Raw genomic sequence first — 72,089 nt, 5'->3', positions numbered from 1 at the left:
GGGGCTCCAGGATGCCACTCCAGAGCTCCACCACACTGACCCCCCAACTCCCAACCCTGGCTTGCCCCAGGAGAGCTGCTGCTGTGTTGCATACTGACTAGCTTCTGTAAGCATCCCACAGCAATCCCTCATTTGGTGTAAACACCCAACGGGGGCTGAGCCTCTGTAAATGAAAGCCTTTCATTCCTGTCCCTGCTCATAGTTAGCAGCCACAGTGGACTCAAGCCCCAGCCATCCCCTCACTTTCTTGCACCACATACTGGAATTCTTGTATGATCCTAGGGGAGGGTCCAATCTCCACACTTAAAGCACTCACCTCCATCCTCTCTGGGATTACCCAGCTTAATCTTCTTCAGTGAAGCTAGAGGAAAAGCTCTTTAATTGCTCTCCTGGAAGCCAAGGAGGCATAAGAAGAGGCCAACCCAAACCAGATCAAGCAAAAGAGAAATCTTAGGGGCTGGCCCCATGGCCAAGTGGTTAAGTTCTTGCGCTCTGCTTCGGCAGGCCAGGGTTTCACCAGTTCAAATCCTGGGCGTGGACATGGCACCGCTCATCAAGCCATGCTGAGGCAGTGTCCCACATGCCACAGCTAGAAGGACCCACAACTAAAAATACACAACTATGTACTGGGGGACTTTGGGGAGAAAAAGGAAAAATAAAATCTTTAAAAAAAGAGAGAGAGAAATCTTAGTTCACTTAACGTAGTAGTCCAAGAGGGAGCTGATCAAGGTATTATATTACTAGGCAAGGCTGTCTCTCCTTCCCTCTTTTACTTCTTGAACATTGGCGCTGCCTCCGATAGCCTCCCCACCCCCACCGTGTGGGGTTGTAGCTCTAGGTTCAGGTGTTCCTTGACTGAAGTCAGGTGAAAATGAGTTTCAGCCTCACTCCCAGTAGTCCCAGAGAGTCCCAATGCATCTCATTAGCTTTGATTGGGTCACAATCCTATCCCTGAGCTAACTGCTGTGGCCAGGAGGAATGCATATCTGATAGGCCAGGCCTGATTCATGTGTTTACTCCTGGAGCAGGGACTAGTTAATGCCATCTGTAACTAATGTGGATCATGGAGGGAGGAATAGTTGATCCCTAGATGAAAATTGGATGCTATTATCGGAAGGGAAATGGATGCAGAATGTCCACAAAATAACACATCTCTGCTTTACTTGGTGTTTTTCTTAATAACAAATCTATTCTTCCTGTTAGTAACATCCTTCAGTAGTGTGATGATTGCTGCAATAAGGGAAGAGGAGGGGCCACAGGAGCCCGCATAGGGCTTCTCACCTGCTAACCTCAATGTCTCTGTAAAACAGAACACAAACTCATTTGCTGAGAGATAAGGCCAGCTATGCATTGGGGTGGTGGTCTCAAAGTGTGTTCCCTGGACCAGCAGCAGCAGCAGCATCTGGGAACTTGTTAGAAATACACATTCTCAGGTCCCATCCCAGAGTTACTGAATTAGAAACTTGGGAGTTGGGGGCTCAGCAGTCTATGTTTTAACAAGCCCTCCAGTTAATTCTAATGCACACTAAAGTTTGAGAACCATTGGATTAGAGCTTTGCTGCTAAAAGCGTGGTCATGAACTAGCAGCATGGACATCACCTGGGAGCTTGTTAGAAGTGCAGAATCTCTGGCCCTACCCTAGACCTACTGGATGGGAATCTGCATTCTTAATGTCTCCTAGATGATTCATTTGCACATTCATGTTTGATAGCATTGGGTTAGGGGTCTTGAAGAGAGTAGAGAAGGGGAATTGTATAGAGAGTTGACCAGTGACACTGAAAAGGACGACCAAACAGTAGCACTTGAGCTGGTATGCCGTAAGTGTCTCATGGCCCTGATCCCCATAGCTGTGTGATTTCCTCCAGTAGCTTTTAAGGCAGCTCAAGCATAGAAGCAGAGTCCTTCATTCAGATTGACATGAGGTTGGAGATTAGCAGAACAGGCATGTCAGAAGGATAAAGGATTCAGAGTTGACCATACGATCATGAGAATCGCCAAAATGGTGCAGAATGGGGTCTAGGCTGGATAGGAAGAAGGATGGCCATGAAGAAAGAGGATGACAGCCTGGATATTTCTAATAACTTGAAGCAGGTAAAGTGGGAGAAAAATCTACATGCCAGAGTAGTGGACTGAAATTGCTGCATAGAAGCTGTGGAACTGCTGGTAGTCTAGAGAAAACTGTCCAACAGGACTTCCTGGATGGTGGAAGTGTTCTATTTTTGTGTTGTCCAATATGGTAGCCCCTAGCCACCTGTGGCTATTGAACACTTGAAATATGACTAGTATGACTGAGGAACTTAATTTTAAATTAAATTTTAATTAAAATTAAATTAAGATAGCCACATGTGGCTAGTGGCTACCATATTAGACAGTCCAGATCCAGAGTTTGCAGTCTTATGGGATCCTAAATTGTAAATTCAGGCGGAAATTTTATTTGAAATATGAATTTGTATGCTAAAGAAGGATACTTTAATATTTTAAACCTAAAATTAACCCAGTAACACAAAACTCAAGTCATATTACTTCTCAACTGCACATAATTCACAATCTAATGAAACAGATCACCGAGGCAGTACCACTAAATGAAGGAAGGAGATCAGGATAGAAGGATGCAACAGAAAACAACACAGGGAGCAGTCATACTCTTCTCTGGCTGGTCACATGAGACCAAGAAGGAACTTTATGGTCAGTGGGCCAGTGCCTCCTATTTCCAGAATGGCAGCATGAGTCAGCAGCTTTCAAGAGCCAGAGCCCATGGCTTCCTGCACTCAGCTAACTTGTGCCTGCGATTCCCTCTCCCAGGGAAAAGTTTAGGGCTCTCCACTTCTGGGGAAGGAGAAGGAGGACTGGGTTCTGTTTTATGGAATTCCTGACAGCACAGGCTACTGATGTCCCCCTTCTGACACCTTACCCACTACACTAGGGATTCTCAACGTCAGCTGCCTAAAAATCACCTGAGGAGCTTGTTGACAGATCCAGATTCCCAGGCCACCTTCCAAGATTCTGATTTAGTAGGTATGGACCAGAACCAAGGAACTGAAAAAATTTATTTCAGTAGTATTAAATACAAAAGGATGCACACAATGAGAAGTGGGCCTCCCTCCAGCCTGGCGCCTAGACCCCAGTTTTCTCTAGAGGAAGTTTCATGTCCATCCTTTGGGAGGCATTAAATACATAAGTAGGTGGATGTGTGTATATCTCTTAAGAATTTTGGAAATATTCATCCATTTGTATATAAGAATGTATAAAACATATCCACAGTCTAAAGAATAAGTGTAACGTGTGGGGCCGGCCCCATGGCCGAGTGGTTAAGTTCTCGGCTCCGCTTCAATGGCCCAGGGTTTCACTGGTTTGAATCCTGGGTGCGGACATGGCAACGCTCATCAGGCCATGCTGAGGTGGTATGCCACATGCCACAACTAGAAGGACCCACAACTAAAATATGCAACTATGTACTGGGGGGATTTGGGGAGAAAAAGCAGAAAAACAAAAAAGAAGATTGGCAACAGTTGTTAGCTCAGGTGCCAATCTAAAAAGAAAAAAAGAATGTGTAATGTGACACTCATGTAGCCAGCACCTAGGCTAAGAAATAGGACAGGGTCAGGACTTTAGGAGTCCTGCCTTGGACTATGCCCCATCTGATCACACCCTCCCCTCCCCTGCCTGGAAACCACCATACTAACTTGGGTGATAATCATCCCTTGCTTTTTATCTTTCTACAGCTAGGTATGCTCTCCCAAATGACATATTGTTTAGCTCAGCCTAACTTTTGAATTTTACATGTGTAGTTAAAATCATGTTGCAAACATTCTTCTGTGACTTTCTTTTTTCATGCAATATTTTATTTTTAAGAATCATCCATAATGATGTATATGGCTATAGATTATTCACTTTCACTGTTACATAGTAGTCTACTGTATGAGTGTACCACAGTTTATCCAATCTACCACTGGTGGACACTGGGGTTGTTTCCAGCTTCTGGCTGTTGAAAAAAAAATGCCATAGTGAAAATTCTAGTATATGAGTCCTGATGCACAGACACACACATTTCTGTGTGGTATATACCTGGAATGGAATTGCTAGGTCATGGAGTGTGCATATCAACAGTAGAGCATCCACACTTAGTATTGTAAGTCTTAATTTTTGCCAATCAAGTGAATATAGAATAGTATTTCATTATGGTTTTAATTTGTATTCCTGTGATTACTAATGCGGTTTAGTATCATCTCAAATATTAATTGGCCATTTGAGTTTCCCCTATTGTGAAGTGCCTGTTCAGGACTTTTCCCCATTTTTCTATTAGATTTTTGAATTCTTTTTACTATTTTGTTAGATTTCTTTATGTCTTCTGGATACTGGTCCTTTGTTGATTATGTGTTATGAATATCTTCTCCTACTTTCTGGCTTGTCTCTTCATTCATTGGAGTCTTTCTTATTTTGAAGTAATTTTAGACTTACAGAAAAGTTGCAAAAATAATACCCTTACTCTAGTTTCCCTTAATGTTCACAACTTTTATAACCACAGTATAATGATCATAATCAGGACATAAACAATACCATGTTGCTAATTAAGATACAGACTTTATTTTTATTTCACTAGTGTCCTTTTTCTATTCCAGGATCCAAAGGGACCCCACGTTGCATTTGGTTGTTGGGTCTACTAAACTCTGAAAATCTGTGGCAGTTCCTCATTCTTTCCTTATTTTTCATGACCTTGACACTTGTGATGAGTACTGGTCAGGTATTTTGTAGAATGTCCCTCAATTTGGGTTTGTCTTATGTTTTCTCACTGATTAAGGTTAGACATTTTTGACAAGACTGCCACAGAAGTGGTGTGTCCTTCTCAGGGTATTATATTAAAGGGTATGTGATGTCGATGTCTTATTACTGGTAATGTTACCCTCGATCACTTGGTTAATATGGTGTCTTCTGGGTTTCTCCACTACAGAGTTACTATTTTTATTTTTGTAATTAATGAATATGTTGAGGGAGATGCTTTGAGATGATTATGCCATACTTTTCTTCAAATCTCTGCCCATAATTTGTCTGTGACAATTGTTACTGAGGTATTTCCCTAAAGGTGATTTTATATTTCCCTTGTTCAGTTTATTAATTGGAATTCTTGTGTAAAGAAGAGCTCACTACTCTCCCTCTTTATTTATGTCAGTATAGAATCATGGATATTTATTTCATTCTATGAGTAATAATTCAGTAATATAATTTTTTATTTTGTTATTCAAATTATTCCAGCTTTTCACCATTAGAGCTGCATCAGTTTGCTCTTTTGTCTTTTTGACATGCCCCCATCCTTTTCCAAGGACTTTTGTTTTCTGGCTCCACAAGATGTTCCAAGATCATCTTATATATTCCCTGCCCAACCCTGGAATGAACCACTTCTTCAAGGAGCTCTGGTTCTTCTTATTGGAGAAATATTATTTAGTGATGCGAGCTTGGCAAGCTGAGGAGTTGAAAGAAAGATTTCTTGGACTCTCAAGGTCTGGTAGTAGTGCTCTTTTATTCAGAGAATAGCATGGGGACAGGACCCATGTGCAGGGAATAGCTGCAAGCATGGGGACAGGACCCACGGGCAGTGAAGAGCTGCAATGGGTTGAGGGTAGGGCTAAATTTATAAGGCATAGGTATGCGAGTTATTTCTTTACAATACAAAGGAAAGATCATGAAAAAAATTGTTAAAATGATATCAGTGCAATACAAAGGAAAGATCATGAAAAAAATTGTTAAAATGATATCAGTGCAGGTGGGGTCTGGTTATCAGGTGGCCCTATAACTTTGGATAAGAATCAGATCGGATCAGGTCAGGACGTCCTATGCTTCCCGGAGGATGATACAGATCAATATGTAGGGCAGGAGGCCTTGGGCTTCTCTCTCTGGGGCAGCCTTGATCCTCATCATAAAATGCCCCCTGAACTCATTTGGCCCCAAAATCTTTTGGGGATATGGACGATGGTCAATCTTCTGTGACTACTTCCAGCTGTACAAGGTCATAGAGCTGTCCCTAAATGGGGCCACAGGAATACAGGCAGGAAGTTTAGTGGACTGGAAGGTTCCACCCGCAGAGTCCAAGGCTGACAAGGTATACAGATCCTCTGGAGACGAGAGAATCATTTGATGAGAAGTGGTCCATGAGGCGAAACTTTGTTGACATATGGAAGACAAACAATGAAATAGACATCAAATTATAATAAGAAATACAAACAATATGATTAACCCAACGAATAAAGCTTTGATAGTAGTCCAGAGACCTGGACCTGACCAGGAGTCCAACAAATCATTTAGGGATAGGGTAGGGTTGGACATGGATTTAATTTGGTGACTCATATCAGACAGGAAATTTATTTAGGGCTTCCATGTGCCAGATGACACTTTCAATTTCTAATTGGGGAAGAAAAATTGAGGCAAAGTGATCATACCAGTGGAAGACAGAATGGGTCCAGCATTGTTGTAGGTTGGGTAGGTTAGCAGGAGAAGATATAGTAAACGTAGTTCTACCTTACATCCAGACAAAGCCTGGGGTGCATCGCCCAAACCATCTAGGCGGCAGCAAGGCCATAAGTTGGAGCCACATAACCACTGAGTGCCATTAGGGGCTAACCAATGTGTGCTGGGCTGTCTATCCCAGTCAGTCCCAAACCAATCAGTATTTTTTAAGGCTATGATATGAGAACACATAGAATGGAGAACTTTTCCCATAGGCCGGGTGCTATTAGGCCATGTATCTCCCAACATAGAGTGGCCTTTTGACTGAGTTGACCGCTAGTAGTAGTGAGCCAAATATATTCATCCCAAATTTGATATAGTCCATCTTGTGTGTATTGACAGGTTGGGGACTTTACCTTTGGAACTTGTTGTTTATGATCCATCTGTGACAAAGCAAATTTAGTTAGTATTTGGGCAGTGGAATTGAAGGAAAAGGTCTGATTGTGGCTAGGGAGCTCACAGGTATCAGAGACGGATGGCCACAAGGAGACATTATGATTAGTAATAGATGAATCTTGTAGGAGAGAGAAACTAGAAATATATTGTGTAGTGAAGAGAAGCATTACACGCCAATCAGTACCCTGGAGGGGAGAGACCCACCAGGGGAGGCCAGAAGTACTAGACAGAAGTAAGAGTCCACAAACCCAGCGCGTGGTTGGTTATGGAGCTCAGCATAATGTTGAGCCCATTTGAAAAAAGAATTGTCTGTAATTACGAAAGGAGATAAGAGGAAAATAATCAAGATTGGGTTCATTTTGTTCTAAAAAGTAATTTTAAATCACGGGTTTGTTCACAAGAGTAGTCTGGTTGAACAGCAGGATCTGGATCAGCTTTGTCCTATGAAGAAGTCATAGGTTTTATTCAGGAAATATGAGTCCAAGAAGTATGATCTTTTAACTTTACAGCTGTGGAGGTACTTAGAATGACTTGATAAGATCCTTTCCATTTTGGGCTTAACCCATCAGAATATGTTTTCCAATCCTTTAAATATACCATATCTCCAGGATTTACCTGGGAAGGTGTATTGGCAACAGTGCTTCCAGCTTAGGTAAATGATTATCAACATAATCATTTAGTTCCCTTCATATTAGAGCAGCCTCAATGGAATATTGATATAGTTGGTGGTAATGAGAGTCCAATACTATATCAGTCGATAGAAAGGGCCTTCCATACAGGATTCATATGGGCTTGATCCTAAACTGTGCTTATGGGTAGTTCTCATCCATAGGAGGCCAGTAGGTAAGAGTGTAATCCAAGTTTCCCAGGTTTCGAGACTTAATTTGGAGAGATGTCATTTTAGAGTGTGGTTTGCTTTTTCCACTTTCCCAGAGGATTGTGGATGCCAGGCCGAATGCAAATAGTATTTAATTTGTAAAGCTGAAGAGACCTGTTGTATTATTTGAGCTATGGAAGAGGGACCGTTATCACTCTGTAAGGTCTTGGGCAAGCCAAAGTGTGGGATAATCTCCCTTAAAAGGGCCTTTGTTACTTCGATTGCCCATTCACTTCAACAAGGAAAGGCCTCAATCCAGCCTGTAAACGTATTGACAAATACCAAAAGGTATTTATAGCCATGACATGGAGGCATTTGGGTAAAATCCAGTTGCCAATCTTCCCCCGGATAGGTGCCCTATTGTTGTACAGGCCATAACAAAGGAGGTGGTTTAGCTGCCCCCTCTGGATTTACTTGAGCACAAGTGGAACAAGAGTGGCAGACCTGCCTAATGGTGGCATGGAAAGTATGTCCATCAAAGGATTTAGAAAGTAGTTGAGTCAATGATTGTTTGCCAAAATGTGTAGCCTGATGAATTCTGTTAACTAATTTCCATTGAAGGCTTTTAGGTATGAAAATTTTTCCCTGATCATTAATTAGCCAAGACTGTTTTGTTTCCTGGGTATATCCCTTTTCTTGAGCCAGGGTTATTTCTTGATTTGTATAAGTAGGAATAATAAGGCCTAAAGCAGGGGGAATGGGGAGTAGGCTTAAAAAGAGTACTTTGTTTAGCTGACTGTTTAGCTTCCCAGTCAGCAAAGTTATTACCCTTGCTCTCAAGGGATAAATCCTTCTGATGTCCCCAGCAATGGACCACAGCCACTTGCTTTGGAAGAAGCACAGAGTTTAAAAGAGCCAAAATTTCTGCTCCATGTTTGATAGGGGAGTTCTTTGTATTGAGTAATCCCCTTTCCTTCCATATGGCCCCATGTGCATGTAGGACCAAGAAGGCATATTTTGAGTCAGTGTAAATATTAATAACCATATCCTTCGCCAGGTGAAGGGCTTGGGTAAGAGCAATGAGTTTAGCCTTTTGGGTGGACATATTGGCTGCAAGGGCTTGTGTCTCGATGATGTGCAAGGCATTTACTACAGCATAGCCCCCCTTGCATGTGCCCTGTTCTATGAAGCTACTGCCATCTATAAACCAGGTGTCATCTGCGTTATCTATGGAGGAATCCAGCAGGTCAGGCCTGCTAGAGTACACTTGTCCTATGACTTCAGAACATGTATGCTCCAAATCCTGGACTGAGTAGTCAGGACCGGGCATAAGCTCTGCTGGATTAATCATTTGACACACCTTAAGGATGATCTCAGGGGCATCTAGGAGGATGGCCTGATATTTAGTTAGACATCCTCCAGTCATCTGTTGATGTCCCTTGGTCTATAACACAGCTTGTACCTGATGGGGAGTCATGACTGTTAAAGGTTGTCCCATAGTTAATTTAGAGGCCTTCTCAACTAACAGAGCTGTAGCTGCTACAGCCCTTAGGCAGGCTGGCTATCCCAAAGCCACCAAGTCTAGAGTTTTTGAGAAATATCCAACAATTCGGGTCTCTGGGTCTAGTCTTTGAGTGAGGGTACCAAGGGCTTGGCCCTGCTTTTCAGCAACATAAAGAATAAAAGGCTTGTTGACATTAGGCAGAGCCAGGGCTGGGGTGGAAGACAATTGCTGTTGAATCAACCCAAAGGCCTTGTCCTCCTTTTGTGTCCATTCCAGAGGTTCCATATCAGGTCCTCTGGTTGCTTCATATAAAGGCTTTGCTATTACCCAACCTGAGGAAGCCATAAACAACAGAATCCTGCCATACCCAGGAAAGTGCAAAGTTTTTTTTGGTCTTTGGTGGTCCAGGTTTGAGGATAGCCTTTTTCCTATTTATAGAAAGTTCCCAGTGTCCTGGGGTTAAATCATAGCCCAAATTGGACACCTGCTGTTGTGAAATTTGTGCCTTTTGTGGGGAGACTCGATATCTCCGTTGGCCTAAGAAATTAAGGACAAGGACAGTATTGTGATCATAATCCTCCTTTGTGGGACTACAAATGAGAATATCATCAACATATTGTATTAAACCACCAACAGGGAGTTGGACATCCTGTAGATTCTTGCCTAGGGCATTTCCAAACAAATGTGGACCATCATGAAAACCTTGAGGGAGGATTGTCCATGTCAACTGCGTAGGAAGAACTTCATTAGGAAACTTCCATTCAAAGGCGAATAAAGGTTGGGAAGTTTCATCCAGAGGAATACAAAAGAAAGCATCCTTTAAGTCCAGGACTGTAAACCAAGTAGAGTTTTCTGGGATCTGGGAAAGCATAGTATATGGGTTAGGCATGATGGGGTGGATAGGAACAGTGGCTTAATTACGTGGAGGTCCTGGACCAAACGATAATCTCCACTTTGCTTCTTTTCAGGCAAGATAGGAGTTTATAGGGAGACTGACATTGTTTAAGGAGGCCGTGACTGAGGAATTTTAATATAAGGGGTTGTAATGCTTTAATTGCTTCTGGTTTTAAAGGGTATTGCTTCTTATGGGGTACAAAAGAAGAATCCTGCAGGGTAATAGAGTCTGGCTGTGCTGTTATAGCTCTTCTTGGAAGGGAGCTGTCCCAAACTTGGGGATAAATTACTTCCCATATATGGGGTGGAATATTAGAGGGTATCTGGGAAACAACAGAGCTTGGAGAGAGAGTGGCAAACAAGCCGTCCTCCTCACGTGTTAGAATAAATTGGCTTCCTAATTTTTTCATTAAGTCTCACCCTAATAATGGAGTAGGACAAGTAGGTAGGACTAAAAAACTATGGGAAAACACCTGAGTCCGATATTGGCAAGATAAAGGAAGAGTTTGATTGCAAAACTTAGAGTCACCCTCTATTCTGACAATTTTTTGATGAGAGTTATGAGTTGGGCCAGAATGGAAAGCAAGTACAGAGTAAGTGGCTCCCGTATCAATAAGAAAATTGATTTGCTTACCTTCCACATCCAGAGTAACCAGGGGCTCAGTCTGTTCGATGATGATGGGAGCCAGACTGGCCTCTGGGCCCCTTCAGGCAGAGCCTTCAGGATTGCATCTCCAGGAAGGGAAGTGTGTTCTTGGCCCCTCTTTGCTCTGGAGGCAAGGACAATCACGCTTCCAATGTCCCTCTCGCTTGCAGAGAGGACAAGGCCCAGGAGGAAGATCCTTTCTTGGCCACTGTTTGCTCCAGTGTCCAAATAGACGGCAGTGGTAACAAGGGAACTTACCTGGGTCTCTGGCATTTGTAGTTTGAGACTTGAGACCCTCGCTAGCCTGTTTCGGTGGCATATCCGCAATGGCGGCTGCTAAAATGTGAGCCTGTACCTTACCGTGTAATTTTACCCTTCTGTCCTTATCCTGTCCCGATCATTAAAAACCTGAGTAGCAACCTCCAAAAGTCTGGTAGGACTTTTTGTCAATTTTGTCAATTTTCGGCGTATGTCTGGGGCAGATTGACTAATGAAGTGCATGTTTAGAATAGTAATCCCTTCCGGAGAAGTAGAGTCTAGATTGGTGTATTTTTGAGTAGTTTCAGCTAATCTCTCTGGAAAAAGGGCAGAGTTTTCATCTGTTCCCTGAGTTATTTCCCAGAGTCTGTCAAAATTGACTGGCTTTGTAAATCCCTTCTTCATTTCCTTTATTAAACAAGTAGCCATGTGATTCCGTTGTCCTCTTTTTCATCCCTATAATCCCATTTGGGGTCTGTATCTGGCACCATAGTGCCTCCTACTGGATATTTATGTCTGTCTCTAGTACGTAAATCATCTGCAAATTCACGTGCTCCCGCCCAAATACGATTTTCTTCATCTGTAGTGCAGCAACGAGTAAGAATAATATATATATCCTGCTAGGTCAAATCAAACATCATGACAAGCTGTTGAAAGCTGTCAATAAATTGGGAAGGACTTTCTGAATATCTACCCAGTTGTGCCTTTAGTTGAGCCACTTCAGATATCAAAAATGGCACATGGACTCAAAAGGTCCCCATTTGCTACCTCGCGGAGAAGGAGATGTCCAGGATTATCAGAGGTCCCACTCCTCGTATGACCTGCAGGACTTACAGGGATTGAGGACTCAATTTTAGGTTCCTCCTTGGAGGGAGGGGGTATTCTGGTCTTTGAGTCCTTGGGAGAGGTTAATTCGGCAGGAGCTGCAGGGGCCTTAGGGAGAGGTCTAACAAGGCAGTCATCATCTAATATATCAGATATGGGTTTTTCTACTTTAGTGGGGGAAGCTAGACACATGCGACAAACTGCTCTGAGTTCAGGATCTTGATATAGGGCCATAAATGCTTGACTGTAAGGGATTTCAGACCATTTTCCCAGGTGGTGGCAAAATAAGTCTAGTTGAAAAATAGTATTAAAATTTAGGATGCCATTCATGGGCCATTTTTTCCTCATTCAGAGTATATTGAGGCCAAACAGTACTACAGTAAAAGATGTCTCTTTTTCTTTAGATCTTGTAGATCAAATTTTGCCCAATTATTTAAAAGGCAGCCCAAAGGTGAGTCCTTAGGAATGGAATTAGAAGCTCCCATGGTCCTAAGAAGCAAAAAGACAAAGAGAGATGAAAGAAAAGGGTCCATTACCTTGAAAAATCCCCCCTGAACCTAGGGCAGCGTCCTACCTGTTGTTCCTCCTGTGGGGTTCCTATAGCAAGAGGTGATGGGGGCGTCCCCCTGCATTGTATCTCTTGTATACCTTCCCTATTATGCCTGGCAGTAATAGGTGCCTGGTGAATGGTCCCAGAGGGAAAAGAATAGAGAAAAACAGTGAAGAATTTTCTGCCGGTCTGGGGGACATTCTACCCAATTGCATCCTGGAGCCCTTCTCCCAAGAAGGGGTTCCCATACTCAACGAAAGGTTAGAATTTGGTACTTTCCTTGAACCGGAGTCCCAGTTGGGACTTCCCGCATTTTGGAGTGTGGTCAGGAGTCATAGGGAGGGACCCCAATCCAGCCTTAGGAAAAGAAACCTGCCACAGGAGTCTTGAAGATTGGCAACCGTCCTAACGACTTAGGTGGTCGACCTGTGCCCATGTAGAATTTATATATTAGAGATAGGATTAGGAAGGAATGGATTAATTCATTCTCCATCACCCTCAGGCTTAAGGTACTGATACTCTTCAGGCTGAATGTCATGATTTGCCCCATAGAGTAGCCATGGGCAGCAAACCTGGATTCATACACCTGTCCGAGAAGGTTCCCGACGAAGAAATGAATTTAGATCCATTCTTGAAAAAGAGGAAGGCACAAGGAAGAAAAGTGCACTTACCAGAACTTCAGCTCACAAGCCGGTGAAGCAAGATCCCTGTATGGGCCACCAGAAGAAACGACAGACTCGGCAGGCCGAGGAGTCGAAAGAAAGATTTCTTGGACTCTCAAGGTCTGGTAGTAGTGCTCTTTTATTCAGAGAATAGCATGGGGACAGGACCCATGTCAGTAAGAGCTGCAATGGGTTGAGGGTTAAGGCTAAATTTATAAGGCATAGGTATGTGAGTTATTTCTCTACAATACAAAGGAAAGATCATGAAAAAAAATCGTTAAAATGCTATCAGTGCAGGTGGGGTCTGGTTATCATGTGGTCCTATAACTTTGGATAAGAATCAGGTCGGATCAGGTCAGGACGTCCTATGCTTCCCGGAGGATGATACAGATCAATATGTAGGGCAGGAGGCCTTGGGCTTCTCTCCCTGGGGCAGCCTTGATCCTCATCGTTTAGGAACCAAGATCTGGGTGCAAGGTGTTACCATTGCTACTCTCATAGGTCCTCTCAAGGAAGTGTGTGTGTGTATACTAATGCATACATACACATCTATAATTATTTCTATATCTATCTGTACATATATTAAAAATTAGGTTCACCCCAATACCTCCCATTCCACTTTAACACCATAAAGCTCATTCTAGTCTTCTCCATTTCCTTAGTTGTAAGTTCTTTGTCTGAAGTATAATTCTTTTTCTATGCTGCAAAATAAGTTGCCACAACATTAGCGGCTTAAAATGACACCCATTTATTTTCTCACAGTTCCTGTACGTCAGAAGTCTGGCACAGCAGATTTGGGTTCTCTGCTGCATTCTCACCTGGAGGCTTGACTGAGGAAAGGTCTGCCTCCACACTCCCTGGAGTTGTTGGCAGATTCATCTGGCTGTGACTGTAGAATTCATAGCAGTTTGCTTTTTCAAACCCAGCCATGGAGAGTCTCTGCTGCTTCAAATCCGTGACCTCTAGATTCTCTTTCAAAGGGCTTGCCTGATTGGTCGGTCACATCCAGGAGAATCTCTCTTTTGGTCTTAAAGTCAACTGACTAGGAACTTTAATTATATCTACAAAGTCTCCACCTTTGCCATATAATGTAACCTAATCAAGGGGTGACATCCCATTACCTTTGCCACATTCTGTTGGTTAGAAGCAGTCACAGATTCAACCTGCACAGAAGGGGAAGGGATTACAGAAGCTGTGACTCACCAGGGGTCACCTTAGGGTGTGTCTGCCACACACTGTGAGAAACCTGGCTCTCATTATCTACCACATATTCACTTGTTCAGCCCTAGTATACACATAAAATAATAACAATTGCTAACTCATACCTGTGAGACAGATTTACTAATTAGAATAGTATATTTGTGCACAGTTCTGCCTTAGCCTTACAGTACCCAGTAAAAGTACTGACTTCCAGTTACTTAGGTTAGTTCTTTTCTTTCCATTTCCTTTGAGTGTGGTTATGTACTCATTTGCAACAGTTAGGTTCAATTGTTATTTCTTGTTTCCAATTTGGGTGCCCCATCCCTTACACACACACCCTTGTTGATTTTCAATTTTTATTTTGGAGGCTGTTGGAAGTATTACTATAGTTCTAAAAGCCAAAGCTATACAAAAAAGGATGCTCAGAGAAATGTTGCTCCCTCCTTATCTCCATCAATCGGTTCCAATTCCTTTTTTGTTTTTTGAGGAAGATTAGCCTTGAGCTAACATCTGCTGCCAATCCTCCTTTTTGCTGAGGAAGCCTGACCCTAAGCTAACATTCATGCCCATCTTCCTCTACTTTATATGTGGGACGTCTGCCACAGCATGGCTTGACCTGGGATCTGAACCAGCGAACCCCGGGCTGCCGAAGCAGAATGTGGGGACTTAACTGCTGTGCCACTGGGCCAGCCCCCCCATTCCTTTTTTCCAGCTCTTTTTTACTCATCCTCTGTAAGTAACCAATCTCTTTAGTTTCTGGTTTATTCTTCCTGTATTTTGCACAAATGAGCAGATACATGCATGTTTTCTTATATTCCCTTCTTTCTTACGTGAAGGGTAGCTTACTATAGATACTCTTTTGCACTTTGCTTTTTTTCACTCAGGAGTCTCAGAAATCACTCCAAATCAGTTCATAGAGCTCGTTCTCATATATATATTTTTTGATTGATGTGCATAGACCTCCCTTGTGTGGATGTGACATAATAGTTTCAACCATTCTCCTATGTATAAGCATTTAGGTTGCTTCCAATATTTTATACTTACAGACAATACTGCAATGAATTACCTTCTGGTCAGTATAGATTCAGACAAGTGAGGTAGATAATCTTAGACCATATGCCAAACTATGAAACTTTGACATGCCCATCCCCACAAGCCACCTTCACTTCTGATTCGCGTACCTTTGAGACTCCATGCAGTCGTTGCCCTTAACATGTGATCCAGCTGCTAGATTCCTCAGCCACTCTGGCCACCTTGTAAATAGGCCTGGTAAACACTATTCTCAGTAGCAACAATCTACCTGCCATTCTAGGGTAGCCTCTTTGATTTCAAGCTGCTCCTTTCCAAGTCAACTTTCATGACCTTATTTTCAGTTTTGGGTGGCCCTTCCTCACCCCTGCCCCCAGATCTTTTCATCTCAGCTGAGAATCTCAGAGATGATAAAAATCTGTCTTGAAATAGGTTACAATTCTAGAATGCTGATCTTTCCCAAGGATTCATTAACATGGGAGTTATTCTTTGGTCTTCCTATTGAAGCATTCTGAATGTTTACTGGCCTATTCAAACTAGAACTCCACAATAGAAGGCATTAATGGACATCAGGGATGTCCATAGTGTCATAAAATGTTTAAATAAGATTGTGTCTACATTTATATGGGAAAAGAGACATCGAGATTTCACCAAGCTACCTTAAAAAAGGCTAAGAACCAGTATATTAAATTCTATATTTGTTTCTTAACACAGATTGGTTGGAGGGAAATGGTACTGGCTGGGAGTCACCCTCAAATTCATGTTCACTTAATTGATTCCTCATTTTAGGTAAAAAATTTTAATATACTAATTTTACACGAGTTTTACAAAAAGTACTTTAAAGTGCACATTAAACACATCTTTTGGACAAGTAAAACTAAATAGCAAGTACTTTAAGTAGGTTTTACCTAGTTTTAAGACTAATGACCATAAAGATAAAATAAGAGCATCTGACGAATGTGAAGTTAAAGGACATTTTATTTACTGATGGATTAAAAACCATAACTCCAGGCAGTGCAAAATGCACCACTGAACCCAATTACAAAGAACTGGTGTTAATACACAATGTTTAAGCAATGCTACGCTTATTTTTTGGCAAAGTGCTGTATTGTTTAGTCTGTATATAAAACTGACCATCTATGAACCAATCAGTATAAAAAATTTCTATAAAAACAGAAAAAAAATTTAGACAGTGGCTCAAGAAAACAAGCTGCCATTTATGCATAGATTGATGTACAGTATAAACTAACCAAATGTCCCTTTTGAGTTTTCAAGTCGTTGAAAAAAATTTGTGTCCAGAAATACATTGAGAAGGCACATAGTACAACCTACAATATTCTTCAATCTCTGTTAACTGATGCCCTGCCCTTGAAAAGCAAACGTGTTCACAATTTTACTCAAGACAAAAACCAAAGCCACTTTTTTTTGTTAAATAACACACACAATTATTGATTAAAGTTCCAAATCTCTCGGGGAGAACAACCAAAAAGCAAGCAAAAGCACTCATACACACCAAGCATGGAAACATGCACATCTAACCGCCCCAAGTACTGGTTTGGTTTTTAGAAGTCCACCTAGAAAACAAATACTAAAACTTTAGGCAAATAAGAGCAAAACTGGGCATTTAACAATTACACAATTTAAAAACAATGTTGTCAGGAAAATTCTCAACAATATACAAAACATTATCCACTTAAGCTGCCTTCCTTTGAATAGTAACTTCTCCTACCACACAAAGGATACTATCATAAATAGAAAAAAGGTACCCTTATCTGTACGCTTTCCCACCCCGAACCACTGTAATTGGTGTCAAATTTCAAGTGAAATTGGTACATGGCAAGGCTGACACCATTGTTTTATGTACGTTTTCTAAATAAAGCATTTTATATAAAACTTTAAGCATTAAAATAAGTAGATATGGATGCCATTTATAATACATCAACATGGCTGATGGCAGTGAAACCATCCATGATAGTAGCCCAACCTTTAAAAGAATTTAACCAGTATGTGTGGGCCTTATAAAATAAAAAGATAATTTTAAGGTAACAATACAAACATAGGCTAGTATCTCCAGTACGAGGAGCAGTCTCTTAACTGATTCTAACAACAAAACTAATACTTGGAAACTCTTAAACTTTCTCCCTTAACCGATTTAAATTTAAATGTCTATTTTCTAGTTGGAATCCTTCATTTTTTGTTTCCAACTCAAAGAAAAGGAGGATAAGGAAGATACTCTTCTTTGCTCTCTTTTCTCAAGGGTATATAAAGACAATATATTTCCTTGAGGAAGAGAAATAGCAAAGACACTCAGATTCAATGAAAATATAAAGATTATAAACCAGTGTACCTCACAGATTTGAGAACTAAAAACAATAGGCGATGCCAAATGGCCTTCTCAAGTTTTAAGCAAACTGTCTTCTCACTAAATCAAAGTACTGATGCAACAGAGAAGATGTAAACAGGAACAGTTTGCACTGGAACTGGAAAAATGTACAGGAAATTAATGTAAAAAAAGCTCCCTGGAATAGAAAGTCAAAAATCCAATCACTTTGCATCTTCTGCAAAAAGTTCCTCACCCAACCAATCATATAAATGCATTGCCACAGAAGATAAATAATGGATGGTTAATCTTCAACTTACAGTGCAGTACATAATTCAATTAGTTGAGGAAGAAAAAGTAATAAACATAGGATATACATTATAAAATATTTTATTAACAAAAACACAAACTTTGAGAAATGGTGCACTGTAAAAACTAAGAAACTCATTCATGAAGCACTGCTTGTGTGCACCACATATTCCAGACTTTCTCCAAGTAACATTCTGTGTCATCAGTTCAGAAGCAGTTAGAGCACTAAACTCAGAGGGGTCTTATTTCTCATTGCTTGAAGTTGAAAGGAAGGTGCACTAAAGCACATTGTAAACCACTAATATTTACAACAGTAAAAATAATAATTAACTTCTAATAAACTGCATTTTGGCCATGTTTCAAAGAATATTTAATAGGTCAACATCATTCTGTGTTATTATTGGTCCTGTGTTTTGCACATAGTAGATGCCTAACAAACATCTAATGACCAAGAACTTCAACTGAATTATGTAACCACTTTCTTCAATTCTTACATGTGCCAATTTTAGACAGAAACCTTAGATACTGATATAGAAACCACAGTGTGATATCACAGACGGTGTGGTAACCCTTACCCTGAACATCCCAAAGACTGAAATCATTTGTTTTCCAGGTACAAAGCATAAAAAACTAGGCCCAGATAAGGCATACAAAACGTCAGTAACTGACAGAGATGTAAATATATTTAAGGTATCAGGAAATTTGAAAAACTAATAGTAAAAACAGACCACTGTGATTTAATATACAAACCTGTTCATGCTGCCAAACAAATTCTAATGGCTGAACTTCTGTAACTCGTGAGGTACTAACAACTTGCATGTGATACATGAAAAAAGAGACCCCCATGTACTCAGATGCTCACATCCAGAAGACATTTAGCTGGTCTATTTTCAAGTTACCAACATACGGCCCTGTAACAGACGTGGTGTAAAACACACACACCTTCAGGAAAGCTCTATCTTATCTCCCAACTCTGGTAAACACAAATAGTAACAAAATAACTTCTAGCTCAGTTTGACTTTACAGACTTGGCCCCTAATTAGAAAAGAAATAAATAAAGGGGTAGTCGAAATGGACGGGGAGCAAGGAGAAAGGGGGATCCAGACTGGTTCGAAGGAGACATTCCTGGCCCTTCATCACAGCCAGCGGAGAACCACCGAACACCATCTAACTATACCATCTGATCTCTGCCGACTCCAAACATCCCAATCCAGTCAGAAAGAGCCCAGCTCTTCACCTAAAAGTCTCCCATGGTTCCCTGCAGCAAGCTGCTACAGGGCTACTGAAAAATATAATAATACTTCGCATAACTATATGCTTTTCCCTTGAAAACATTGTATAGATGTGTACTTATTTAATTAGGGTTGCAGAGGAGATGGAAAAATAAGCTATTTGATTACGAAGGTGATACTACCGTTCTGTCAGTAGAATTTGCTTTTAGATTGTAAATGTGTTTAACGTAATTTCAGAGGAAACTGGTGAGAGAGTGGATGGCTCAGCAAAACCCATCACAACTGCTAAAACATAAAGTGACTGGCTAGAGGTAAGGAAAGAGATTTTCTGTCTTGAGTTAACTGGCCTCCGCGTCAAGTGAACCCTGCACCTGGCCTCATTAGCACCAACACTGAAGAACAATTGTGGCATAAAAATGGCCACAGACCCCAATCCCATCACTAAATTCAGTAGAGAGGCCTTTGGAATTACACACAAGGTTCAGTTCTAGACAGCCCTACTTCGAATCAGTATACAGTCCTCACAGCAACTGTGAGGGAGGTAAATATTACTACTCCCCCGTTGGTGGAGGAAACAGAGGCCAAAGTGGTTAAAGATTCTGCCTGAAGCCTGAATTAAGACAAAAAATGAAAACTCAAGAAGCCAACTCGTCACTTTTCATTTAGATGCTATGAAAAGATGTCACCAGGAAGCCCCCCCACACTTGCTTGCCATTTGGCAGGACAGGCTCCATGGCAGAGGATGTATCACTGTATGTAGAAATACAAAGCCCATCTCTTTTCCCTTGGGCAGAAGTAAGCATTAAGTCACTCAAGTGCCTGGACAAGTACTTCAGAATTTATAGCTGATGTGAGGTGGCAAGTGGGCAGAGCTGGCAGGAAAGAATCCAAACAACTTCAATAGTGAACTCATGGGTTAGTCACAGACATATGTTTTTCCAAATACAATTTCACAGGTCTAATTTAATCCCTCTGCGTGTGAGACAAGCGCTTTTGTCCCACAATACCTGTAATGTCTGTACCACGTCACACAGTCACATCGGAATTACTGAACGCACTGTTCACTAACACTGAATGTACCTGAATTCCAAAATGAATTGCATGGCTAATCTGGGGGAAAAAACCCATACACACAGAAATATATCAAGTTATCTTTCAAGAGAAAGTTCAGCCATAATTCCATTATATCCATGGCAACTATCACTTGTTAATGCTTAGGTTAGTGTGTAAAAATGTATTCATTATATACAGAAAAGATTATCAAGTACTGGTCAATAAAGTGTATGGCTGACCCTGAGAAATTTTTGCTTACTCAAAAGATTGATTAAGTAATACAAAATAAAATGAAATTGAAAAGATGCCTATTCTCGTACTCAGGAAGAAATGTCTTTAAAATGCTAACTCATGTACACCTCAACAGATTTAAAAACATCCCTAAACACCAAACACTGTAATTGTATTGATATGTTTCCAAAAATATTCTGAAAAAGTTTACAAAAAAGTAAATGTTAAGAGCAAGGCATTATGTGATACACAGCAAGTAAATCTGGTTTTCAAGATAGTGTCTAAACACACTGATAAAACTATGTGATTGGTCATCAATTGGCTGTAAAGAGACAGCATTTTCATTGTCCATACACGCACGTCCACATACATATGCACAAACCAAGAGAAACCAACCAACCAAACTTGAAATTCTTAGTAATTGTACTGACGTGGGCAAGGCTGATGGACAGCCCAAGCATTGTGCTTGACTTGCCGAGAGTGGCAATCCCTGGTAAGATTTTGGCGACGAAGGCTATTTCTGTTCAGAGACTGTCTTTCACTATGTTCTCTTATCCACTGGGAAGGGCGAAAGCTCTTGGGTTGTTCCAGAAAAGCTGTATGAGAGGCAAGAGCTGCAACATAGCAATGAATGTGCTGCCCCATTTCATTTTGAGCTTCCACTCTGGAACAGAAAAAAATGAGGATGTATGAAATAACAGGGTATGTTATTAATGAAACTGAAAAAGTTACTTAGCAATTCAATTTGCCACACCATTTGTTTATGGTTGAATAAGAGCTTAGTGTCTCATGGCTGACAGATAAGTTTATATTTTGTGACCACATTGACTAATAATGGTAGAAAGGAGAAGCCAACTTTTAACAGAAATATGCCAAATAATCCACAGGTGGTTAATTTAGTAGACTGTATTTTTTTAAAAAATGCTTTACACTTTGAGTGAATTTCAATTATACAGCAAACACATTTATATAAGCTTTTCTGAGAGGGGAACTAATATTTATTGAATATCTGCATTTGCCAACTGTTTTGTAAATATTATGTGCTTTAATTCTCACCATAATGTTAAGAGGAAAATATTTTAATTCCCAAATTTTACTGATCAGAAAACTAAGGCTCAGAGATGTTAAGGTCACAATTATTAACTGATTCAACCAAGATTCTAACACAGGGCTTACTCCAAAAACCATGGTCATGAAGCAAGGTTAACACTGATGCACTGTGCCAAGAGCACCTTCAGAAGACATTTTCTGTCTCTAAGTAACACATTCTAGGAAACAAGCTGTAAATCTATATTTAAGGGGCCGGCCCCGTGGCTGAGTGGTTACGTTCGCGTGCTCTACTTCGGCGGCCCAGGGTTTCATCGGTTCGGATCCTGGGTGTGGACATGGCACCGCGCATCAGGCCACGCTGAGGTGGCGTCCCACATGCCACAACTAGAAAGACCAACAACTAAAAAAAATGTGGAACTATGTACTGGGGGGATTTGGGGAGAAAAACCAGAAGAAAAAAACGCAAAAGTCTCATTTAAATAGAATTCCATAAATTAAAAAATCTATATTTAAGAGAAATATGCATCAGGAAATTCTACTCATTTAACATTTTTCTAGGTAAGAAGCTACCCACTTAGTATTACAGAACACAACTCTGAGTTTTCAATTCATATCACAACAGGGCACATTTTGGAATGACAATTGCATAGCAATGTTAAAAAGATCCTTGGAGAACATATAATCTTAAAATATGGTTACAAACCATATAATTATTTTATAGTTTCTATATTAAAAGCTAATCAAATAGGATAGATCTAAACTATATTAACACATAACATGAAGAGTTTTAAGATTTTTAAGGGTCATTTTACACAGAAATAGCAGTTATATATTCTGCCTATAATCACTAGAGGAAAATACTGTTACCTTTTAATATCTATTTTTTAAATAGTGGAATTAAAGCAGGTCACATTAGGAAACTAACATAGAGAAGTTAAAATAAAGATAGTGGTTTTTTCTCGAGTCCTTAGCCTCCCTGCGCAGACTGATAACACACATCACAGTTTCACAGGGAATATACTTACTCTGTGCCAGTGAGTCTTATAAGCAGCTTTTCCTGGCCCTACAAATGTTAAATGGTGAACTATTAAATTACTAGTAAGACTTAAAATGCTATGTAATTTTATGTTAGATTGTGGTCAATTTTTCTTTATTATAACTGGTGTACTAAGGGTCGTTAAAGGGTATAGTACTTAATTTCAGATTATGATAGCACATGAACCTTCACAGACAATATTTAAAAAGGCTAAAATGCAATAAAACACACACTCTGAAGCCCATCTGTAAGTATGAAGTACTTTACTTTTACCTGCTTTATGGTAATATCCCCAAAGGCAGGTTGGAAACAATCTAACTTCTAAAAGACACATGATTTATTTCCTGCTCAGAAAATGTACATATTTACTACATAGCCATCCCCCTAATTTTGGTAACATCTGACTTCTCCCTTGATTATTTGGGCCTTTCTTGTAAGAATTTCAAATCCAAAAAAAGGATGTTAAAAAATTTTTAGTTATTGTAAAACTATAATTTGCAGTACTTTCTTATGTTCAGAAAGAATTCATATAAAGTTAAGTGTGTTCTTTTGATCCTTTATATATGGAAAAGTACATATTTGACTATCCTATATGTTGTATCAAAACATGCAACAAGATATGAAAACAAACAAGACATTAAAAAGTGAACATTCTCACTGCATCAAAACTGCAAACACATAACCAGATGCAGTGCAACATCCTGGACTGGATGCTGGTTTGTACACACTAGATGAAATATTCTGGGCTCTACTGAGGAAATCTGAGAATGGTTTGTGGAGGAGATGAAGTGAAATTTTAGTGAAAAAAGAAAAAGGTGGAAATCATTGCCTAAAGAAGCAGGTTATAAAATAGTATATATAGCTTGATCCCATTTAGATTAAAAATGGTGTGTGTGTGAGTGCATGTGCGTGAGTGCATGCGCGTGGGCACGGGCACATACCGAAAAAACAATATGGAAGGATACATGCCCTGAGGTCTTAACAGTATTCATCTCTAGGTTGTGAGAATATTACTTTAAAATTTTACATTTTTGCATATTCGCATTTTCTAATTTTCTGCAATGCATACATACTGCTTCTATAATAAGTTACTTACAAAGCTGCTGAATACACATACACACACGTACTCTTCAAATACTGCAAAGTAAATCTACAATGCCACTAAATTTAAAGTGACTATTAATCATGCTAAATTCTTGAGTAGAACATCTCAGAGGTGAATCAGGTGGGAAGAATTTTTAAGAACTGAAGAAATTAATTTCAATCAATTATAAAATAATTAAATCAATATCACCTCCAAAAAATTATATTTTAAATTTTTGTTGGAATGCCTGAAACACTAACCTTTTGAAAAACTTATAGCGCTGAATAAAGTGCCAGTTAAAGTAACATTTCCCATCAAAGATCTTACCCAGTATAAAGCCTGGGTAACCAGGGGCTGGCCCCGTGACCGAGTGGTTAAGTTCTCATGCTCGGCTTCGGCAGCCCAGGGTTTCGCCGGTTCAGATCCTGGGCACGGACATGGCACTGCTCATCAGGCCACACTGAGGTGGCATCCCACATGCCACAACTAGAAGGACTCACAACTAAAATATACAACTACGTGCTGGGGGAATTTGGGGAGAAAAAGCAGAAAAAAAAAAAGAAGATTGGCAACAGATGTTAGCTCAGGTACCAATCTTTAAAAAAAGGAAAAAAAGAAAAGCCTGGGTAACCATAAGCCAAGTGTTTTCCAATTTGGTACAAGCATATGTTTATCCTCATTCCAGATCATCTACAATATTGAGACTTGAGAGTGCAGCAAACTCCGGTAAAGTTAACAAATTAATGAGCTGCCTGGGCTTTGTTTATATTTGGCAAACAGGAAATAGCAGAAGATATATACAATGGTCTAGTTAGTAGACTTGGAGCCTGGACAATCCAAAAAGAGGCCCTTTGGATGACAGCACTAACCACAGGAATATTCTGAACTGCTCCTAAGAATCCAATTCACCTGTACCCTTGACAGTTATTAAGGGATTAAGTCAGTGCAGCATCTCCAAAATACTGTAACACCATGAGGAACATTCCACTAACATGCATCACGGACCAGCAGGACTTTGAGCAAATTAACATGGCCATGGGCTTTATTTTAGTGGGTGGGAACAATCTCGAATATATTCCCTGAATAGAGGCCACAGGACGTCTACAAGTTTGTTTTGGAACATATCACTCTTCACTGACCAGGACCCTCCATGAACCTTTCTAGACCCCCAACCCACCTGCCATTCAAACAGAGCCTTTCAGACCACTGGGCACCCCCATAGACCAACAAAACATTGTTTCGGTGTGAACTCTTTCCTTTGTAAGGCAGAAAATAACTCTTTGAGCAAAACGTTTTGGTAAAACTGCCATTTTACTTTAGGCTTAAGATTTCTCAGGTTTTCAAGGTTAAGTGCCATTTGATGTGACCTAGCTAGGACTACTTGGAAGAAAATAGAGTTGCATTTTAAGATGTACTATTCTTGTCGAATTTGATACCCCAAATAATCCAGTCTACAAAGTGCTAGAGTTATATTCTAAGATACTTAGCAGGAATGCAAGTCTTTTCTTTCCATTCAGTAGCAGAATATTATAAATGAGACAGCTCTCCACTATATAACTGGGGCCATGATACAACTAACTTTTTTTCTTTCACAGTATCTTATATGCAAATGTCATTGGTTTCCTACAAAATCATCCTCTTCTCCTAAGTGTTTGCCATTTGAAAGTCACTCAGCATGTCAGCAACCTGCTTTCAAAAGGTCTGCAAAATGATAACAAACATGTGTGTATTTATGTATACACATATACAGAGAGGTAGAATGTTAACAAATGCTTTGAAGAAAATAATAAAACAAGGATATATGACTAACTTTTTTTTGAAAATTTATAATGAACAAGTTTTTTCATACATCAATTGCCTTGTGCACTGTGCAGATACTTTCATGAATCTCTAACAAGATTACTTTGCATCTTCTAAAAACTTAGCTTTGCATTGTAGTAGAAATAAATAAAATGCATGCTAAACAGACTGCATGTGGAGAGAGTAAAATACAACATACCTGGGACTACTTGGGTTATGAAATTCGTCAGTCCCACAGCTGGCCTCATTGAGACTGGGGCAGGAGTTATGCACGGCATAGACAGACATGCTGGGATGTTCGATGAGAAGGTTTTCCATAGGACTGGTTTCCACCTTGATAGTGGTTAATCCACCTGCAGTAAAACATGGGGGAGGGGTGATAAACCAGCTCTCCTCCATTGGACAGGATTCAAACTGGAGGAAGCAGGAATCACTTGTATCAGCCAAGCACTCAAGAGATGCAGGTAAACAGGAAAAGACTGAAGGATGCTCAGTAGGTGCCTCTTCACTGATGTCTTCTTCCTCGTCCTCTGCTGCTGAGAAACCAGTGCAAGTGTCTAGATGGTAGTCCACAGGCAGTGGTGAAGTCCCACGGGAGGACAAGTATCATGGTGATATCACAGAGCACGGAAAAAGAAGAGACAATACTGTTAGCTGATGCTTAGATTCCCCCCTCATTTAGGTCAGAAACAAAACCAGTTATATTCACTCATAGTGATTATAATTTCTGAGCACTGTGTATGTGTGTATGGTGTATCACTGTATGGGACGGATTATGTTGGCTTTACAGGAATAGTTTTAAGACTGTTTCTCTTCTGCTGAGTAAACATATAACGAGCTATGTGGATTACTGCTTGTTGAGTATTAGAGTTTCCTATTAAAGTGCCTCTAATTTGATCAGGGTAGAAGAGTTGCAAAACTGGAAAGTGATGTCAATGAACTTCACTGATTGATTGTCTGGCATGGGATGTTTCCTGTAATTTTTTTAGACAAATTCCTCCTTAATTACTTTTAAGGCTTAAAAACCTTCAGATTTTACTGGTTTACTTATGCAAAAACTGAGATGCAAGAGTTTCTACTGTTACTGTGATGATTAACCACTGAGAATACCTTACCTATGAAGTCAACAAGAATCCATTCATCATCTTCTTTCTCACTAAATTCTGGTTCTTTGTTGGAAGAAGTATTGACTTCAGCCACAAACATTTTATTCAGTCTCTGGAACATTGTTAAGGCAAGACTGAAACTTTGGCAGGATGCCTTGATAGCTGAGATTTCAAAACCCCGTCTTCAGACAACCTGATGGCACCAACAGGAGATTAAAGTGCACGAGGTGCTTGTTCAACTTAGGCAAAAAGCAAGAAGAGTCATTATCCCTAAAACAAAACAGAGAAAGCAGGTTATTTTAAACCAGCGTGTATTTACATAATATTTGAATATATTTTAATAATTTAGAAGTACACACACGCACCCTTAGAAGAAAGCACATGCCTTAGCCTACATCTACAGCTGTTCCCCTCCTGCAGGAGTCAAAACACAAGAATTGCAGTATCTCTTATTTACAAAACATTATAAATGGAGTACTCAAATGCCAACTGTGAATATCTTAAAATGTGAACTAAAAGGGAAGGAGTTGGTTCTTTTTCACATTTGTGCTTTTATAATAAGAGATTTGAATAAATGTATTTTAAACTGCAATACTGGGGCCGGCCCCGTGGCCGAGTGGTTAAGTTGGCACACTCCGCTGCGGGGGCCCAGGGTTTTACCGGTTCGGATCCTGGGCGTGGACACAGCACCACTGGTCAGGCCATGCTGAGGCGGTGACCCACATGTCACAACAAGAAGGACCCACAATTACAATATACAACTATGTGCCAGGGGGCTTTGGGAAGAAAAAGGAAAATTAAAACCTTTAAAAAAGAAAAATTGCAATACTGCTTTTCTCTAAGTAGAGGAACAAAAACTAGATGTTAACGTTCTTGCTATGATATTAAGCTGCCCAGAAGCTGCCAAATAAGCCCAGCAATAGTGCCCAGTGACCGCCATTATGCCAGCTTTCATCTTTCCTGACTCATTTTCTCCTCTGCTCTGTACTTCTCGTGTGACTGTAAGCATCCCAAATTAAAATCTGTAAGTGCAGCATACTTTGACCTTCAAAACACTTCCTACAGCGGGCATGCAGAGATTTACAATGTAGAAAACTGAGCTGACAGTGAGTAGAACTGGACACAACCATTCACTGCGTGGTGGCTAAGCAGTTAGTGCTGTGGTCAGTGTGCCTGGATTCAAGTGCTGGGTCTGCTGCTCATGCCCTATGTGAATCAGGAAGTTACACTACTTCAGTTGGTAATAGTTCCTACCTCATGGAGTTCTGGTGAGTTTTAAATGAGGAACTCCAGCCTTGTCTCATCTTATTCTGGAACTCCAGAATATATCCATTTCTCCCTGGTTACCTGATGGGCATATCGAACCTAACACACACCAAAGAGTACTTTTAATTTTTTCCTCACAAACTTAGTCAGGTACACTGTCCTTCAGCAGCATCCAGCAGTTATTCAGGCCAAAAATGTAGCAGTTACCCTTGACTTGTGCCCTACCACCCCCCATGCTCCACACCCAAACCCTCATCAAACTATCAGCAAGTCCTACTGACTCTAGCTGCACATGTAGCTTGAAGCCGCCTACTTCTCTCCAACATTCTTGTCCTAGTTGAAGCCAAGCTGGTGTCTCTCTGGACTTTGCCAATATCTACCTCCTAGATGGTCTCCATGAGCTACTCTAGTAAAATGAGATAATACAGGCAACATATTCAGCAAGGCACTTGGCCCAAAGTTCTCAATGTCAACTATTATTCTGCAGATATTTACTGAGCACCTATTACACAGCAGGCATAGTGCTCAGCACAGGGAGAAGCAGTGAATAAGGCCCTCCACAGCAAGTGTAACAACCCCAGGTGATGAATGCCACAGAAGGAGAAATACTGATCTTCCTCAGATCTATGCACGTGGAGGTCAGGGAAGGACTTCCGCAATAAATGACTTCAATCTTGAGTGGTTGCGAAGATCAAGAATGGAGGAAGAGGGAGAAGGAACACGGTGGAAACCTGTAGATGAGTGAGGATGTGGCACCTTCAGCATGGCTCAAGATCCAGATGGAAGGTTGTGAGAACAGACATGGGGGGCTAAGCGGGAACCAGATCCTGCAGGACCTTGTAAGCCAGAAGTTAAGGGGAGGGAAAAGTCAAAGATGACCCAGGTTTATGGCCTGACTATTTAGTGGATTAGGAATACTACAGAAGGTGAAGGTTGGGCATTTTGGACATGCAGACTTCGGGAAATCTGTAAGTCATGCACCTGGAGACATTTAGAAGGGAGCTCAATACAGGGCTCTGGTGGGGGCACAGATCTGCTGGGGGCACAGATTTGGGAATTGTCAACACAAAGGGGGTGACACAAACCATAAGAGTAGATGAGATCATCCAGGAATGGTAACAGGCACCTTGCTAAATGACCCTTCTTTTTCTCACAAGCATCAATCTTGAATCCATAACTTCAGACTCTTGACATTTCATTTTCAAAAGACATCTTTAGCTGTAAACGTAGTTAGAATCTGTGGTTGATGAGACTCCTGGTTCAATTCTTTATGTGCAAATTGTACTGCTGAAATTGTCTGGCACGCTACTACGAATGTGTAGTATTATGAATGTGTTCAAATAAATGACATTTGAACATTTTTCTGGTCACAATCCATCGTCCTCAGCAATTAATTATTAAAAACTGGTAAACAGGAAGTGTCACTTGCCTAACCAGTCTTCCTGAAACCATTCTGCAGAGCAACATGGCCACATCATGAAGGATGGAGCTCTAGTAAGAGAATTCAAGTTCAGCTTTATGTTCCATATTAGAGAAATCAGAACAAAAGCAGGCTGTGTAGTTTGCCTGACTTACTGGGTGTGATAGTTAGATCTCATAAGATGAGCTTTCACAAGCTCTGATGTAGATAAGGTTTTGAGCATATAAACAAAGATATTTTTTAAATCTTTCCCCTATTTCTCTAAAATTATGGAGGCAGATATTGGGCCCAGGTACAATTGTGTGTCTGATGAACCAGGTTAGAATGATCCCAGTTCTCTTGAGTACAGGTCTGGGCTCAGGCCAGACATCAGGAAGGAAACTGGAGCTGTTGGGGGAGTAGGAGAGCACCCCACAGGGGAACCCTTACTCATCCTGAATGAGTGCCTTGTCCCCTGACTGTGATGCTGTGTGAGGGTAAGGTGGGGCCCAGGCTGGTTAAGTGGCAGCTACAAGGCAGAAAACATCACTAGAGGTACTGAGAATTGGGCAGCTTCAGGTTTCCAATTGCAAATTTCCCTCTCTGGCTAAAGCTCCAAACTCATATAACGGAAGCCAGCTTATGCCTGGAACATACGTAACTGCCACAGGAAACGTATCTGCAGAGGAGCTTTCTATAGGGCAGCATAAGTCGATCTTCTTTCGGTTTCCCAAAGTGAGGCTGCCTCCAGATGTCTCATGTCTCCTGCAAGGGCAACCAACCTTGGGTGGGTAGTGTCCAGGAGCCCACCCAGGCAAGGAAAGAGCTCATCCTCACCTCTCCCTCGCCACTGGTGGTATTTACATGACACACCTGCTGAGGCCCTATGGGAAGGACACAAAGTGGAATCTTGGGGAGGGGTGGAAGGAGCACTGACCTGGACAGCAGCAAGAGAGGGTTCTGGCTCTGCTTCTACCACAGGTGGCTGGAGCTACACAATTTAGCCCTTCTGAGCCTCGATCTCACTGTGAGAAAAATGGGGAGACTGGGTTGGATCACCCCTTTCCTCTTCCCACAGACTTCTAGCAGAATGAAGTGATGCTGATCTAATTATGCAAACTTCCTTTGGCCCTGTTTTCTGTAGGTGTCACAAAGGACAAGGAGCTGTTGGAGAGACCCCAATGTTTAAAACTGTCCAATGAGGTGACTGCCAGGCACATTAGGTGAATGAACACTTGAAATGCAACCAGTGTGACTGAGAAACTGAATTTTAAATTTTATTTAATTTTAATCCATTTAAAATGTAAACTTAAAAGCTGACAATTGAGCCAATTTGGGGAAAACTTTCAAGTACATTTGGAACAACTGATTATTTCCAGTAAAAATTTTACATCTGAATTAAGATGTGCCCTATGTATAAATACACTGGAGTGTATTTCAAAGACTTAGTACCCCTCGCAAAAGAATGTAAAATATCACAATAATTTTCATATTGATTCTATATTGAAATAATGAATAATTTTGGATATATTAGGTTAAATAAAATATATTAATAAAATTAATTTTGCCTGCTGTTTCCTTTTTTTTAAAGATTGGCACCTGAGCTAACATCTGTTGCCAATCTTCTTTTCTTCTTCTTCTTCTCCCCAAAGCCCCCCAGTACATAGTTGTATATCCTAGTTGTGAGTGCCTGTGGTTGTGTAGGTGGGACACTGCCTCAACACGGCCTGATGAGCGGTGCCACGTCTGCGCCCAGGATCTGAACTGGCGAAACCCTCGGCCACAAAAGCAAAGCGTGTGAACTTAACCACTTGGCCACAGAGCCGGCCCCTGCTCTTTTCCTTTTTTAATATGCCTACTAGAAAATTTAAATATACATATAGCTTACATTATATATTTCTATTGGACAGTGCTATTCTAGAAATATCTCTCTAAAATCTTGATGGCCTATCCTCCCACCGATGACCCAGAGACTGTCCCTACTCGGTCATTGCTACTCTTTACGGTGGCTGCTGCCCAGGAACGGAGGTTCTTGATGAGGCTGATTCTGTGTGGAGCTAAAAGTCAAAGCAGAACTTCAAACTTCACTCCTTACCACATCACTTTTTGATATTCACAACTCTAGGGCAATGATAAAACTAAAGGGAAAATTCCAGAGAAAGCATGTGTCCTACAAGGACAAATTTACAAATATAGCTCTGGAATTCAGTGAAGAGGTAGAGCCAAAGAAGAGTAGGTGGGGCAGTGCCCCGGGCTGCTGGGGCACCTGCATGCTTTCAGTGGTAACCAATTTCAGCCAGGCAGTCTCACCCTAGTGGAGAAAAGAAACAAAGTGTCTGCCCCCCCTCCCCCAGGCATTTCAAGAAGGCCGCTTTGTCCCTGTCTTGCTGGCTCAAAATGCCTCCACCCCCTCCTTAAAAAAAAAGTCTGTTTTATTATAAAATGAACAAAACTACATTATAGAAAGTTTACAAAATAATAAGGAAAATAATTATTCCACTGCCTTGTGGCATCCCCGGCACCATATTGTGCATTTTCTTCTACACATAAGGTTTCTTTTTATCATAGTTGTGGTCTAGTGAATGCACAATTTTGTATCCTGCTTTGTTACTTAACATTTTATCGTTGATGTTTTTCATATTATTACATGAGGAGAAATGCTCTGTGGGCAGAGAAAGGTGGCTGAGTTTAATATTTACAAGGAAGGACATTCTAGTTTGAGAACTTAGCAAAGGAGTTGCTAGTCAGGAAGAGCTTGGTAGTATAACTTATTTTCTCTCTTTTTTTTTTGTGGAAGATTAATCCTGAGCTAACTGCTGCCAATCCTCCTCTTTTTGCTGAGGAAGACTGACCCTGAGTAACACTCCTGCCCATCTTCCTCTACTTTACACGTGGGATGCCTACCACAGCATGGCTTTTGCCAAGCGGTGCCATGTCCACACCCGAGATCCAGTGAACCCTGGGCCACCAAAGCGGAACGTGCGCGCTTAACCGCTGCGCCACTGGGCCGGGCCCTATTTTCTCATTTTTAAGACAAGTCACCAAAGCCTGCTATGTTTGAAATCTTAGCTTTGCTACTTGGAACTTGTGTGAACCTGCGATATTAAGTAACCTTTGGGTACTTCAGTTTTCTTATCTCTAAAATGGGGATGATAGTGCTGACTTGAGCATTAAGTGTGTATCACTTAGAATAGTGCCTGACACATAGTAGGCAGCCAGCAAATGGTAACTTGAAATATTAAAAATAACTTGGAAAAATAAAGTTCATTCCAAGCCATTGTGTGACTGTGAACAAGTCATTTAGCATCTTTGGGTCTGAATATCTTCTTCTGCAAACTGTCCATATAATATAATTAGAGCTACAATTTGCTGAATACTTATTGTTGTATATGACAGGGACTTGAAGTACTTATTTGTCCCACTGTACTAATAATAATACTGACGCTCAGAAATTAAGTAACTTGCTCAAAAGTGACAGAGCCAGTCAGGGGTGGAGCCAGCATGACAGCATAAGTCTGTCTGGCTCCAGGTGCCTTGCCTTCCCCTGCACTTGATCTTTCAGGCTCCTTCCAGCCTCAACTCTGGCTCTATGAACTTTAGAGGACAGTGCTTTTCAGCTGGTTTTGGCTGCCAGTAGGAGGCTCCAAAAATAACATTTTTAAATTAAAGAAAAAAAAAACCCCACAACTTTGATGATCTAACTTCTAACTATGTGTAGAGTTGTGGCTTCTTGACAGTTTCAAAATATCAGGTGGCTATCCTAACACATCTTGATTGTAAAGCAGCCTCAAAATTATCTTTCTCTTTATATCTCATCCTCTCTCACCAGTTTAGAAAAATAAATATGCTGATTCAAGTAATTTAAAATAGATTTTAAAATGCAGAAAAACCAAGCCAAGAAAGTTGTCTTTGCTTGTTTCACTTCCACTCGCCTGTTCAACTAGCTACAGGGAAGCTGGTGTCCCAGGAACCCTCTACTGTCTGCGCTGAAGACTGAATGACAGTGGACAAAGACAGCAGTAAGCAGTAATTCAGTGCCTGTTAACCTTAAATTGTGAAAGTAGAGCCATTCCCAAGAGAAATATGAGGGGGCAATGGAGGGAGCATTCAGAGAAAAGAACAAAAGACAGGATGAAAAAACAAGAGACCTTGGTCACAGAAATTAGTAAGGTCCTGGTTCCAGGCAGGGGCCTCTGAAAATTACACTCCCATTTCAGATTATAGTGGCTGTGACTTAAAATCAAAAGCTTCCGAGTGCTTTTCACATCTGCAATGAAAAATGTATTTCAATTACCAAGCAAGTGATGTCAGGATCTTGGGGCACCTCATTATTACCTGTGTCCAATGACCCCATGGGTCACTTCCCCCCCCCCTTGTCCTGAAACTACTGTGTATTCAGAAAAGGCTCTTTCAGCAATGGATGTCCAAGTCCTTGGAAGTTAGGAATGGAAAGGGGTTCTTCCTTAATCTACTCTAAATTGGAATTGACATAGAAGATAATGAGAAGATGCAATTAGGAAATATAATAAAAACAAAGAATCCTCACCTACAATTCATCTGCAACTTAGAAAGAGAAAACATCATTTCCTTTTAATTGCCTGTGTGGTCTTGAGTAAATTACTTAATCTCTCTGGTTTTCAGGTTTCCTATCTGTGAGATAATAAAGCCTATTTCATAGAGTTATTGTGAGGATCAAATAAACTAATGCATGTAAAGCCCTCAGCATAGTATATGACACATAATAAGTGCTCAATCAGTGTGAGTAATCAAAACAATTAGGACTTTAATTATGATGGGCAATAAAGTGCTCTATCCACAGGTCTAAGTTCACACAGCCAGGTGTAAGATCAAGCAGGGTCAAGAAATATACAACCGACAGGCAGGCACCTAAGCACCAGTCGCTAGGTAACAGAGCAAGGTTCCCCGTGGCCACAGGGCCCCCTGTGCTACCAAACTCGACCTAAGTCCAGGAGGGCTGCTGGAGGAGGAGGAACAGGACTGCTGAGGAGGAGGACAGCTGAGGAGGAGGAAGACTGCTGGAGGAGGAGGACAGCTGAGGAGGAGGAAGACTGCTGGAGGAGGAGGAACAGGACTGCTGAGGAGGAGGACAGCCGAGGAGGAGGAAGACTGCTGGAGGAGGAGGTCTGCTGGAGGAGGAGGGCTGGAGGAGGAGAGTTGGAGGAGGAGGGCTGCTGAAGGAGGAGGATTAGAGTTGGAGGAGGGCTGGAGGAGGAGGGTTGCTGAGGAGGAGAGCTGCTGGAAGAGGAGGAGGAGGAAGAGGACTCCTGAGGAGAAGAACAGCTGAGGAGGAGGAGGGCTGCTGGAGGAGGAGGGCTGGAGGAGGACTGCTGAGGAGGAGGGCTGCTGAAGGAGGAGGACTGGAGCAGGAGAGTTGGAGGAGGGTGCTGAGAAGGAGGGCTGCTGGAGGAGGAGAGTTGGAGGAGGAGAGTTGGAGCAGGGCTGCTGGAGGAGGAGAGTTGGAGGAGGGCTGCTGAGGAGGAGGGCTGCTGGAGGAGGAGGTGAGCGGCGGGGCCACGGACTCCCAGGGATGCCTCCCGGGGCGACGGCCGCGGTCGCTGCTCTAGGAGCCGGGGATCCCGGACGCCGAGGCGCGAGCGGGCAGCCCGAGTCGCACTGCCGGGTGCAGGGGGAGGAGGAGGAGGAGGAGAAAGGGGGGCGGTCCCGCCGCGGCCAAGAAAACAGGCCACGCTCGGGGGAGGAGGCAGAAACCAAATACCCAACCGCCGCCCAGCGCTGGGGCTCGGCTCCTCCGCCCGCACCCCGGGGCCGCGGGCCCGCCGAGCGCGGCCGAGGGGCTGGGCGGCCGGGGCGGCGAGGGAGGAGGGCGCCCGCCAGCGGCCCGGCGGCGCGGGGCAGGCGCTGCGGTCGAGGCAGCGCCGCCGGGCCGGGCCTGCCCGCACTTACGTGGGCCCGAGCTGCAGCGTGCAGGGCGGAGAGGGCCGGGCGCCGGCGCGGGGCTGCTGAGGTAGCCGCGGCTCCCGGACGGCGGGCGCGGGTGCGGGGCCGGTCCAGCCCTCCTGTTGTGGCGCCGCTGCCGCCGGCGGCCCGTCTCGCTCCTTTTGTTGTTGTGCAGCGCTGGGAACAGCTGATCGGCCGCTGCGCCCGCCCGTCGGGCCCGCCCGCCCGGCCGCCCCGCCCCGGGGCCGCGCCAGCCCCGGCCCCACCAATCGGCGGCGCGGGGGCCCCGGGGCCGCCCTGCGAGAGGTTGTCACTAACGCACGTGACCTGGCGCCGAGCCGGGCGACGCTCTCAAGTTAGAAACAAGCCCGGGCAACAAAAGCCGGGTGCCGAGGCGAGAGAAGAGGGGCCGGCGGACGGCAGGGGCAGAAGGGGATGTGGGAGGGGCGGGTGGTACTGGGGGGACTGGGAGAGGAGAGGAGGGGCTGGAGGCGAACAGAACTGAGAACCCTAGGAGTGTGAGGAGGAACTGAAGGGCGAGAGGAAGAGCCCACCCTAGTGGTCCCTTTGGCCAAGTGAGGGCCCAAAGGTTTGAGGCACCAAGGGACGCAAAACATACTTTGCTGTGAGAGAAAAATTAATGGCATTGCAAGTGATGGTGGCCAAAGATCCCAAGGAGCCCATTCAGGCCAGAGTAGGCGTGAAACCATAGACAGGCCCACTTTTTGGCCTTCTTGAGAAGGAAAGTCTGGGCTGCAGAGATAGGGGATGCTGGCCCACTCAACCTCCTTTTAAGACAAGGTGGTAACTGACGCTGGGAGCTGACTGAACTTGCCTGTAGGCGCAGGGTTCAACTGACTGGCCCCCGAGGCAGAAGAGGCCCTCAGACCAGGCCAAAGGCAGAGAGGTCAGAAGCCTGGAGGACTCTCTGTGCTACCCGACCAGAAGAACCCTTGAGGAAGAAGAGTTAGCTCTGCTTCTTCCTCGGGCTCTGCATCCAAGCTCTCAGGTGACCCAGGGAGGTTATGACCTCTGTTTTACTGTTTACATACCTGCAAACTGTGGACATTCACACAGGGCCTACCTGCTCTTTGGGTTACTTAGAGTGAGAAGAAAATAGAGACAGTGGGTTTGAAAATGCTTTCCAAACCAAAGTTCTGAATACCTATAGATGGATTAACTGTGTCCGGCAAAGGCAAGAGAGTCATGTGGAGGCATCTCTACTCATGTGGATCCTGTTTGGACTGAGGTGCAATTAATTCTCTGACCCGGCGTGAAGTTTATAGCAACTCTCAACAGATAGATCATACATTAGAGTATCTGAAAGCCTCACATTCTGACCCTCCAAGAATCCTGTGATCAGTCCATTTCCAACAATGCCAGTTTTAAAGAATGTAAATCAAAGTGCAGGTGATTGTCTCTCAGCCTGGAGTAATAACCAACATATGGTGGCCATTTGACTTTTTTCTCAGGAGATAGACCAATACTGTAACTTGTAGACTGGACAATCTCACAAAATTGGGCATGCTTTGGATTTTAGGGTTTGGCAAATCAGGCTCATTCTAATATTTTCTCTCAAATGTCATTGCTACATTAGGAGCCCCACTATCTCTTGTTTCTTCTTAGGAATTCATGAGGAGACCATCTTCCCATTTAGAACCAAGGCATGACAATAATTATGCGGATCTAATTTTTAAAAAGTCAAATTGAGACTTTTTCCAACTTGGGAAGGTTTATCACCATTAATGGCAAAATGGGAAATCATATAATACCTTGTTATGATTGAGAAAGCAATGTGAGGAAGATGATGTTTCCAAAGACGGTCACAACAGTATTTCATCATGAAGTGGAGTCTATTTGCCTTCCCCTTGAATCTGGGCTGGCCCTATGACTGCTTTTTTTTTTCTCAAATATTGGTACCTGAACTAACAACTGTTGCCAATCTTCTTTTTTTTTTTTTCCTTCTTCTTCCCCGCAATGTCCCCCAGTACATAGTTGTATATTCTAGTTGTGACCTATGACTGCTTTAACGAGTAGAACATGGCAGAAATAATGTGCTAGGACTTCTAAGACCAGGCATTAGAAAGCCTGACAGCTTCTGCTTTGCCTTCTGGGGAAAGCTACACACCGCATAAGAAGAGACCACCATGCTCTGAGGAAGCCCAAGCTAGTGATGTGGAGAGGCTTCGTGGAAAGAGAAAGATGCCTGGCCAGCCCATAGATATTCTGCCCATCGCAGCTGAGGTACCAGAGATATGAGTGAAAAAGCCCTCTAAGAAGTTCCATCCCCAGGGGCCGGCCAGGTGGTGCAGCGGTTAAGTGCGCAAGTTCCGCTTTGGCGGCCCTGCTTGGCAAGCCATGCTGTGGTAGGCGTCCCACATATAAAGTAGAGGAAGATGGGCATGGATATTAGCTCAGGGCCAGTCTTCCTCAGCAAAAAGAGGAGGATGGGCGGCAGTTAGCTCAGGGCTAATCTCCCTCAAAAAAAAACAAAAGTTCCAACCCCAATGGACACCATGTGGAATGTAGATGAGCTGTCCTCACTGAGCCCTGCCAAAATTGCAGAATCGTGAGCAAATAAATGATTGTTGTTTTAAGGCAGTAAATGTTGGGGTGGTTTTAAAAGCAGCAATAGGTAACTAAAACCCAAACTAAACAACAGAAAGGCCCATAGCGTACAGATTAACCGTCTCTAAACTCCACAAAGTAGAGTTTTGGGGATAAAAAATGTTTTATCTTATCTCAGGAGTTATTTGCTTTCCATTTACTCTCTTGCTGACTTATAATCTCCCCACCTGGTGCTTGTTTATCCCTGTGGTGTCTAAAGTGGGGTGGCAAGGGGGTGTGGGAGAAGTCTGCCCCTATGAGGGAGCAGTATTTTAGCACTGTACATCGTTTGGAACTGTTGGAGCTTGAAAATAATAAAAAGCAAGCTGACTTTTATCAGTTTTAGTATTGTTTTTAAATTCTCTGCGGACGCACACAGAAATTCACGGCTTATTGCCCGTACCTGGGGCGGAGGCTCTCCCTGCCTTCCTCCTTGGTGCGCTGCTGGTTCACACACATCCCTGCCGTGAGACTCTGCAGTAGTGTCATCTCCACAGCGGAGAGCTCTCTGAACACAACCAAACTGTCAGATCACACAGCTGCTAACCAGCCTCTCATCTGTTGGCTGACAAAGACCCAGCTAGGTTCCCTGCCTGGGGAGACCCAGTGAATCCAACCGTCCTTTAATTTGCAGGGTAATTCTCAGTGGGTTGCTATAGTACCCACTTCCAGGCTGACCCCTGCTGTGGGGGTGACCCTTTGCACATCTGTCAGGGTCCTCCTGTCTATTTTCCGTGGAGCTCAATACACTCCCTTATCTACCCCAACAAAAGGGATTCAACCTCCAGTTTTGTTCTGAAGCACCACAGGGCAGGACCACATTTATGCCAACATCCAGAAACAATACAGCTAATGCCCGTGCCACTTGCTTACAAAGGCAGACTGTGGCCATCAACCCTGCCAGTTGCGTCAAGGCTGCTAAAGAATGTTGTTTCCTACCAAGCCGCAGATGGGGAGCCCCATAGGATGGCTGCTCAGGGCAACCTTGGAACAACAAAGCAACAAGTTGTCCAGTCTGTAGTGAGGAGAATCCCAAAGAGAAGTCTGCCGAGGTAATTTTCAATCTATAAAGATTAAATATATAATTATATTTAATTATTGATCAATCTATAAAGCTTGAAGAGGCCCGCTGTGTGGGGCAGAGCCAACCAGTCCTGGGGCAGCGGCAGCGGTTGTCTGAAACGTGTGAGCAAAGATCTTTTATAGCTCCCGCTGCCAGAGCTACATCTTCACTCACACAGCCACTTCTGGGTCACCGCCCTGCAGTCTGCCCATGTCAGAGGCAGCCCAGGTGGGGTCTGTCACCATGAATCACTCTATTATGGGGAAAGCTTGAGTAGAACATGTATTTCTGTCCTGCTCAAACGGATGCCACAGACAGTATGATTGCTCCTTTTTTTTTTTTTTTTGAGGAAGATTAGCCCTGAGCTAACATCTGCTGCCAGTCCTCCTCTTTTTGCTGAGGAAGACTGGCCCTGAACTAACATCCGTGCTCATCTTCCTCTACTTTATATGTGGGATGCCTACCACAGCATGGCTTGCCAAGCAGTGCCATGTCCGCACCCGGGATCTGAACCAGTGAACCCCGGACTGCCAAAGCAGAACATGTGCACTTAACCGCTGCGCCATCAGGCCGGCCCCTCAGCAGTTCTTTTTTTAGGAATTTTGTTATGAAGGAGAACAAGGGATTGAGGTGGAACTAAAAGTTAAGGGAGGTTTTGTCTTTATTTTGGATTTTTACTCTGGGAGAAATGCCAGCTGCTGGTATTGCTGGTGAGAATGGCATGGTAGAGAAGCTGAAATTGTGGTTGCAGGAGAAAGAGGGGCCATTACAGTAGCAAAGTCCTCCAATAGCCTAGAGGGGATGGGATCAAGGGCTATTAAATGACTTACAGGGATCACTAATTTATGAGTGGTGGGGCTGGCACTTAATCCCAGTAATTCTAACTCTGTGACTCTCTTCTCCCACCAACTACATTTCAACACCTGTCCTTGGGAGCAGCAATAACCATAACAATCCCTCAGGAAGGAAGCAGAGGACCACAACGGAAGAAACTGTTCTCATATGGAATTAGAGTTGGTCTGGCTACCTACTGCCACTGCACTCGGGGCTCTGCAGGGGTGAGGCAGTTGTGGGTTCATGGAAAGGGAACGTGAGAAATAGACAAGGCTCTATGACTGAGGGATGAACTAGAACACCCCCAGGAAATCCAGTTCCAAAAGTGGTGGACTGTTTTGAATCTGACCCAGCACTGGCCTAATTATTTGAACTGAGCTTGGCTTCAGGTCACCACCAGTTTCACAGGGTTACATCATCTGCTTTTCATATGCAGATTGCTACCCTCTTTCATCAGCGCCAAGGAGCACGTGGCTTTGTGATTTTGCTTTTACAAACTCTCTTATCATAGCACTTGCATATCAGAGTCCAGATGTTAAACAAATCAATCAATCACCCTTGGCTTCACATTTTGTACAGACAGATTTAACGGATTCACACACACAAAGTCTCTTAGCTGCTGCACAGGGTCTCTGCCTGCAAATACTTCCTTCTTATTCTTTTTATTTATTTTTTGGTAACAGCCTTACTGAGATAATTCACAGATCATACGATCCACCCATTTAAAGTGTACAATTCATTGGTTTTTAGTGTTTTCATAGAGTTGTCAACACTTCTTTCTTAATACTGTGGTTTCCACCTAAGTAGACAGGTCAGTCTCCCAACATCGATATGGCTCTGCTATTTTAGTCATGGCAGTTTCCAAACCTGGGAGGGTTATCTGAAGGTAAATGTAGATCTGACTGTGATTTCCCTGGTGCCTAGTGAGCAAGTTCACCGGTGAAAACCACTCAGCGTCTGTTACGTGGGCGACTGCTGTGGAATGAATAGACGTGGAATTGAGTGAGCAGGTTTTAATTCAATGAAGGATGGACTCTCTACTTCATGCTCAGACAGTGCCGTCTCAGGATTTTTAATCCAAATGACAAAACGCCAAATCCTTTATATTTATTTTACATCTTCTTACCAACCCTTTCTCCTAAATGCTCCATTTCATTATCCTCCAAAACGTTTGTTTTGAAACCACGTCTGTCCTCCTCCTCTCATGGAAACCACCTGTAGCAGCAACTGCTGGGGCTGCTGCAAACATTTGTTTTTGATAACTGTATTTTGAATGTCTGTGGTTTCAATTTCTATTTTTGTCCCTTACTGTCTTAACTTTTCGATCTCTTCATATCTTTTACTGGTAGTTGTGCTTTTCCCAGGCATTTGCATTCTGCTAAATACATCAGCTACATAAACTGTGACAAGACTATTGCAAGATTCCTTTATTATTATTACCCCCAGAAAATGTCTTGTGAAAGACTCCAAGACTCTAAGAGGCCTACACATGGATGTTTTTAGCACTGTATTGATTATATACAATCATCTTCAAACACTGCAAACTGTTCCAAGAGAAGATCCCTTTTCTGAAATGTTGACCTACAATTCAGAGGACAATAAAATAAATCACTCAATGCCAATTAGAAAACTTCCTCTCTGTATTAGTCAGTGTTCTCCATTGACACATACAATTAGCCATCATACTCTAAGTATTGTTTTGTCTCTGAACTCCAGACCTACCTCATGCAGAACTTCTCCTCCTTCCTGAGCACCAGCCAACTTTTCATTCATTCAATGAGAACTTCTACAATTTCAAAATCATACAATTGTCCAATGACTTACAGTTTTTAAAATGTTTTCATCTACATTATTTAAATTGGTCATCACAACAGTGAATGAAGTCAGGGAAACCATTATTATTCCCATTTTATAAGTAGAAAACTAAGATCTCCTAGCTGGCAAGTAGCAAAACTTACAGTAAAAAAATAGATGATTTCAATTCTAGTCTGGGATTTGTTTCCTGTCAGAATACTCGCCATTAAATATGACTATGGTTCTCCAACCTCAGGTGAATCAGAATCCCTTAGAGGGCCTGTTACAACACAGATTGCGGGGCCCCAGCCCCAGCATTTCTCATTCAGTAGGTCTGGGGTAGGGCCCAAGAATGTTCTTATTCATACCCGTGCTCCATCACTTTCTCCCTTTCCTTCCCCTTCTCAGCTTCCCTTGTAGGTAGGTGTGATCATGTGACATCATTCTGGCCAATGACATATAAGCAGAAGTCTTCTGGGAAAACTTGTTCTTTCCTGATGAAAAGGGATAGATTTGACTCTTCGTTCTTCCTGCTTCTTCCTCCTTAGAACTTATATGTAATGCTTGGAGGTACAGTAGCCATTTTATGACCAACACGTTGAAACTGGCAGGGTAGAAAGAAAGAAGCTGGGTCTCTGACAGCACTAGGTTACTAACCTCCAGACTTCTTTTTGTGTGAGAAAAAAAGAAATCTCTATATTAATGCACTGTAGTCAGGTTCTTTGTTACTTGCAGCCAAATGCATCCTTATCTGATACAGAGTAAAAGAAGGATAGATTGGTACATGAGAGTTTGGGGAACTGTATGAGAAATAGCATTTAACAAGCACCTTTGAGACCTTATTCTGTAGCTGACATCATGCCAGGTGAATGAGACATGGTTCCTGCCCCCAAGGTGTTCATAGTCAAGGTGAAAAGGCCACCATATACACATATAAATAATAATACAAGCACAGAGGTATAAGCAAAATGCTGTGGAAACCCAGAGAAGAAAATCTGCTTAGAGAGGTCGAGAAAGGCTCCCAAGAGGTGACATTTGAGCAAAGTCCTGAAGGATGAATAAAGTGCTGTCAGCTAGAGAAGAGAGAAAAGGCTTTCTGTGATTGTGTCCCTCTCACCCCTACCCTTGGAGGCCAGAGGCTGGCCCAGCTGAGGGCATGTGGGGACAAGCTGCCGGCTGAGTCAACAGCTCAGCAGGAAACTCAAAGTCCAAAGAAGCAGGAGGAGAGTTGTGAGGGTTGGAAAAAAAACCCTGACAGCAGGTTTAGGGAGCCAGAAATCTGGGGCTGAAAGACAAGAGCAAAAGATCAGAGGGCATGTGGGGAGGGGCAGGACAGAGCCTGGGAAGATGGGTGAAGGCTTGTTTCTCAAGCAGGTAAGAAACTCTGGGTACTAAATACCCCATTTCCTGATTTCTTATCATTCAACTTCATTTTCACTCTCAGCCTCATCCTGTTAGGCTGGTAGGAAATTCAGTCTTAGTCCTTCCTGGGGCCTCCCCCTGCACATAAAGCTGTGCTAAGATCTTGGTGTGTTACTCAGCCTGCGGGGTTTTACAGTCCCCTATGCTGCTGTCTCTGTGACACAGGAACTCTGACAATAGCATCCCATCTCCCTGATGTATCATGGATATTTCCACCAAGTGCCTGATACATCCCCTGGCGTTTCTAGAAAGCAGGGCACAGGTCCTGGCTACTGGTGGGCCTCAGATACCTCTCTTTCCTCTCCCCAGGCCCAGGCATCTCTTCTTGGTTTGGGGGAAATACCTCCCTCTAGTCTTGTTTCCACCAGAGACATACTTTCTCACCTTAAGCCCTGTTCAGCTCAAGAGGCTTAGGACTTGAGAAATACAAGCCAGGAAGGGAAGTGTCTCCAGGCCAACTCTGCTGTCCACCTGCTCAACCTCCCTTGAGACTAAGAATAGATCGTTTTAGAATGGGCAGAGGAAAAGGGGGAAATGCAGGGAGAAAAGTTTAAACTTTCAAAGAATTATCGGGCCACACAGTGATGGTGGTGGCGGCGTGGTTTAAAGGACCAAGAACAGAAGAACATGCACAGCCCAATAGGTGTGAAGATAAGAGTCAGGAAAGGGCCTGACGTGTGGAGAATGGTGAGTATCTGGGCAAAGAGGCTCAAGAGGCTGGAGGGGACACGGTGAGATGGCCTTGGATGACCATTTGCTGAATTTGGATTTTATTCTGTAGGAAACAGAATTCAATAAGCTATGTGGAGACAAGATCCTTTTTTTCTTAAGGGGCAACTCTGATAGAAGGGTGAGAGATTGAGTTGTGAAGAGCCTGTGGTTCACCATAGAAAGAAGCCCGACAAGGGCTAATAAGAGTTTAAACCAGGGAGTAATAGGGAGATAGAAAAGCATGGTCACAGTTCTGGGGTAAGATCAACAGGATTTGGTCATTGATTGGCTATGAGGGTATGACAGGGAGTGGCAGAGAGCAAGTTGAAGATTCCAAGATTTCTAGCTTGGGAGACTGGGTAGTTGGTAAAGCCATTTACCTGAAGAAGAGAAGGCAGTGGAGACATCAGTAGAGGGTGGGGATGGGTGATGACGAGGAGTGAACTAAACGTATTTAGCACTGGTTATGTGCCAGACATGATTTTACATATATTTTTGTCATAAAAACCCTATGAAGTAGTATTATTATGTTCATTTCACAGATAAGAAAACAAAGGCTCAGAGATGCTGTTGCTCACCCAAGTTTGCTCAGAGAATAATGGAGTTGGGGTTGGAAACTATATCTACCTGACTCCACACTCCAGGCTATCCCTCAGTAGCTTCTAAATGCCATCCAGCTGGGCTATCTAGGAGTCATTCTGGACTCTGAGTGTGGCGCTTGGGAGGTAAGCAGGAGGTACAGGTTATCAGTTTAAGAGTCTTTATTATGTAGATGGTACCTGAAATCATAGGGGCAGATGAGATCAACTGAGGAAAGTGTGTGGTGTGAAAAAAGAAGACAAGAACAGACCCTGGGAAGTTCCTATTTAGGAGCTATGTCAGTTACCCTATAGATAACAGAAAAGACAAGGAACAAGATTAGGACTTGTATTCCTCTCATCACAGAAGTTCTGAGGTGGGGTTCTCAGGGTTAGTATGATGGCTTCATTAGAGACCCAGGCTCTCTCCTTTCTTCCATGATACTTAGTGAGTGTTTCATCCTCAAATTTGCTTCAATCACAAAATGGCCACTTTAGGTCCCACCATCACATTTGAGGCAGCAGGAAAGCAGAAGAGGCCAAGGGAAAAATGTATCTGCCAGCCAAGTGAGCCTGCTCTTAAGGAATTCTTTCCAGAAGACCCATCCCATAATTTCTGCTTACCTTGGCCAGAACTTAGTCATATGACCTACCTTCAAGGGAGGCTGGGAAATGCAGTTCCTTAGCCAGGCCCTTACTGCTTTATCTAAATTGGGGTTGTCTGGGTAGAAGAGAAGCGAGAATGCAAACTGCGTAGGCAACTGTAATCTCTGCCGTAAGTGGGTAGACAGAGGAAAGAAAATGACAAAGAAGAACATTTGGGGGCAGGGGAGAGAATGATCCCATAAAAAACTGTAATAGTTAGGATGCTTTTAGTTTCAATTTATTGAAAACTCAGCCCAAGCTAAACATTGTTCAAGTAACCCCAAAAATTTACAGGTAGGGCAGGTGTGTTCCTTGGGGCTCTGGCTTTGCAACTTTGCTATTTTCTTGGCTCTGCCCCCAGGCTGCTTCACAGATGGTAATAAAATGGCTGAAGTAGTTCCAGGATTCACATATGCACACCACATTGTCCAGAGCAAGACAGACCATCTTCTTAGCACAAGTCCTGAAATCCATTCATTCAGAAATATTGCTGAGTAACTACTGTGTACATTTTCCTAGATGCTGGTGTTGATGCAGATAATCCATTAACAACCTATAAATCAAAATTGGGGTGAGTTTATTATGAACCAGAGTGAGGATTATAACCCAGAAAGGCTTTAGAAGGCATTCCGGAGAAGCATGGGTTTCAGTACAGTCTCATATCTTTTTAGAACAAAGAAGATACATTAAACACACCCAGGATACATTTTCAAAGAGATATTCACTTGCAAATTAGCAGGTCAACATGACTGTAATGCCAGGAAAGGGACTAATCCAGGCATTACCAATAGGGTGTTGTTACCAATAGGGCATAGAAGGGGAAGTATGCATTCTTAAGAGAGCATTCTTCACTTTAATGGTTAAGCAGATGTACAATGTATGTTTGATAGGCCATAAATTAGGCTTTTTAGTTCAAGCTGAATCAGTTTTGAACTCAAATATTTACCCCATATACCTCAATATGTGAAAATACTCCAAAATGGAGAGTCTTAAAACAACAAACGTTGATTATTTCAGTTTCTGTGGGTCAGCAGTTTGAGCATGGCTTGACTTAAGGACTCCAGGTGCCTCTGACTCGAGGTCTCTCATAAGGCTGTAATCAAGACGTCAGCTGAGTCTACAGTCATCTCAAGATCTAGTAGGGGAGGACCTGTTTCCTAGCTGACTCACAAGGCTGTTAGCCTCTGGTTCTTGCTGCCTGTTGGCCAGAGACATCAATTCATTGCAATGTGGGCCTCTCCATCGGGCTAGAGGTTGGGGGAGTAGCAGGATAGAATTAGTCTTTTTGTAACCTAATCTTGGAAGTGACATTTGTTGATGAAAATAATCCATAGCCAATCTATAAATGAAAATTTGGGTGAGTTTATTCTGAGCTGAAATCTGAGGACCATGGCCTGGGGCCTTTCTTCCCAAAGGAAGAAAGGGCACCAAAGAAGTGAGGTGTACAGAGTGATTATATACCCCCATACAGGCTGTTCCACATATGATTGAAATGTCCCTCCCACAATAGTCACAAGATTGCCCTGTCAGCACAGCACTTGATGGACACAGCAGGTAGTGGGTGTGCTCTCTCAGAGGGCATAGCAGGAGGCAAGTCTATTGTCTTGAGCTGGGCGGTCACAGGTGAGCGCAGCAATCAGTTCCCAGCCTAAGGAAAAATGCTTAATCCTTAAAGAAATGCCAACTTTGGGAGGGGGAGGGAAGTTGCACGTTTATCTCAAGGGCCTTTGCTCTTGCCATAGGGAATATCTAAAGCAGATATACAATGCATGCTCAAGGGCCTCGGTCAGGCCCTTTTGGAAACAGGGTCAGGCCGAATTAGGTTTATACCAAATGGCTTCCTCATATTCTCCAATATATGCTATTGCTTGCCATTTTTATTTGTCAACTTTTTCCATATTCTGTTTGTTTTGAAGTAAATCACTAGGTCCAGTTCACACTCAAGGGGAGAGGATTACTTAAGGGCATGAATACCAGGAGATGGGGATCATGGGGAGCAACTTTGAGGCTCTCTACAACAGAGCTATATTTTAGTCAGTGGAGACGGACAATAAACAATCAATAGATGTATCATATGTAGGTGACAATAAGTGCTATGAAGAAAAATAAAGCAGAGTAAGGCAAGGCCTCTCTCATGAGATGACATTTGAGTAGAGCCTGAAGCAGATGAGGCAGCAGTGGGGGTATCTGTGGAAGGGCATTGCAGATGGAGCAAAGAGCAGATGCAAACTCCTTGAGGCAGGAGCCTACTTGGTGCCTTTAGTGAATCACACAACAAATGTGGCTGGAGGCAAGGGAGGAGATAAAGTCAGAGAGGTGGGGTGGGAGACATATTCCCACAAACAGATTTACAGGACTAGGTAAAGACTTTATTGGAAGGTTCTGGGCAGTGTGTGACAGGCTGTGGTATGGGGAACAGATGGTACAAAGGCTAAGAGTGACAGCAGAAAAACTAGGTGGAATTCTACTGCAGTAGTCCAGGTGAGAGATGATGGAGTCTTGGATTGACTTGTATTGGTGGAAATGAGGATATGTGACTGGATTCCAGATATATTTGATAAGATTTGTGGATAGATTGGATTTACAATATGACAGAGAGGAATCAAAGATGACTCCAAGGCTTTTAGTATGAGCATCTGTAAGGTTGCCATTTCCTGGGCTGGGGAGGACAAATGTGGGATAGAAAATCAAGGATTTGACTTTGGTCTTGTGACCACATTAAGTTTGAGATGCCTGTTAGATATCCAAGAGGAGATATTGCAGAGGAAGTTGGGGTCTGGAGTTCAGGGGTGAGGTCCCGGTTGGCAATAGAAATTTGGGAGTCATAAACATCAAGTTGGCATTTAAAGCCACAGGACTACGTGGGATTGATCACCTAGGGAATAAGTCTTAATGAACAAGACAAGACATCTCTTGGAACCTTTGGATATGGGAGGATGAGGAGAATCTGGGGAAGGGGATTGAGAAGGAGCAGCTGACAAGAAAGGGTGGATGGTACTGGAGAGGCAATCGACAGAGTCCACCTTGGAGGCTATGGAGAGAGGTGGTCTCTACCTCCAAGGGGTTAGGTGGAGCTACAGTATTTGAAAGTTGGTAGAAGTCATTGGTGACTTTAGAGAGAGTTAGCTGCTTGCAAAGAGTCCTAGAGCCAAGAGCTGGATGATGGTGGATTTTGGATAGAGCGGAATTTAGAAAAGAGATTTATTGGGGTATGGGCCTCTCCCAAGAATTTCGATGTTAGAAACAATAAAAGCATGAGGGGAAACACTTATTAAGTTTCAAAAGTTTAGAAAATATCTATATCAATAAACACTATAACATTAAAACTCAGACCACAGCAAGAGGGAATTGTTTTCAGTAAATAGGACAAAGGTTAGAGTCTTTATAATGGAAAAAAACATGCAAATTGCTAAGAAAAATACTAAGATCATAATAGGTAAATGGACAAAGGACATGAATAGATAATTCACAAAGGAGGAAATACAACTAGCAAACAAAGATAAAGAAAAATATTTGGCACCATTAGCAAGGAAAGAAATACAGATTAAAACCACAAGATGACGTGTTTTAAACTATCAGATTAGCCAAAAGCTGTTCATACCCTTTAACCCAGTAATTCCAGTTCAGGGAATCCTAAGAAACTAAGCCAAAATGCAGATGAAAGAGCTGGCCACAGTTTTATCTATAACAGTTAATAACAGGAAATAATCCAAATGATGAACAACGAAAGAATGGCTTAGAAAATTTTGGTACATTCATCCAATGGAATATTAATCAACCACATACACTTACCAAAAGATGGAAAGAATTTATGGAAACAGTGTCTTAGTCCATTTAGGCTGCTATAACAAAATACCAGAGACTAGGTAGCTTGTAAACAATGGAAATTTATTTCTCACATTTCTGGAGGATGGAAGGCTGAGATCAGGGGGCCAGCATGGTCGGGTGAGGACCCTTTTCCTGGTTGCAGACTTCTTGTGGTATCCTCACATGGTGGAAGGGGCAAGTGAACTCCCTGGGACTTCTAGTATAGGGGCACGAATCCCATTCATGAGGGCTCCACCTTCATGGCCTAATCACCTCCCAAGACCCCACCTCCTAATACTATCACTTTGGGTCTTAGGTTTTCAACATATGAATTTTGGGGGCGGGGGCACAAATATTCAGACTATAGCACACAGGAAAAGGCCTATATCATGTTAATTGAAAAAAAAAGGATTGTAAATTGTATAAACCTTATAGTATCACCTATGGGCATAATATTTACAGAAAAAAGGAAATCCATCAAAATGTTTCCTCCAGGTTATACAGGAAGAATGGCTACCTTTCTTTCATGCAGCATACCTTTGCTGAGTTCTGTATAGGCCTCTCTGTGCCAAATCTTGGGATTACAAAGATAATTCAGAAAGGTCTGCCCTTAAGGAGTTTGCATCTAACTAAATTTGAAAAACTGTTCTGAGGGAGTAAACAATAAAGTCTCAAAAGATACAAACATAATTGGGATCCCAAAATATTACAGCAAAAATGAGCCCAGCCACAAAGTGAATGTTAGCCACACAGTTGGGCCTTTGGTGGCCCTGTCCCGACCTGCAGTCCCAGGGTCAAAAGTGACAGGGCATTGGGTCGGCACACTATAGCTGTCAAATGAGTTCTTCTTGGAGACCCCAGTGTGGGCATTGAGGTGGCTTTGACCCCACAGAAATGAAAGTCAAGGAATAGCTAATGGAATTGGAGGATGAAACTGATGATTCCCAAACAATACGTGTTATCTAACTTCCTGCTATAAGAGGTTGGGTACAATCCTGCCTCCGCTGGCCTTTGCGCAGAAGCACCTGAGTGACAACTGGTGGGTCATTGTTCTTCCCTCTGGGGCTGCTCCTCCATCCTACCTCTCTGGCAAAGACCGGTTTGAAAGTTTCTGCTGCAGTGTCAGGGTCAAAGCTGGTGGGAATACTTCAGGTTTCTCATGGATGGAGACAGAGAGAGTCATACCTTCTATTTCTAGAGTCTTCTACGTATATTTCATGTGTATTTTTAAAAATTCTGACTCATCTGCAAATTGAAGAATGGTGTCATTGGTTGTGAAACCAACCAACCGTACTAATTATTTTCTGGTAATGTCACCTCAACTTCACTCCCTTCACTTATCAAATTGCAGCTATTTGACAGATGCTAAATAAGAAAAATAATGGCTCTGACAGCATCAGGAAGAAAGCTCTCCTGGAAAGCTGTTTTCTGTAAAGTTGAAAGGGGTTATTTTCAAAATAGTTAAGTGTTTTGGTCAATGCCATAGCAAGACAGATCTAGAGAGCAAAGACGTGATCTTTAAAATAGTTCGTAAAGGTCAACCTAAAGGAAAAATGAGTTTCTGATTGTAAAAATAAGTACACTTAAAAAATTCATTTCTCAGGAGGAACTCTCAATAATTACCATGTAATTAGGACTGTAACGTCTAAAAACAAACTGCTTGAGTTCAAATCTTGGCTCTGCCACTTACTAGCTGTATGACCTTGAGCAAGTTACTTAATTTCTCCGTGTCTCAGTTTTTTCCTCATCTGTAAAATGGGGATAATGATAGGACCTACCTTATGAGGCTGATATGAGAACTAAATGAGTTAATATTTCTAAACAGCTCTGAGTATGTGATACCTGCTATAACTGGTATGTGATACCTGCTATATAAGTGCTTGTTAAATAAAAACATTAATAAAATCAAAGTAAATGATCATTTTTCTTGCTATCACTTATTAATAAAGCAATATGACTAGTAAGAATAAGCACATAACATAATAAGCACATAATGTGGCAATATACTCATATTATTCATTTATGTTTCTTCTTTCTCTAGTTGTCCTTCCCTCCCCCTTTCAAGAAGGTGGCCGTGCTCTCTTGTACCTGTGGCTTGAGGGATTCTTTTGGAACGGGGAGCCCCTGAGAGCAGAAGGTGCCTGAAACCAGTGGCTCATCCAGTCTTTAATGAAAGCCCAAGTCCATTGAAGTGATGGGTGATGCTGAGTGTTGCGGGAGAGGTGGAGGTGGGTGATGCCTGTGGATACAAGAAGAGGGGCAAGAGGAGGAGAGTTCCTGGGGAAGGGCCTAGATGCTGGGGGCCTGTGCAGGGCCCCGAGTGGTGGCACCCCCTTAGGGGGATGGCTGCGTGTGCGCCATGGAAGGCAGAATCCATCTTCCATGCCTCACCTGACCCAGAAGCAAGGAGCTCCAGACTCCAGGGTTCTTGGATTATGACGATGTCATCCTTGACCATGAGGAGTCAAAGGTTAAAGTACTGACCTTTAGAAATATAATGCAAGCCACATATGTAGTTTCAAATTTTCTAGCTACTAGAATCTAGTAGCTACGTTAAAAACCATAAAAGGACACAGGTGAAATTAATTATAATAATATATTTATATCTAAAATATTATCAATTCAACATGTAATAATAAAACAAAATTACAGATATTTTACTTTTTTTGTACTAAGTCTGTGAAATCCAGTATGCAGTTTACACTTAGCATATCTCAATCTAGACCGGACTCATTTCCAAGTGCTCAATAGCCACATGTGGCCAGTGGCTATTATATTGGACAGGCCAGGGTTAGAAGCTCTTCTCTTGTTTTCCTGATTCCACATAAGCTTCCTGGATTCTAGTGTGACCCTGACAGGGAAAGGAGACCCCAAATTGTTTATGCAACAAATATTTACGGAATGCCTATCATCTGCTTAGGCCCATAGTTCCCAAAATGTGTGTTGAGGCACTCTAGCAAGCTGCAGCGAACTCACAGAGGCTTCAGGGGATATTTTACATTTTCTAGTGAAACATCTGAACACTGCATGCACTACTAACTCAAGGAGGGTCACAGTTTCAACATTAGATCGCACTACATTCCTCTTTAGATGCCGTCCATCTTTGTGAAGCTGGGCTTTCAGCAGCTGCTGTGATTAAAAAAAACCAATACTGTAGGAAAATCAATATGGAATAGGAGGTGAGGCAATGTCCACTCTAATTCCAAGTTTGGAAGGGTTGGCAGTGCCCAGCAGATGCACATGTTCCATTGGTAAGTGACGGTGGTTAGAATGAAATAAAAATACTATTTTTCTTTCAGTTTGTGTGCTTTATGTTTTTCAAACAACTACTAAGGTGTTAGGACACAAATACTTATAGTTTAGACCTAACAACTTAGTAAAATAGAACTTTTTAGGTATTTCTTTTGGCTTAGGGGCTCCATGGAAAATCCGCTAAAACACCAGGTGTGTCAAGAACATCTGGGGAGTACCAGATGGAGCATTCATCTAGGCCCTTGCAGGAAGGGTAAACAAGACCAAGATGCCACTTTGTGCAGCTTACCTGGCACTAGGGGACAGACACTAAACAATCAGGTGACAAGCAAAGTTGATTTGAGATTTCCTCTCAGAGGTGAGATAGGGTTTCGGAATTAGAATTAGGTTGATTTAAAGGGAATAAAGGAAGTGATATTTCTTACACATCAGACTTTGTAGATGTTGATTTATTAGATAAACACCTGTGCTGGGCAGGCTGTATGTGATTGTTTTAATGAAAGATTTATTTTAAGAGTGTTCATGGAAGTGAGGAAAACAAATATCGTCTTCATGGGAACACTGGAAAGCCACTCCACCAGTCCTCAGGGTTAGAACAGGAACACTGACATCCCTGCACCCTGTGGAGACTGGTCACTGGGTCAGGAACTGGAAGGTCATTTGGGACACTGCCAAATCTCTTCTTTCTGTGTCTTTTGGGTTCTGTTCCCAATACCTGCTGCTCTCTCCCATGTCTGCCTCCTAGCTTCTGCTTACTTAGAGCTCCTGCTTTCTTTCTTTCTTTGTTTTCCTTCACTTCTGCCTCTACTATAGCCTACTAACTCTTTCCACATATCTCTGGGTTAAATTTCAGAGAGAAAGAATAATTGGTCCATTTAGTAACTTGTCCCTATTGGGCAAAGCTCTTATTTGTGTACACCTTATCAGCCATTGGTCAGCCCAGGAACTGGCAGTTCTTGTGCCGTCCGTGGCTCAGTCATCTGTGGCAACAGGTGTGTGTGTGAGGAACCTTCTAAGGGTTCTTCCTCAACAGAGCCATGGAGAGAACATTGCAGACATGCTGAGCTTTACACTCTCAGAACAGAGAGTAAGATTGTATCCTCTTCTGGTTATATTTTTGAAAAAAGGATTATTCAAATTATTCACCAAAATTAAAAATACAATATATCATTTTCAGCTGCTCAACAAAAATGAAATACTTAGATGTAAACCTAAAAAAATGTGTAGGACTTATGTGTTGAAAACTATACAGTGCTGATGAAAGAAATCAAAGATCTAAATTAATGGAGACACGTCATGTTCATAGATGGAAGACTAAACATAGTCTTCCCCAAATTGATATACAGGTTTAATATAATTCCTACCAAAATACCAGCAAGATGTTTTGTACATATAGACAAGATTATTCTAAAATTTATATGGAAAGGCAAAAGGAAATAGAATAGCTAAAAGAATTTTGAAAAAGAAAAATAGGAGGCTTCAGTCTACCCAATTTCAGCCCTTATTATATAGTTACAGTAATCTAGACTGCACAGTATTGGTGGAGGGTTAGACACTGAGCTGAATGAAACAGAACAAAGAACCCAGAAATAGACCTATACAAATAGGTCCAACTGATTTTTTTGATGAGAAAGCAATTCAACTGATGAACGACAACCTTTTTAACAAGTGGTGCTAGAGCAATTAGACATCATGGAGGAAAAAAAAACCTTGGCCTACGACTCATATCTTATACAAAAATTGACTCAAAATAGATCATGGACTTAAATGTGAAACTACGAGACTTTTAGAAAAGAACATAGGAGATACATCTTCAGAATCTAGGGTTAGGCAAAGAGTTCTTAGATTTGACACACAAAAATATGATACATAAAGGGAAAAATATGATACATAAATAGGACTTCATCGAAATTACAAACTTGCTCTGAGAAAGGCCCTTTAAAAGAAGGAAAAGAGAAGCTACAAAATGGGAGAAAATATCTGCAGATCACATATCCCACAAAGGACTAATATCTAGGATACATAAAGAACTTTAAAAACTCAACAATAAAAAAATCTAATTAAAAAAATAAGCAAAACATATTAAGAGACATTTAACCAAAGAGGAAACATAGATGACAAATAAACACATGAAAAAATGTTCAACATCATTAGCCATTAAGGAAATGTGAATTAAGACCACAATGAAATATCACTACATATCTATCAGGATGGCTAAAATAAAAAGTAGTGACGGGGGCTGACCCCATTGCCAAGTGGTTAAGTTCGTGCACTCCGCTTTGGTGGCCCAGGGTTTTGCTGGTTTGGATCCAGGGCATGGACATGGCACTGCTCCTCGGGCCACGTTGAGGTGGTGTCCCACATGCCGCAACTAGAAGGACCCACAATAAAATATACAGCTATGTACTGGGGGGGATTTGAGGAGAAAAAGCAAAAAAGAAAAAAAAGAAGTAGTGACAATACCAAATTCTGGTGAGGATGCAGAGGAACTGGATCACTCATACATTGCTTGTGGGAATATAAAATGGTACAACCACTTTGGAAAACAGATTGGCTGTTTCTTTTAAAACTAAACATGAAACTACCATATGACCTAGCAATTGCACTCCTGTGGGTTTTATCCCAGAGAAATGAAGACTTGTGCTCACACAAAAACCTGTACACAAATGTTTACAGCAGCTTTATTCATAACAGCCAGAACTGGAAACAACAAAGATGTCTTTCAATGGGTGGGTAGTTAAACGAACCATGGTACATCCATACCACAGAATACCACTCAGCAGTAAAAAGGAACAAACTGTCCATACAGGCAATAACCTGGATGAATCTCCAGAGAATTGTGCGGAGTGAAAAAAAGCCAACCCTCAGAGGTTACATAGTGTTTAATTCCATTTATATAACATTCTTGAAATGACAAGAATGAAAATATGGATATGGAGAATAGATTAGTGGTTGCCAGCGGTTAAGGAGGGGGTGGAGGTGAGTATGGTTATAAAAGGGCAAGAGGGATCCTACAGGTGATGGAAATGTTTTGTGTCTTGACTGTCTCAATGTCAAGATCTTGGTTCTGAGATTGTACTAAAGTTTTGTAAGATGTTACCTCTGGAGAAAACTGGTAAAGTTTCCTGGGATCTCTCTTTATTATTTCTTACAACTATATGTGAATCTACAATTATCTCAAAACAAAAAAGTTTAATTAAAAAAATAATTGCAAGGGATGAGCCAAGATGGCGCCGTGAGTAGTCCTCTTTGTCTCTCGCCCTTCGAGTCTACAATTATTTGGACACTTATCGCTTGACAAAGGATATCCAGACAGCATCTCAGGACGTCTGAGACACCCACGCGACTATACATCGGAAGGCGGATGGACTTTCCTCCGGGAGGATGTGGAAATAGGTGAGGGCTCTCCGACCCCGACGGGCAGCCTGGTACCCGCAAGCGGCTTTCTTCCAACGGACGCCCCCAGAGGATCCACGCACGTCTAGGGCAGGAGCGAGAACACAACAGAGGAGCGACGGTGGAAACAGGTGACCAGAACCCTACCTAAACCCCCTGCAATTACTCCTAAACGCAGAGGGAAACTTTGGAGTTGCTCACCTGAGCCCGCGGGGAGAGTCTCTCCCCGCCATTGGCGGGGGGATCCAGCCTGGTGCTCGGGGCACCCGGAGGGTCCCAGAGAGAGACACGGAGGGCACGGAGATCTCCCAGCTGCCGTTGCCCGCCCCGTGGGACTAGGGATTGCCGGAGATCTCGGAGAGGACCGGGGCGGGGGGGAACTTTCAAAAGGCCGGTCCTGCGACCCAGAGGGGAAGCGCCGGAGCTCCGCCCGGGCAGCAGACAAAACTCTCTGTCTGCCATTGGCAGAGGGGCCACGCCCAGCATTCACGGCTCCGGCAGAGGCCGGGAGAGAAGCCCTGAGGGCGGGGCGACCCCCAGCTGCGGTTGCCCACCCTGTGAGGCTAGGGATTGCCGGAGATCTCGGAGAGGACCGGGGCGGGGGGAACTTTCAAAAGGCCAGTCCTGCGACCCGGAGGGGAAGCGCCGGGGCTCCGCCCGGGCAGCAGACAAAACTCTCTGTCTGCCGTTAGCAGAGGGGCCACGCTGAGCATTCACGGCTCCGGGAGAGGCCCGGAGAGAATCCCTGAGGGCGGGGCGACCCCCAGCTGCCGTTGCCCACCCCGTGAGGCTAGGGATTGCTGGAGATCTCAGAGAGGACTGGGGCTGGAGAGAGTTCCAGAGACCCAGCTTAGTAGCCTAGGGGGAAACCCTACAGGCTCACAGCAGCCTTAGGGAAAGCCTCTGCACAGCACCAGTAGAAGGCACCCAGCCGCCAGCCACAAGGCTGGAAGACCCCAGAGCAAAAGCAGCATAGCTAGGTGTACTAACCACAGACTGTAGAAGATGCCAATAGCTCTCCTGCGACCTATAGAGGACAAGTGAGATTTGGTGGGTGCCGACAGCAACGGAGCGACAAATATAAGTGATCCCACCCCGGCTGCTGGAAAAGCCCATAACACCGTTGCAGACCCCAAGGAGAGAGCACATCTAGGTGGGCTGCAACAGTAGGCACCTGCAGCCTGAAGCCCCCCTGTGACGGCCCCCACGGCAGAGGAGGGAATCCAAAGGGCCACTGTGGCTACGAAGAGGGGCCCAGGCCCAGTTAGCAACTACAGACAGGATTCCTGGTTGGTGAAATATAAACAGCTGCTCCTCCCACCGCAGCAGCTGAAACAAGTGAAAGGAGCAACTAAACTCTATTTCCATGGGGAGGCACAAATCAACAACATCAAGCAATATGAAAAAATACATTAAATCTCCAGAACAGAAAGAAAGCAACAAATATACAGAAAACAATCCCAAAGAAAATGAGATGTATAACCTAAATGACGATGACTTCAAAACAGCCATCATTAAGATTCTCAATGAGTTAAGAGAGAATTCTGACCGACAACTCAACGAGTTCAGGAGCTATGTCACAAAAGAGTTTGATACGATAAAGAAGAACCAAACAGAAATATTGGAAATGAAGAACACAATAGAGGAGATTAAGAAAAATCTAGATGCTCTGAACAGTAGGGCCGATAATATGGAGGAAAGAATTAGCAATTTGGAAGATGGCAATATAGAATTGTTGCAGGCAGAGGAGGAGAGAGAAGCAAGACTTAAAAGAAATGAAGAAACTCTCCGAGAATTATCAGACACAATTAGGAGATGCAATGTAAGGATTATAGGTATACCAGAGGGAGAAGAGAAGGAGAAAGGGGCAGAAAACCTATTCAAAGAAATAATGGCTGAGAACTTCCCAAATCTGGTGAGGGAGATGGATCTTCAGGTGACAGAAGCCAATAGATCTCCAAACTTTATCAATGCAAGAAGACCAACTCCACGGCATATAGTAGTGAAGCTAGCAAAAGTCAACGACAAGGAGAAAATATTAAGGACAGCCAGGCAAAAGAAACTAACCTACAAAGGAACCCCCATCAGGCTATCAGCAGATTTCTCAGCAGAAACTTTACAGGCTAGAAGAGAGTGGAATGATATATTCAAAAATCTGAAGGACAAAAATCTACAGCCGAGAATTCTCTACCCAGCGAAAATATCCTTCAAATACGATGGAGAAATAAAAACTTTCCCAGATAAACAAAAATTAAGGGAGTTCATTGCCACAAAACCTCCTCTTCAGGAAATCCTCAGGAAAACCCTCATTCCTGAAAAATCCAAAAAAGGAAAGGGGCTACAAAACCAAGAGCAGAGGAGATAAGTAGAAGGACAACAACAGAGAGTAGCAGCTCTACATCAGAACAGATTAAACCATGGGACGAGAAACAAAGGAAACTGAAAAAAACCGGAAAACAAGACACAAAATGGGAGTGGTAGGCCCCCACGTCTCAATAATCACTCTAAATGTAAATGGATTGAACTCCCCAATCAAAAGACACAGAGTGGCAGGATGGATCAAAGAACAAGATCCAACAATATGCTGCCTCCAGGAAACACACCTCAGCCCCAAAGACAAACACAGACTCAGAGTGAAGGGATGGGAACAATACTCCAAGCTAATAATGAACAAAAGAAAGCAGGTGTCGCTATACTAATATCAGACAAGGTAGATTTCAAAGCAAAACAGATAAAGAAAGATAAAGAGGGACAGTATATAATGATAAAAGGGACTCTCCACCAAGAAGACATAACACTTATAAATATATACGCACCCAACACAGGAGCACCAAAATTTGTAAAGCAACTCTTAATAGAACTAAAAGAAGACATCAACGACAATACAATAATATAGGGGACCTCAACACACCATTAACACCAATGGACAGAACATCCAGACAGAAAATCAACAAGGAAATAATAGAATTAAATGAAAAATTAGACCAGATGGACTTAATAGATATATATAGAACACTTCATCCAAAAACAGCAGGTTACACATTCTTCTCAAGTGCACATGGAACATTCTCAAGGATTGACCATATTTTGGGAACCAAAGCAAACATCAATAAATACAAGAGAGTTGAAATAATATCAAGCATCTTTTCTGATCATAACGCTATTAAACTAGAAATCAACTACAAGAAAAAAGCAGAGAAAGGTGCAAAAATGTGGAGACTAAACAACACGCTTCTCAACAAACAATGGATCATTGAAGAAATTAAAGAAGAAATCAAATATTATCTGGAGACAAATGAAAATGAGAATACGACATACCAAATCATTTGGGATGCAGCAAAAGCAGTCCTAAGAGGGAAATTCATCGCAATACAGGCTCACCTCACTAAACAAGAAAAAGCTCACATAAGCAACCTCAAACGACACCTAACAGAACTAGAAAAAGAAGAACAAACAAAGCCCAGAGTCAGTAGAAGGAGGGAAATAATAAAAATAAGAGCAGAAATAAACGATATTGAAACAAAAAAGACAATAGAAAGGATCAATGAAACAAAGAGTTGGTTCTTCGAAAGAATTAACAAAATTGACAAACCCCTAGCCAGACTCACCAAGAAAAGAAGAGTGAAAGCGCAAATTAACAAAATCAGGAATGACAGAGGAGAAATCACAACAGATACCAATGAAATACAAGAGATCATAAGAGAATACTATGAAAAACTATATGCCAACAAATTGAACAACTTGGAAGAAATGGACAAATTCCTAGACTCCTACAATCTCCCCAAACTGAATCAGGAAGAAATGGAGAATCTGAATAGACCAATCACAAGTAAGGAAATAGAAACGGTAATCAAAAACCTCCCCAAAAACAAGAGTCCAGGACCAGACGGCTTCTCAGGAGAATTCTACCAAACATTCAAAGAAGACTTAATACCTATTCTCCTCAAACTGTTCCAGAAAATTGAGAAAGATGGAGAACTCCCTAACACATTCTATGAAGCCAACATCACTCTGATCCCCAAACCTGACAAGGACAACACAAAGAAGGAGAACTACAGGCCGATATCACTGATGAACATAGATGCAAAAATCCTCAACAAAATTTTGGCAAACCGATTACAGCAATACATCAAAAAGATTATACACCATGATCAAGTGGGATTTATACCAGGGACACAGGGATGGTTCAACATCCGCAAGTCAATCAACGTGATACACTACATCAACAAAATGAAAAACAAAAACCACATGATCATCTCAATAGACGCAGAGAAAGCATTCGACAAGATCCAACACCCATTTATGATAAAAACCCTCAGTAAAATGGGTATAGAAGGAAAGTACCTCAACATAATAAAGGCCATATATGATAGACCCACAGCCAACATCATACTCAATGGACAAAAGCAGAAAGCCATCCCTCTGAGGACAGGAACAAGACAAGGGTGCCCACTTTCACCACTCCTATTCAACATAGTACTGGAGCTGCTGGCCAGAGCAATTTGGCAGGAAAAAAAAATAAAAGGAATCCAAATAGGTAACGAAGAAGTAAAACTCGCGTTGTTTGCAGACGACATGATCTTATACATAGAAAACCCCAAAGAATCCACAGAAAAACTATTAGAAATAATCAACAACTACAGCAAAGTAGCAGGGTATAAAATTAACGTGCATAAATCAGTAGCATTTCTATACACTAACAATAAACTAACAGAAAAAGAACTCAAGAACTCTATCCCATTCACAATCGCAACGAAAAGAATAAAATACCTTGGGATAAACTTAACCAAGGAAGTGAAGGATCTATACAATGAAAACTACAAGACTTTCTTGAAAGAAATTGACGATGACATAAAGAGATGGAAAGACATTCCTTGCACATGGATTGGAAGAATAAACATAGTTAAAATGTCCATACTACCTAAAGCAATATACAGATTCAATGCTATCCCAATCAGAATCCCCAAAACATTCTTCACAGAAATTGAACAAACAATCCTAAAATTCATATGGGGGAACAAAAGACCACGAATTGCTAAAGCAATCTTGAGCAAGAAAAACAAAGCCGGCGGAATCACAATCCCCGATTTCAAAACATACTACAAAGCTACAGTGATCAAAACAGCATGGTACTGGTACAAAAACAGGTCCACAGATCAATGGAACAGAATTGAAAGCCCAGAGATAAAACCACACATCTATGGACAGCTAATCTTCGACAAAGGAGCAGAGGGCCTACAATGGAGAAAAGAAAGTCTCTTCAACAAATGGTGCTGGGAAAACTGGACAGCCACATGCAAAAGACTGAAAACCGACCATTCTTTTTCACCACACACCAAAATAAACTCAAAATGGATCAAAGACCTAAAGATTAGGCCTGAGACAATAAGTCTTTTGGAAGAGAATATAGGCAGTACACTCTTTGACATCAGTTTCAAAAGAATCTTTTCGGACACTGTAACTCCTCAGTTGAGGGAAACAATAGAAAGAATAAACAAATGGGACTTCATCAGACTAAAGAGCTTCTTCAAGGCAAGGGAAAACAGAATTGAAACAAAAAAACAGCTCACTAATTGGGAAAAAATATTTACAAGCCACTTATCCGACAAAGGGTTAATCTCCATAATATACAAAGAACTCACACTGCTTAACAACAAAAAAACAAACAACCCGATCAAAAAATGGGCAGAGGACATGAACAGACATTTCTCAAAAGAAGATATGAATATGGCCAATAGACACATGAAAAGATGTTCATCATCGCTAATCATCAGGGAAATGCAAATCAAAACTACACTAAGATATCACCTTACCCCCGTTAGATTGGCAAAAACATCCAAAACCAAGAACGACAAATGTTGGAGAGGTTGTGGAGAAAGAGGAACCCTCATACACTGTTGGTGGGAATGCAAACTGGTACAGCCACTATGGAAAACAGTATGGAGATTTCTCAAAAAGTTAAAAATAGAAATACCCTATGACCCAGCCATCCCATTACTGGGTATCTATCCTAAGAACCTGATATCAGATATCTCAAGAGTCCGTTGCACCCCTATGTTCATCGCAGCATTATTTACAATAGCCAAGACATGGAACCAGCCTACATGCCCAGAAACTGATGATTGGATAAAGAAGATGTGGTATATATACACAATGGAATACTACTCAGCCATAAAAAAAGACGAAATTGGCCCATTCACAACAATGTGGATGGACCTCGAGGGCATTATGTTAAGCGAAATAAGTCAGTCAGAGAAAGACGAACTCTATATGACTCCACTCATAGGTGGAAATTAGTATATTGAGAAGGAGATCTGATCGGTGGTTACCAAAGAAAAGGGGGGGTGGGGGGAGGGTACGGAGGGGGAAGTGGTGTACCCACAACATGACTAACAAAAATGTACAACTGAAATTTCACAAGCTTGTAATCCATCATAACATTAATAAAAAAAATAAAAAAATAAAAAAATAAAAAAATAAAAAAATAAAAAAATAATTGCAAGGAATGTGATAAACTTCCAGACACAAGTCTCATATAGATTAATAGGTTATTAAGCAAGATCTCAGCCCAGGATCCCTCAGATGCAAGTTTACTGGTGGATGGAACTTTTTCAGAAGGTCTTGGTAGATTGAAAGTGCTAATGTTTCCCCAAAACTAAATTAACTCCCTTTATCATGGGCAAAATTAAATCCAATGTATATAAAAACATCTGGAGAAAGCTGTGTAAATCCAGATGTTTCTACAGCCATGAAAATAGATCGTAACAGAGTATTGTAAGTTTGTGAAATACGTGTGTGTAGCAAGAGGGCATGCTTATAAAACGGTGTGGAGAATGTTACAGATACCACCTGTGTGTTTCAACTCTCAGTTCCTACAGTTCTGAGAGTAGCTTCCGGTCAGCAGCTGGGACGTGGTTGTGGTTGTTGGTTCCTGCAGGAGGGCAGACTGACTGGCTGGCTATCTGTTGTATCTCCCCTGCGCTAGGGCCTTTACATTACCCAGTTTCACCTTTAGCCTTACACCGGGAGGTGAGTAACATTACCCACAGAGCAGACAGTGAGTCTCTGAATGCCTCACTGAAGACATTTGCCTCAACTGCTGACTGAGATTCAAACCCATGGCATTCTAGGCCCCAAACGAGTAAGTGGCAGCCAGGAAGTCAAACTCAGGTGTCTCTGTCTCCAAAACTCAAGCTCCTCACTGCTACCCTTCCTGGCCCGCCAGTCACCTCTTGAGGTGGCTTGCATTAAGTCATGTGTTTGCCAGCCCCAGCTGTGTCGTCCAAATGCCCAGATGCCCCTAGGATACAGCAAGTCTTTGTCCTCCCTGTAGCTGCTGGGGCCAGGCAGAGACAGAGATGGGCTGTGGGTGGGAGGGAGGGCCCTCTTTCATTCACACCTTACAAGTGGCTTTGTTGAGTTTGTTTTTCCCTTTCGAACTGTCCTAATTGTTCATTTTAACCAGATTTTAATTTCCTAGGAGGGAAGTGGGGGAGGAGAAAAGAGAATATGAAGGCACAGTGAGATATCTACCAAACTATTCCTTCTTCCAAGGTCTCTCCACGTGTACCCTTACCGAAAGTTCCAGGTGTGCCTCTCTGGCCCCGAGTTCTAATCCTGCCAAGGCTCAAGCAGAGGTGAGCCAAGGCCATCAGAAAGAGCGGTACTCCTACATGAACAGACATTTCTCCAAAGAAGATATACGGATGGCCAATAGGCACATGAAAAGATGCTCATCGTCACTGATCGTCAGGGTAATGCAAATCAAAACTACACTAAGATATCACCTTACACCCATTAGAATGACAAAAATATCTAAAACTAATAGTAACAAATGTTGGAGAGGTTGTGAAGAAAAAGGAACCCTCATACACTGCTAGTGGGAATGCAAACTGGTGCAGCCACTATGGAAAACAGTATGGAGATTCCTCAAAAAATTAAAAATAGAACTACCATACGATCCAGCTATCCCACTACTGGGTATTTATCCAAAGAGCCTGAAGTCAGCAATCCCAAAAGTCCTGTGCACCCCAATGTTTATTGCAGCAATATTTACAATACCCAAGACATGGAAGCAACCTAAGTGCCCATCAACAGATGACTGGATAAAGAAGATGTGGTACATATATACAATGGAATACTACTCAGCTGCAAAAAGAACAAAATCATCCCATTTGCAATAACATGGATGGACCTTGAGGGAATTATGTTAAGTGAAATAAGCCAGCTAGAGAAGGATAATCTGTGTATGACTCTACTCATATGAGGAATTTAAAAATGTGGACTAAGAGAACAGTTTAGTGGATACCAGGGGAAAGGTGGGGTGGGGGTGGGCACAAAGGGTGAAGTGGTGCACCTACAACACGAATGACAAACATTAATGTACAACTGAAATTTCACAAGATTGTAACCTATCATTAACTCAATTAAAAAAAAAAAAAAAGAAAGAGCGGTACTCCTGTGACCTGAAGCTGCTGGGCTCCTGGAAACTTTCTTTGTTGCTTTTGTTTGCTAGACTTTTGTATGGTGCTCTTTTGACTATATTTACAGGGTCTAGGATTGGGAATAGGGAAAGAGAAGGAGAGAGTGAGGGCAGGCAGGTGGGAGGAAAGAGGTGAACCAATGCTATGAAGTCACTCATCTGAAGACACTGCCTTCAAGGTCACGTCCAGTCTGATATTCAGACCATTGTTGGGGCCGGCCTGGTGGTGCAGCGGTTAAGTTTGCATGGTCTTCTTCGGTGGCTGGGGGTTCGGTGGTTCAGATCCCAGGTGCAAAGCTACGCACTGCTTGTCAAGCCATGCTGTGGCAGGTGTCCCACATATAAAGTAGAGGAAGATGGGCACGGATGTTAGCTCAGGGCCAGTCTTCCTCAGCAAAAAGAGGAGGATTGGCAGTGGATGTTAACTCAGGGCTAATCTTCATCAAAAAAACAAAAACAAAAACAAAAAACAGACCACTGTTGATTTTTTCTGTCAACAATGATATGTATTTTATTTTTAGCATCTTTAGCTGATTCTTTTTGTTTTTTGGGGTTTTTTTTCTGCTTTTTCTCCCCAAGTCCCCCCAGTACATAGTTGTATACTTTAGTTGAGGGTCCTTCTAGTTGTGGCACATGGGACGCCACCTCAGCGTGGCCTAATGAGCAGTGCCATGTTTGCACCCAGGGTCCGAACTGGAGCCTGCGAACTTAACCACACGGCCACGGGGCCAGCCCCTAGCTAATTCTTTCTCATGATCATGTCTTGTTATTTTATAGCCTTCTGTTCTCATTTTATGGACATCATTCCCTACTGAATATCTGAAGTCAACCTTGGTTGCACACTGGAATTACGTGAGAACTTGAAGAATACTAATGCTGGGGCCAGCCCCATGGCCAAGTGGTTAAGCTCTGCACTCCGCTTCAGTGGCCCAGGGTTTCACTGGTTTGGATTCCGGGTGCGGACAGGGCACCGCTCATCAGGCCACGCTGAGGTGGCGTCCCACGTGGCACAACCAGAGGCACTGACAACTAGAATCCACAACTATGTACTGGGGGGCTCTGGGGAGAAGAAGAGAAAAAAAAAAGAATACTAATGTTTGGGTCCCATCCCAAGAATTCTGACTTACCTGGGGGACAGCAAAGTCTGGGGAGCAGTGGCCATCAGACTTGTAAAAGCTCCCAGCTGATTCCAGGATGCAACTGAGACTGAGAACCATTGTCTCCGAGGATCTGAAATCCCTAATTTTTAAGTCCTCATTGTTCTGGTAACTGTTTTCTCAGGTACAAGTTGCTTCTTTCTTTGAGATTTTTGTTTCTTTTTGATAGTGTTGGCATTTTTCAGAGGCTGAGCGAGCTGCCCTTCTGCCACCTGGGTTACACCTCTGCCTACACCCGGGGCTGCCCCTGCAGCCTGGCTGCACCAGTTACCACGTGGAGGTGATGAGAGGGGTGCCTCAGCTTACTTTGCGGCTTCCCATCTCCACTTCCTTGAGGAATGCGGCTCAGCCCTTATGGAGAGAGCCTTTCTTATTTTCAAGAGCAGCTGTATTGTCTTTCACTTTTCTCCCTCCCTCCTTCCCTTTCTTCCTTCCTTTTTGTGTCTTTAAAATCTCTTCTCAGGGTCTTCTAAGGAAGTGGAGATTACAGCATGAGTTTAGTTCACATTCTTAAAACCTGGTGATTTTACTTTTTAACTTTATACACTTCTGTGTTATTTGAATTATTCTCTCACAAACGTATTACTTTTGTAATAATCCTTTAAAATATTTTAATGAAAAGTTACAAAGTCTATGTAATAATCTGGAAAAATGTTTATGATATAATGCTAAGGAAAAAAGTAGAAGTATGTGCAGGAGGATAACAACAATGTAGAACAAGAGAGTGACAAAAAACAAAATTTATCCATGGAAGACAGACTGGGATGAAACACATAAGAAATAGTGTTTATGCTTACATGGTGAGACTGGATAAGTTTTTTGTTCTTCATATATTTTTGTATTTTATATATACATATATATACATTTTTTAAGAGCATATTCTCATTTTTAATGGGTGAGGAAATCGAACCATTCATGTTAAAGGAGTTTAGTCAACTGCAGAAGTTGCCCATGCTAAGAAATGGTTTGTGGGAGACATCTAAGATCAAAGAAGCTGACTGGAGTGTATCCTAAGGAAGGTATGAATGGAATGTGATTATTGTCAGAAAAAAACTAACATTGTCAACTGTACCTTAATGTACCAGGCATGAAGTCATAGTTTAGTGGACATTTGTTTACCTCTATTCTCTTTTTTCCAGCAAGAGTGCCTTTTATTCTTTTGGGCATCCACCCCTCAACAACCCATGAAGTGTCTGGGGTTCCACCTTTGCCTCAAGAGAAACAGCACATGACCTAGGCACAGGCCAATCAGTGCATCACATTCCTCTTGCCTCATGATTGGTTCAATGGTAAGCAAGTAATTTAAGCCTGTTAAATTGAAGCCACTACAAAGAAGCTCTTTTTTTTGTGTGTGTTATTCTTGAACTTGAACTTTGTGGCTGCAGCAGCTGTAGCTATCTTGTCTCCATGGGGAGCCTGAGAAGTAAGCAACACATGGAGGGGAACAAGTCATTTGAACCCCAATCTGGCCATGGTGAGGCCATGTCTTCTGCCTGCCCTTATATTTTGCAGCTTTGTGAGCCAACACATTGTGTAAGCCAGGTTGAGCTGGGTTTTTAGACACTGACAACCAAAATAGTTCTACAAACTGTGCTTATGGAGGTTTGGTTTAGAAGGAAGACCAGAGAGTAAGAATATCTTGCCTTTAATCCAGTGCTTTCTTAGGAGAGCTGATGCTCTGATTCCTGACCTTCATCCCTCTTCACTGGGCAGATGTATTTCTCTCCTGGAGAAATAGTCATTCATTTGGTTAGCCTAACTTGATGAAAATATCTCACCATGGCACCCAACTCATATTGCTGATTCCAGATTTACCAAACTGTTTTCTGACCTGTGATTTGGCCCCTTGACTGGGTTGATGACCAGGTAGGCGCCCTCCCATGGTCCGTGAACACATTGGCATTACATGTGTTCAGTCAGCCTCCTGTGAGTTTGGTTAAGCAATTAGTTGCTAGAGTTTGAGTGAACTGGAAACCTTGAGATTCTGGCTGCAAAGCTGAGAACAATCTCAGCTCCATGGTGACTCATCATAATCCAGAGGAGCCAACTAATTTAAGACTCCTTGTATCTCTCTTTAGCTTTGGCAAGGTCATTCACATAAAAAAGGGTTAAGAAAGGCAGAGTACGCATATTCAGTGTGCAATCCTGACAACATTAGTTGGCTCTGGGACATGGCAGACCTGGGTTTGCACTGCCACTGTTTTTGGTATAGTCTTGGTCAGGCCACCAGCTCCCTAAGCCTCTATTTTGATTCTTCTACTATAAAGTGGAAATAATAACACTTTACTCATGAGGTTGTTGCAAGAACAAAGTGGAACAATGTATATGAAGCCGAGCACAATAAAATAACACTTAAGAAGTGGATTTTCCATGAAGCTAATGAAACTTCAGGGCCCGAGGAGGGGCTCTGGCAATGTATTCACTTGGTCATATGTTTTTATAAAATTTGCAAATTTAAGATATTTTTGCAATTATTTTTCTTAAATCAGGTCCCCCAAATCTTGTACCAGTACTATCTCTTTTAAACCCCACCACAATGCTACAAGATAGTTATACATCATTTTACAAATGAGGAAACTGAGACTTATGGATATTAAGTAACTTTTCTAAGATCACACTGTGAGTGCTGAAGCCAGGATTCAAACCTAGGCAGTTTGCACCCAGGGAATGTCCAGGGACCATGGCTTGACGGTTCTACCTGGTTTCCCAGATTTGCCGGGGCTGAAGAATAGCCAGGGAGTCCTTATTAAAGCACAGATTCACGGGGCCCACCTCAGAGCTACCAAATTGGGATCTCTAGGGAAGGCCCTTGGAAATCTTTTTTTTTTAAAGATTGGCACCTGAACTAACAAATGTTTTCCATCTTCTTTTTCTTCCCCCTGCTTTTTCTCCCCAAATCCCCCCAGTACATATTTGTATATTTCAGTTTCACAGAGGAGGCAGAATTTAAAGTGAGCCTTGGAGAATAGACAGAACCTTGCAGAGGAAACAAGGGAGGAAGCTCCACTGTCTATATCTTGTACAAAACAAATGTGATAAAATGAAACCTCTGTAGTTCCTTATTTATGAACTGAAATAGACATTCACTGAGATCACTGAAACAGTAAAGTTATGTCACTTAAAAGAATTTTGGTTAATTTTGCTCCTGGTTAACTGTTGTTGACAAAATTTGGCATCAGCTGAGTCAAAGTTATTATTTTTTTAAAATGAAAGCTCTCAGTTTATTTGAGCAAACACGAAGCTGTCACATTAGGAACCCACCTGACAAAGATCCAGCATGGTCACAGAAGTTTCCAGTCGAAAGAAAACAAGTGCACAGCAACAGTGAAGAACTTTAACATCACTGATGAGCTGGCATATGTTCACACACCACACTGGCACTCTTTTGCCAAAAGTAAATGGAAAAATAAAGCTTTATAACTTGTCGAATCTGGGGAAGCAAAGAAGAAAAGTCTACCACAGGGGCTGCAGATTTTGCATATGAATTGACATGCCCGCAACTAATTTGCCTTGTGTAACATCTGAATGTCCGCTAAACTTTCTCCTAAATACATAGGCATGTACTTCGGAGATTCTAAAACATGGAAAAGCCATTTCTTTTTAAGTTTATGTATGGAAATTCTAAACACATACAAAAGTAGAGCAGTGTAAGGAATTCCCATGTACCTATCACCCAGTTTCAACAATTATTAACATTTTACTAATTTTGAGGAGCAGTTTAAAAATCCAAGACGACCAGTGCTTAGCAGTTAAGGAATCTGAAAGGGTTAAAACGGTCATTCAAATAATTTGGGAGAGGAAAATAACAGCTTTTAGGTAAATTTCCTAAATGATTTGGGCAAGAAATTTTTTTCTTTTTAATAAGGAAACCAGTGTAAAATAGAAAAAGATAATGTTAACTTTTGGAATAGCTCTTTTGCGTAATATCACTTCACTCAAATCCCCCAAATACTATACTATATGAAGGGAAACCTGTTCTCTGTACCCTTCCTTCTGCAGCCCAAAGGACAAAACAGTTCAACTCAATTCCCTTTGCAGACCCTGCGCTAGACCCTGTGGGGAGTTCCCCTGCGCTAGGGGACACTAGAGGGAAGAGTTGCGAAGTTTGACCAGTTATTTGACAGGCTTTATTGAGACACTGGTGTTTGAGTGGCATCTTTAAGAGTGGATTCTATGTCTAAAAGCAGACATGGAAGGGGGCAGAATCTCAGGCTGAAGGAACTGCATGTACGAAGATGGGAGGCAAGAAGGTACAGGGTGAGTTTGGGGGTGTGGTTACATTATAGTGTTTGTGATGGCAAGGCAATTCAAATGCTGGAAGAATCTTAAAGGTGACATCGGAGAGCAGAGGTTAAAGCCATAGGTTCTGTCTACAGACAGACTTGTCTGGTTACCTACCACCTTGGCTAACAGTGCTTTTTGTCAACCAAAGAGCCATTCCCAATGTGTTTTCCTTGCTGGTAGTGCTGCCTCACTCTCTAAAGGCTGAACATGCCAGATACTAATTTACTAGTCTCTCTTGCAGCTAGGGCATGGCCATGTGATCCAACTCTGGCCAAAGAGACCCGAAGGGAAATCTGCAGCGGGACTTCTGGAAAGAGTTTTCTCCCTAATAAAAAACGACTCTAAAGCAAAAACTTCTTTTTCCCTTTGAACACAGTTGTATGACAGTGTGAGCTTTGGAGCTATGGCAGCCATCTTGTGACCATGAAGGCACAAGCTGAGGATGAAAGCCAACATGCTGAAGATGGCAGAGGAGGAAGACAGAAAATGATTCAGTCCTTGTAGACATCATTATGCCACTCTACGTATGCCTCCCCTATGTGTGGAACTTTATATTTTGTGAAATAATACACTTTCCTTATTGTTTAAGCCATTTTGAATTCCCTAACCCCTGGGTAATATTAGCCCAGAAAGCAGAAAAGAAAATAAATAATTCTCCTACTTAGGTTATTTCTTCTTTGCAGCCTTTTCTTGACTTTTTAAATTAAATATTTAGAACATATAAGTACATAGAGAGAGTAACAACAATTCTTCTATATTTTTGAAAAACCTCATGTCTAGCCAAAGCATACACTAAAAATAAAAGGGCTTATGGGAAACACAGAGTTAGGAACAGGCCACTCAAAATCTTAAGAAGTTTGTAATTAGAGCCCTGATGACAAAGATAACCATCCTAATAAAGACCCGGGCACAGTTCACTCTCCACTGGCATTTGCAGCCAACCACATGGCCGGGCCTTTCTTTGCAGCCTTATATCCAGGCACTCTTGTTTCCTCTTTAGAGATGAGGGTCCTTAAAGACGTTTGCTTCCAAAAGAGACTATTTTCACCAAAATTAAAAATAAATCTAGAAGCAGTTTTTTTCCGAGGAAGATTAGCCCTGAGCTAACTGCTGCCAATCCTCCTCTTTTTGCTGAGGGAGACTGTCACTGAGCTAACATCCGTGCCCAGCTTCCTCTACTATCTATGTGGGATGCCTGCCACAGCATGGCGTGCCAAGTGGTGCCACGTCCATACCTGGGATCTGAACTGGTGAACCCCGGGCCACCGAAGCAGAACGTGCGCATTTAACTGCTATGCCACTGGGCCAGCCCCCTAGAAGTAGTTTTCTTAAATCACTTTATTTAAACATAAGGAGAAGTATCTTCACAATTTCTGATCTGTACTCTCAACTTCCCCAGGTTAATATAGTGAAAAATGTAGAGCTTCTTGAAGCCACTAAGTCAGCCACTATATCCACTAAAGGAAGGTGCTTTTGTGGGATTTTCAGCTTTTTCCTTAGGGACCTCAAATATGATGAAGGCTTTCTCTTTGTCAGAAAGCTTGCCTTGATGACTTCAAAATATTAACATACTGGAAAAATCACATATAAACCAACTTGGTTTCTGTGTTATGTTGATACCATTCCCTAATCACCTTTCACATGTGAGCCAGTAGTATTAAAAGAACACCAGTTTGGTTAAAATGGTCAGTTTTATGTTATGTGTATTTTACCACAATTAAAAAAAAAAGGACTAACTGGGCACATGAAACAAACAAACAAACTGAGGACTGAAAAGAGCTCTTGTTTATGTGGGCTATATCTATCAGTGTTTATTAGTTATTAAAACTGAGAAATTCAAAAAACAAACACTGGTGTGAACAGATGGTGCTACTAACACTCCTGTACCCATCACTCAGCTTCAGAAATAAAATTCCTAATGTCGTTGAATTCCCTCGTGTGTCTCTCCCTGAATGCATTGCTTCTCTGTCACCTCCAAGTAGCAACTATCCAAGATTTGGTGTTTATCATTCCCGTGTCTTTATAATTTTTTCCAAATTTGGATACATCCCTGGAGACATACAGTTTTAAAATAAGCCAATGCAATCATACTATATGTAGTATTCTGCAATTTTTATTGGTTATTCTTGGTTTGTTCACCCTTACAGGTGCCCTTGGTCACCCACCCCCTCCCAAATCAGGGGGTCACTTCTCCCTAGTACTTTATTAGCATGCCTGATGTCTTGCTTCTAGTCCCTTTCAGAAATTATGGTAGGACACTGTGAGATAACGGAAAATATATATTGGTCTTTGCCCCTCTTCCTGACACAGCACTCTTGAAACCTTTGTAATTTCCTGGGTGATAGGAGTGTCTTTTGTTCTAATGAGGTAACTCTGGGTGGGCTCCCCGATAGCTCCTGGTTGAGGGCTGGTTACTGGAAAGACCAAGCCATGATTAGAGCTTGGGATTTTCATTCCTGCCCACCGTTCTCTTGAGAAGGGAGAAGGGCTGAAAATGGAGTTAATGACTGATCATGCCTATGTGAGGAAGCCTCCCTAAAATCCCAATAGTGTGGGGTTTGGAGAGCTTCCAGGTGGGTAAACACATCCACACCTGGAGGGTCACGCACCCCAACTCCACAGGGACAGAAGCTCCCGTACTTGGGACCCTCCCAACACCTTCCCCTATGTATCTCTTTGTCTGGCTGTTCATCTGTATCCTTTATCATATCCCTTAATAAACTAGTAAATGTAAATATTTCCCTGAGTTCTGTGAGGTGCTCTGGCAAATTAATTGCATCCAAGGTGGGGGTCATTGGAATCTCCCATCTATAGTCGGTTGCTCAGAAGCACAGGTGATAACCTGGGCTTAGCGACTGGCATCTGAGGTGTTGGGAGGGGGTGGAAGGGGGCGGGCAGTTTTGTAGGACTGAGCCCTTAACCTGTAGTATCTGACGCCATCTCTGGGTAGAGAGTGTCAGAATTGAGTTAAAT

General features: G+C 42.3%; 1 protein-coding gene across 5 annotated transcripts; it reads right to left on the bottom strand.

Annotated features, from left to right (window-relative positions):
* Positions 1-16,239: 16,239 nt before the first annotated feature.
* Positions 16,240-35,288, bottom strand: TP53INP1 (tumor protein p53 inducible nuclear protein 1). 5 transcript variants are annotated; one of them, XM_046642103.1, is made up of 6 exons: positions 35,091-35,288; positions 33,314-33,432; positions 30,103-30,190; positions 26,510-26,770; positions 25,594-25,951; positions 16,240-21,088 (listed from the first exon to the last, which is right to left on the bottom strand). In XM_046642103.1, exons 4-6 carry the CDS (start codon positions 26,619-26,621, stop codon positions 20,839-20,841), a joined length of 720 nt encoding a protein of 239 aa, XP_046498059.1. In that variant the 5' UTR covers positions 26,622-26,770; positions 30,103-30,190; positions 33,314-33,432; positions 35,091-35,288; the 3' UTR covers positions 16,240-20,838. The 5 variants fall into 5 exon arrangements, with proteins under 5 accessions (XP_046498059.1, XP_046498058.1, XP_046498060.1 ...); XM_046642102.1 differs by lacking the exon at positions 30,103-30,190; XM_046642104.1 differs by lacking the exon at positions 33,314-33,432.
* Between the last annotated feature and the right edge of the window lie 36,801 nt (positions 35,289-72,089).

The sequence above is a fragment of the Equus quagga genome, chromosome 16 (assembly GCF_021613505.1).
Source record: "Equus quagga isolate Etosha38 chromosome 16, UCLA_HA_Equagga_1.0, whole genome shotgun sequence".
In the NCBI taxonomy this organism is placed as follows: domain Eukaryota; kingdom Metazoa; phylum Chordata; class Mammalia; order Perissodactyla; family Equidae; genus Equus; species Equus quagga.
This window is presented reverse-complemented; position numbering and strand designations above follow the sequence as displayed.

Bases quoted from the DNA above. Each gene is read 5' to 3' on its own strand.
- TP53INP1 (XM_046642103.1), bottom strand. From the start codon at position 26,621: ATGTTCCAGAGACTGAATAAAATGTTTGTGGCTGAAGTCAATACTTCT. The intron at 25,952-26,509 runs GTAAGGTATTCT...ACTACCATCTAG, and splicing joins GATTCTTGTTGACTTCATAG to ACACTTGCACTGGTTTCTCA. The intron at 21,089-25,593 runs GTATGTTGTATT...TTTCTGTTCCAG, and splicing joins CATAACCCAAGTAGTCCCAG to AGTGGAAGCTCAAAATGAAA.